The sequence below is a fragment of the Jatropha curcas genome, chromosome 9, assembly GCF_041381405.1.
Source record: "Jatropha curcas cultivar XTBG-Jc1 chromosome 9, XTBG_Jcur_1.0, whole genome shotgun sequence".
NCBI lineage: Eukaryota > Viridiplantae > Streptophyta > Magnoliopsida > Malpighiales > Euphorbiaceae > Jatropha > Jatropha curcas.
Genome location: NC_143159.1, coordinates 9,371,608 through 9,443,696, shown reverse-complemented (window position 1 = coordinate 9,443,696; position 72,089 = coordinate 9,371,608). Strand labels below are relative to the sequence as shown.

The window sequence follows — 72,089 nt, the reverse complement described above, 5'->3', positions numbered from 1 at the left end:
GGAGTGTGGAGGATACTTTGGAGCAAACAAGACAGCTGCACGTGTACTGGAAAGTGGGTTGTACTGGCCCAATCTGTTTAAGGATGCCTTTAATTTTATTCGTCTCTGTGACCGTTGCCAAAGGTTAGGCAACATATCGAAGCGTCATGAAATGCCACTCAACAACATCCTCGAAGTGGAAATATTCGATGTTTGGGGTCTAGATTTTATGGGTCCTTTTCCATCATCATATTCCATTCAATACATCTTAGTAGCAGTAGATTATGTTTCAAAATGGGCAGAAGTTGTATCACTTCCCAATAATGATGCCAAAAGTGTGATGACCTTCATTAAGAAATATATTTTCACTCGTCATGGCACTCCTAGGGCAATAATCACAGATGGAGGTAAGCACTTCTGTAATAAATACCTTGATTCCCTTCTTTCCAGATATGGTGTTACTCACCGTGTAGGTACCCCATATCACCCTCAAACGAGTGGGCAAGTAGAAGTCACAAATCAGGAAATCAAAAAGATTTTAGAGACAACAGTTGACCAATCCAGGAAAGACTAGTCCAAAAAGCTCAATGACGCCCTTTAGGCCTATCGCACCGCCTTCCAAACACCAATTGGTATGTCCCCATATCGAATGGTATATGGTAAGGCTTGCCATCTTCCTGTTGAAATGGAACACAAGGCATTTTGGGCGATCAAATTTCTCAATTTTGATGCCAAGGAAGTTGGTCAGAAGAGGCTATTACAATTGAATATGATGGATGAGATGCGACTTCACGCTTATGAAAATTCCAAAATATACAAAGATCGCACAAAGCTATGGCATGATAAGCATATCATCCTGCGGAATCTAAAGGTAGGCCAACAGGTATTGCTCTACAATTCTAGACTTCGTTTCTTTCCAGGAAAACTACGTTCCAGATGGTCGGGCTCTTTTACAATCAAAGAGATCTTTCCACATGGGGCTGTCGAAATAGTGGATGGTAACCGGAGCTTCAAAGTTAATGCTCAATGCCTGAAAGTTTATAAAAACAGCAACTTTGACCCAATCAAAAATACCATCCATCTAGTTTAAACTAAACCGGGTTGAGTACGTCGAGCTTAATGACGTTAAACAAAAGTGCTTATAGGAGACAACCCATTTTTGTTTCAATTTTATTGTTTGTTTGTTTATTTGTTTGTTTAATTTTTCAGGAATAAAAAGTCTAAAGGGGCGTACACCTTGACCATGCCAACCAGCACGGCCGTGCTTCAAAGAAAAAAATTGAATATTGAGAACCAGAGGCTTGCACGCCCTACGCCGTGCCACGCAGCACGCCCAATGCAAAACCATTGGCACGCCCATGCGAGGTAAGTGAACTTTTATGTGCAGGAATGACGCGCGCACGCCCCAGGCCGTGCCAACCAGCACGGCCGTCCCTGTCGTCACCTGGACTTCCAGAAGCTTGCACGCTTTCAGCCTTGCTTATTCGCACGCCCGTGCCAGGTAAGTCATATTTTGATCTGCAGGAAGGACGCGCACACGCCCTAGACTATGCCACGGCGCACGCCCATGCCCGCGTGCATTTAGAATTCCAGAGGTGAGCACAGTCCAGACCATGCTGAACTGCACGCCCGTGCGTGCCACTCTATTTAAACAGCACGCCATAATCCTGTTTCTTTCAACCTTGCACGCCCTAGCCACCGGCACCCATTTTCACCCATTTTCTCTCATTTTCTTCAATATTTTTCATCATCATGCCTCCCAGGTACAAGCGCAGTAGGCCTGCTTCATCTGTAGCAGCTGGACACCGCTCCACCACATGATCTTCCACGACCTCTCCACCATCTGACAGTCCACCACTTCCTCCATTTGAGATGGGTTCTTCCGAACAACTGGAGAGGTATAATAAACTTCTATGACGTCCTATTTTGCCAAACAAATGTATAGATGTTGATGCTTTATCGATAGTTGGGCTTAGGGATGTTGTGCTAGAACCACTTAGGCGTGTGGGGTGGGGAAATTTTATCGAAATGAAAGATCCTGTGTATGCTCCTTTAACTTTGGAATTTTTAAGTTCATATTCCTTAACTCTTAGATTTCCAACTGGATGTATTCGGGATTATATTCAATTTAGAGTATTTGGAAGAGATTATGAACTATCAATCAATGAAGTTAGTCACATTTTTTGTTTTCCCACCGAAAATGCGGTTACACAAGTCCCTACAGATAATATGGATCACAGTAGGTGGAATCAATTGGCAGGAGTAGGCACTTATAATCCCAGGGTATCTAAGGCATCCAAATTGAAAAGTCCTACTTTAAGATATATCCATAAATTTTTAGTTCAGACGATTTTTGGACGGAATGAGAGTGAGGGAGTTTTGGGACAAAATGAAATTTATTTCCTATGGGCTATTAATCATGGAGTGTTGCTCAATGTCGGGTATTGGTTATGTCAAAAGTCGACTCGAGTCGCAAGGGCCGATAAGGGAGCCATTATGATAGGTTGCTTTGTTACATGCATTGCTACTTACCTAAGGGCTAAACCCGTTTATGATAGTATCGGCGGAGGGAGAGGTACCATATTAGATCTAGATATGATGATACACATGAAGATAGTGGAAAAGGTCGGAGATTCTTACCAATTGGTGGGCACTCCAGCAGACAGCTCTGATCATGAGGCGCCTCAGGATGCCGGTGGTGCTAACACTGAGGAGGATATTCCACCTCCTGTCCCTGGTTTTGGTGTCTCTTTTGGTGCAGGTACTTCTGTAGCAGGACCTTCATTTCAAGGAGCATCCACTGTGTCTAACGATGAGGTGCTTGCCCAGATGTTATCCCGCATGGATGTGCTCGACACTCGGCTTACTGGCATGGAATCGATGATTGCTGACCGCTTCCAGTTGCTTGAGATCATGCAGGGCAGCCTCGACTCTCGTCTTAACACTGTGCAAGGTCAACTTCAGACTATACTTCATTTGCTGCAGCCTCCTCCACCTCCACCACCAGAAGCTTGATGAATGTCACCTTCTCTTGGTTATTCCTTTTATTTTTTATGTGCTTTGAACAATTCATTTTGGTTTTTGTTTAACTACTTTGGATTTCAGTTACTTTCAGTTTACATACTTGGGATTTCAATTGTCTTTCACTTTCAATATTTTGGATTTCCTTTTAGTATGTTTCTAACAATATAGCTTGGATGAATTCCGCCGCCCGGCTTCTTTATATTGTCTCCAATCGATTATGGTATTTTTCTCCACTTCTTATTCTTTTATTGATGTATCAATAATGTCATAAGTTTTGGGAAATGCATATAGCTCATTAAGGACAATGTGCTCAATTAAGTTGGGGGAGGACATTTTATCTAAACTATAAAATTCTCCTGATTTTTGTTTTAAATTCTCCTGATTTTTGTTTTATTAAATAAAGTAAGGTTGGAATAATTGTGATCAAATTTAAATATTTATCTTTAATTCATTAGCCTTTGACTAAATTAATTGCTTTCCTAAAGTTAATTGCTTTTAACCAAAATTCAAATTTTTAACTTAACATACTTCTTTGATTTAACCATTTGTTTCTAAGATTATAAATATTAACTTTGTTAAAATTTCATGATATATAGGTATATTTTTCATAAAAACTTATTTAACCTTAGCACTCCTAGAACAATTTAGAATTCTCTTCAAAGACAAAATTTTGCGCTTACAATTAGAAAGAAATGATTTAGGCATTCTTTGATAAAAACTTCATATCTAACTTAGACCACCTAAGAAAGTATGACCCTTGCAACCAATTTGAAGCCTATATCAAATTTTCATTGATCACCTCTATTTTGAACTGAGCCACTAAACCAAATCAATTCTACACCCTAAAAGCAACAATGTGTAATTGAAGGATTTTGATTTTATTAAAACATAGCAACAAGTGGAGAAAATTCTATTAATACTAGCAAAAGAGAAAAAGAGAAATACCCCATAAGAAAAGAAATTAGTCAAAAATTCAAGTTTGGGGAACTTTAGCAAGAAAGAAGCATTCAAGGATATTGTGAAGAAACCTTGCCAAAATTACCTCTAAAAGTTTGAGCTAGTAAGGAGCTTAAATTAAATCTCCCTTTACAAATACAAATTGGTTTTAATATAAATACAAAATCCTAATATGAAGCATTTGTTGCATTTTTCTTTATCACATTGCCTTTTCTTCTTTTGCCAAAGTTTACCTCTAAAACCCCATTACAACCTAAATAAAAACCTTTTGATCTTTCAAAAATGTAAGCATTTCAATTGTGGAGAAGAGACGACTAATATTGCGTATGGGAGTGTTACAATTATATTCTATTTAAAGGTTAAAATAATTTTTGTAAATTTATATTCTAATTAACATAAAATTAAATAAAGATTGATGATAAAAATCTTGTTAACTTATGTTTAATAAAAAGAATATGTTCTGTTGAAAATTAAAATTTTGGCTAGAAAATAAAACATAGGAAACATATAATTTATTCTTATGTTAACAATTGGATATTTATTAAATTCGTGAATAATTATTCTAGACTATTTTAAGCTAGCATTTTAGTTTTATTGCTTGATGACAGCTTAATTCGCAAGTGTACGAAATCACTACAAGTAATATAAAATGAGTAGAGTATCGTATCCACAAGGATCGTATACCAAAAACCAAAATTATATTAACCTATTATTATTTAAACGATAAATGAGGAAATTGTTTATAGAAATTAAATTCAACAAGTAAAAATAAGAAGTTAAGCAAGCAATTATTGATTAAAGAAATCAAGGATTTAAAACTACTAGGGAGTTTGATTTCACTTAATTCTATTCAATTTATTTTACTAGTTCATTAATCAATTTTAATTATTCAAGTAGGGGAAACAACTCTAGAATCACTTGTAAGAATTAATCTCAAATAATTCAATAATAACCTAGATCGTGCAAACCACTAGATTCAACAAAATAGATTGAATAAGAAAAGGTTGCGTACCTGACATCGTTGTTCGTCGATCTTGATGTATAAAATTAGGTTTGCAGCCTTCCAGAGAATTGAAGAATCGATTTAGCGGAAGCAATACGAAAGGAACGTAAAACTGAATCGTATTCAACTCCTCTGGGGACCACGACCTTTATATACCTGTAGGGTTAGTACAATTCCTATTTCGGTCCTTTAACGAAATAGGAATTATATAATGGTCTCTACACTTAATATCTATAATTAGTTGATACCTCAATAGTCAATTATTCACAATCAAGACCACATTTGAAATTGACTTTACAATTGGACTGCTGTACATATTTAATTTTACATATTAAGCCCACAATAGAAAATTAAATCCAACAATCTCCCACTTGGGCGAACATATGTTAAATAAAATACATACACCAAAATGAGCTCAACAAACGCAGTCATACAAGGTATCCAAAAACAATCTCGTCCATTAGTTATATTGATAAAGAGCTGAAGAAACATTCGTCATAGATCTCATGACTAAGTTCATCATCAACTACATTACCAATACCCCTAAATGACACAGATTCATTATAGAAGTGTAGCATGAAAACTACATGTAATGTGATCATCATGTCTATTTCCAACTGGTCACCAACAAAAGTGAGATCAAGCAAAACAATAATAATAATACAGAGTGTAACCATCAACCAAAATGAGTACTCAACAAAATTTCATAATAAAACATATCCAAAATAAAATAGAGCATTCAAAAACATAATGTATGCATAAAGAGCAAACTCCCACTAAAACTAGACAGTCTCAAACAAAACGATACCCATATGAGCGGTGTGCTCATGGAAAACTTTCGGTATCACTGCCTTTGTAAGCGGATCCGCAATCATAGAGTTTGTTCCAATATGCTCTAAGGATATCTGTCCACTCTGTACCCTCTCCTTCACAGCCAAGAACTTAATCTCAATGTGTTTTGATCGAGAAGAGCTCCTGTTGTTGTTGGAGAATAAAACGGCTGACTTGCTGTCACAATACAACTTCAGTGGTCTTTCTATTCCACCTACTACACGCAGCCCAGTGACAAGGTTTCTCAGCCAAATAGCTTGATTGGATGCCTCATAAGATGCTACAAACTCAGCTTCCATGGTGGAGGTTGCCACTAGAGTTTGTTTCACACTCTTCCAAGAAATAGCACCGCCAGCCAATAGAAAAACGTAGCCAGATGTGGATTTTCTACTATCTTGGCATCCAGGGAAATCAGAATCAGTATACCCAATGATCTCAAGCTGATCTGATCTCCTATATGTGAGCATATGTCCCTTAGTCCTCTGAAGATATCTCATGACTCTTTTGGCTGCTTTCCAATGATCCATTCCTGGATTGCTGAGATATCTACCTAACATGCCAACTATAAAAGAAATGTCTGGACGAGTACAAACTTGAACATACATAAGACTTCCTACAGCTGACGCATAAGGAACCTTTTGCATTTCCTGAATTTCAAGTTCACTCTTTGGACATTGTTGATTACTAAATTTATCACCTTTTGCAATAGGGGTATCCAATGGTCTAGAATTCTGCATACTAAATCTCTTGAGCACTTTATCAATATAGCTCTTTTGTGATAATCCAAGAATACCTCGAGAACGGTCTCGATGTATCTGAATCCCTAAAACAAAAGAAGCTTCACCTAAATCTTTCATCTCAAAATGCTTTGAAAGAAAAACTTTGGTTTCATGTAGCAAGACTTTACAATTAGCAGCAAGAAGTATGTCATCCACATATAAGACCAAAAAGATAAACCTACTCCCACTGAACTTATGGTACACACAATTTTCAACAGTATTTGCCTCAAAGCCAAACGAGACAATTACTTGGTTGAATTTAAAGTACCATTGACGAGAAGCTTGCTTGAGTCCATAAATGGATTTCTTTAATTTGCATACCAGATGTTTTGGATCTCCAATTATAAAACTTTCTGGTTGCACCATATATATTGTTTCATCAATGTCGCCATTGAGAAACGCAGTCTTAACATCCATTTGATGAAGCTCAAGATCAAGATTTGCAACTAAGGCCATGATTGTCCTAAAAGAATCCTTCGAAGAAACTGGAGAGAAGGTTTCTTTATAGTCAATCCCTTCCTTTTGAGTAAAGCCTTTTGCTACAAGACGTGCTTTATATCTCTCCACATTACCTTGAGAATCCCTTTTGGTTTTAAATATCCATTTGCAACCAATGGGTTTCTTTCCTTCAGGTAATTGAACAAGATCCCAAACTTGATTGTCTTGCATAGACTTATACTCTTCGTTCATTGCCTCAATCCACTTATGAGAGTCAGAACTCTGCATGGCATGATAGAAACTAACTGGATCATCATCTATCATGTCTACAGTATCCTCATGTTCCTGAAGAAACACTATATAATCATCTGGAATAGCACTTCTTCTCTCCCTAGTAGATCTCCTCAAAAGCATTTGAACAGACTCTAATTCTTGAGGTTGTTGAATTTGTTCTTGAGGAAGAATAGCATTGTCTTGAATTGGATCTTGAATAGTGACAGGAGCAACTGGAGTCTGTACGCTATCAGAAACAACAAAAGGAATGAGAACCGAATCATCCTTACTTGGTTCCTCTTCAAAGACAATGTTTCTTTCTTTATTTCTCCCTCCAAAATCAACATCCTCAAAAAATGTTGCAATTCTCGTTTCAAAAAAAGTTCTGGAAGTAGGATTATAAAACTTGTAACCCCTAGACCGCTCAGAATATCCAACAAAGTAGCTGCTGATAGTTTTGGAGTCCAGTTTTGTTTCATTCGGCTTGTAAGGCCTTGCTTCAGCTGGACATCCCCAAACATGAAGATGCTTTAGACTAGGCTTACGTCCAGTCCAAAGTTCATAAGGTGTTTTAGCAACTGCTTTAGATGGAATCCTATTGAGAAGATAAGCTGCTGTCTTTAACGCTTCATCCCACAGAGACTCTGGTAAAGTAGAATGACTAATCATACTCCTTACCATATCCATAAGAGTCCTATTACGTCTCTCAGATACACCATTCATGCTGGGAGTACCAGGCATTGTATATTGAGGGACAATTCCACATTCCTGTAGGAAAAGCGCAAAAGGTCCTGGACGTTGTTCGCCTGAACCGTCATATTTACCATAATATTCACCACCACGGTCAGATCGAACAGATTTAATCTTCTTTCCTAGTTGATTTTCAACTTCGGCTTTATAAGATTTAAACACGTCCAAAGACTCAGATTTTTCATGAATGAGATATAAGTAACCATAACGAGAATAGTCATCAATGAATGATATAAAATATCTTTGGCCATTTCTAGTTGCAATATGGAATGGACCGCAAATATCTGTATGAATCAGTTCTAAAACATTGGATGACCGAATGGCACCTAGTCTCTTTTGTTTAGTCTGTTTTCCTTTAATACACTCAATACAAGAATCCAAACCTGTGTAATCAAGTGTATCTAAGATACCATCAGAAACAAGACGCTCAATTCTCGATTTGGATAAATGACCCAAACGTCTATGCCAAAGTACAGCTGAGTTATCAATATTCAACTTTCTTTTGGTACCTCTTGTAGTAACATGCAGGGATTCATGATAACTAGTATCAATGTCTAACATATATAGATTATCACATTCATTCAAGCAACCAGTACCCAAAACTTTTGAATTCATAGATAAAGTGAATATACTGTCTCCAAAAGAACAATGAAAACCAGATTTGTCCAAAAAGGAAACAGAAATCAAATTCCTTCTAAAAGAGGGAATAACAAAAGTATCTATAAGATCCAAAAAATAGCCAGTACTTAAACATAATCTAAAATGTCCAATTGCCTCTACTTCAACCAGATCGCCATTTCCTACATAGACGTATCTTTCACCGTCAGTTGGCTTTCTGTAGTTGAGGCAGCCCCCTCTTTGCAAGCCAAATAGCAAATTTAGGACAGTCCTTTCTCAAGTGATCCGTCTTTCCACAAAAGAAGCATTTTGGCACATAAGGCTTCTTTTGTACTGGATCTACAGCAGTAGCAGCAGCAGGTTTCTCAATAGCCTTTTCAACAGTCTTTGCAAAAGGCCTCTTTCTTTTCTTGTTCTTGCCCTTCCCAGCTGAAGAAACAAAATGAGCACTCTCTCTTTTGTTAGAATTCATCTTTTCCTCCTCATCAACACAATGAGAAATGAGCTCGTTAAGAGTCCATTTATTCGGCTGACAATTATAGGAAGTCCTAATTTGTCCATACTGAGAAGGAAGAGAATTCATAACCATATGGACTAAAAGGTCATCTGGTAAAGCCATACCCAGCGCCTTCAGTCTCTTTGCAATCTGAGACATGCTAAGAATATGCTCCCGAACACCACCATTGCCAGCAAACTTCATGGAGGTTAATTTTCCTAAAAGTGTTCCCACTTCGGCTTTGTCATTCTTGACATAAGCCCTCTCCAGCTCGGCAAGATAGTTTTGAGCATTGTTCTTTTCAGCTGAGACAGAGTCTCGAACATGTTCTGGGACTCCTTTCTGCATGATCATCAGACCTAAGCGATTAGAACGCTCCCACTTCTCATACTGAACCCTTTGAACATCAGTGCTCGTATCAGTAAGAGGAGCAGGTTCGTCCATCCTGAATGCAAGATCCAAATCCATACAGCCCAGAAAGATCATAATGTCTGATTTCCAAGACTCAAAATTTGATCCCTCAAGTTTAGGGACACAATCAGGATTAAATGACATGTTAGCTGACATCAGAGAAAATAAACAAATAGATAAGTATAAGCTCACAATCCACAAATGAAACAATTCACATAAGTAGAGATTAAAAAATGGAAATAAGATACAGACACAACATTAATATTCTCATCTTTGGATGTAAAACATTAACTTGTAATTAGTATCTCAATGCAGCAATCAAATATTGATAACATAGTCCTGACAAATAATAAATCTTCCTTTGGGCCGATATATCATTGTCATGGAAAATAATCAAACAATTATCACATATTTATTGCCAAACATATATTCAAAACTCAGCCAGATAGCAACCTTCCTTTGGGCCGATTAACTATCCGCAACGAATTCTAATACACCTGTCTAATATTCTAAAATAAATCAATTCAAGCAATAGAGGTCACTTTGGTGACTTATTGATCAAATCAATTTATTTTAACAAATATCAAACACAATAGGGACTTAATCACTCCAAAATTTAATCTCAAGTCGACAAATTAAATCATTTAATTGTAATTAAAACAAAACAATTGCAATTAAATGAATTGATTGTCTAAATATTTAATAATCTAAAATTATTTAGTCCAAAAAAAAATTATAATCTAGTTTTTAAGTCACTAAATTTGAGACTAAATTATAAAATAGGACTAAATATATTTGAATAAATAAAGTTCAGAGTCTAATCGAAAGAAAACAGAAGATTAGGGGCCTAATCTGAAGTTACAGAAAATTTAGGGACCTAATCTGAAGTTACAGAAAATTTAGGGACCTAATCTGAAGTTACAGAAAATTAAAGGACCTAATCTGAAGTTACAGAAAATTAAGGGACCAATATGAAATTACAGAAAATTAAGGGACTAATACGAAAAAAACATAAAATTAGGGATCTAATATGAAATTTTCCAGGGACCTAACTGTTATTTCCATCCCTAACCTAAAAAACAAAACGATAAGGGACGGAAAATAACAGGTTCCAGCCCCTTTCCGCCGCCAACAATGGAGGTTTTTTTTTTTTTTTTTTTTTTTAACAAGATCCAGCCAGCAAAGAAAAAAAAAATACCAAACGAACAATTAATCGTTAATGGCGTTAGTTCAAAACCTCTTACCTGTTCTTGGGAATCCGAAGAACAGTGAGAACAAAAATATATATATACATTTTTTTTTTTTTTTATTAAACAAAACCCTCAATCTATAAACAGTAGGGTAAACAAATAAATAAAAAAAAATACGAAAAACCAATCTAAAATCTAGCAATTATGCACAAGGCTCTGATACCACTTGTAAGAATTAATCTCAAATAATTCAATAATAACCTAGATCGTGCAAACCACTAGATTCAACAAAATAGATTGAATAAGAAAAGGTTGCATACCTGACATCGTTGTTCGTCAATCTTGATGTATAAAATTAGGTTTGCAGCCTTCCAGAGAATTGAAGAATCGATTTAGCGGAAGCAATACGAAAGGAACGTAAAACTGAATCGTATTCAACTCCTCTGGGGACCACGACCTTTATATACCTGTAGGGTTAGTACAATTCCTATTTCGGTCCTTTAATGAAATAGGAATTATATAATGGTCTCTACACTTAATATCTATAATTAGTTGATACCTCAATAGTCAATTATTCACAATCAAGACCACATTTGAAATTGACTTTACAATTGGACTGTTGTACATATTTAATTTTACATATTAAGCCCACAATAGAAAATTAAATCCAACATCACTAACAAGCTCTCCCGATGTATTGTTAGCTATTTTAATTCTGTTTAACTATCTATCTTCCAATAGCAAAATCAAACATGAATTAAATCATTAGGTTTTGAATCCATAAATTAAGGTTGTTAATTCATGAAAACCCCCCATGAGTCAAACCATATAGCTTCCGCATCAAGTTGTTATTCTCATGTGATTTATTAACGTTTTCATATTAAAAATCCTTCTTCCGATAGTGATTAATAAAATAAATCAATCCAGGGGATAACCTCTGCCTGGAAGCATTAAGTTTATCAATGAATCATAACTTAAACAAAGAAAAACAAATCTAATATTATAAATTGGAAAAGAAATTAAGCTACATCAAATCCCTAGTACAAGAATTTAGTTAGACATAGTACTTAAATAAAACTCAATAATACTTGATAAATATTTCATAATCAATAAGAACAATGAAAGAAATAAACACGATTAAGAGTTTAGAAACAAGAACTAATTAACAATTGGCTTTGGATGGCTTCTTTGAATCTTTGCACAACTCTTGAATACTTAACTTCAAAAGAAAATAAAACTATGTACAAGACTAAGAGAATGAGAGATATATGAGATGGAAGATGAGATGATGGGATGAATTGGGATCCTTCCTCTCTTTATATAGACTTCTTGGGAGAGAAATTCTACATTGTTTAGGGAATAAATTCCACCTTGTTTAGGGAATAAAGTTCTCATTAGGCCTTAAATTTCTCTCAATCTTGTCTCTTCCATGTGCATAGATTAGAACTTGATTTGCATGTCAAGAAAGTATCCAAGGTGAGCTCATGAAAATGATAAGGAATGGTTGGAAATTTTGACTTAAATCAGCACTTGGTATTTAGCACGGGCGTGCTTGGACGCACGGTCTGGGCGTGCCAGGGTCTGACTATTTGCCTGATTTTCCTTGGTTTTAGCACGGTCGTGCTGATTGGCACGAGCTGGGCATGCTAAAATATTTTTTGCTTCATTTTGTCCTTTTCTGTGCAAAAACACTACAAATTCCTTAAGATCAAGTGAATTATGATTCAAGAAAGCTTTTATATGAAAACATAAATAAAATTAAGATAAAAACTAAATAAAGTAACTAAAAATACTAAAAACTTTAATAAAAATTACATTAAAAATACTATAAAAATAACACTATCAAAATTCCCCAAACTTAAACCATTGCTTGTCCTCAAGCAACAAAATTAAAAACTAACAAAGCTAGCTTAATATAGTAGGGAATAATTATTCACAATTTCAATAAGTATCAAAAGTCATTAACATGAGAATAAATCATGTGTTTCCTATGCTAATTATATTCTAGCAAAAAAAATCAATTTTCAATAAAACACATTCCTTAATTTAAACACAAGTTAAGTAGATTTTTAACACCAACAATTATTCAACTTATGACAGATAGAGTATGAATTTTCACAAAAATCATTTAACCTTTAAATAAGAGGTTTAAATATAAGTTCAACATTCCCATAGGCAAAATTAGTCATCTCTTCTCCACAATTATAATGCATACAATTTAAAAGATTAAAAGGTCTTTATTTAGGTTGTGATGGGATTTTAGGGATATAATTTTCGCTAAACAAAGAAAAGAATAACATGGTAGACAAAAGTACAAAGAATGTTTAATATCAGGATTTTCATTTATATTAAAACGAATTTTTATTTGCAAAGGGGAACTAACTTTGAAGTCTCTTACTAGCTTGAAATTAGAGGTATTTTTGGCAAGGTCTCTTCATAGCACTTTTGATATTTTCTCCCTTGCTAAAGTTCCCCAAACTTGAATTCTTGATTAATTGTTTCTCTTATGGGGTTTTTCTTTCTTTTTATTTTTTTTATTTTTTTTATTTGCTAGTATTAATGAAATTTTCTCCCTTTGTTGCTATGTTTTAATAAAAATCAAATCCTTCAATTACACATTATTGCACTTAGGGTAGAAAATTAAGTTGGTTTAATGGCTAGGATTAAATATGGGTGAACAATAAATTTTTTTTTGATATAGGCTTTAAATTGGTTGCAAGGGTCATACTTTAACTTAGGTGCTATAGGCTAAATATGAAGTTTTAATAAAGAATGCCCAAATCATCTCTTTATAAATGTAAGCATTTAAAATTTTTGTCTTGAAGAGAATTTTAATTTGTTCTAGGAATGCGAAGGTTAAATAAATTTTTGATTAAAACACATCTATATATCATAGAATTCAAAAAAATTAGTGTTTAAAATCTTAGAAACAAATAGTTAAATTAAAGAATTATGTTAAGTCAAAAATTAAAATTTAAGCTGAAAAATAATTAACTTCGAAAAACAACTAAATTCATTGCAAGTTAATGAATTATGATAATTTTTGAAACTTGCTCACAATTATTCCAACCATATTAAACTAATGAAATAAACAAACAAAAAAAATAAAATTTTAACTAAAATTTTCCTTTTCCCAACTTAATCTAGCACATTGTCCCCAATGTGTGCAAAAATAAGACCAATTCTCCAAATTTATCATAAATCATCAATGCAAGGTAAGAAAATAAAAATAAAGTAAAAAACATCTTACCACCATTACATTGACAAATACAATAAAAGACAGGGAAACAAAGAGCATAGTTTTAATGGCTAAATGCTGAAAATGGGAAGGAATAACATAACATAATAATAATAATAATAATAATAATAATAATAATAATAATAATAATAATAATAATATAGACCTAATTGTTAAAAAGAAAAAAAAATTGAAATAAAAATAATAAAAAAATTCCTAATTAAAAGCAAATAATAAAAAAAATAAAAAGAAATGAACATAAGTCTTTTTTTTTTTTTTTGAAAAAAAAAAGAAAGAAAGAAAGAAAAAATGAATAATTAAAAGTAAATAATTAAGGAAGAAGAAAAGAAAAAGTGAACGATAAGTCAAAAAGAAAGAAAGAAAGAATGCAAAAATGGGTAGAGTAGGACCATGAAAAGAAAGAAAGGAAGTAAGAAAGAAAAAAATTAGAGTAAAACAAAAAAGAAAGAAAGAAAGAAAAAGTAGGTAGAGTAAAAAAATAAGTAATAATAATTAAAAGTAAAGTAAAGCTGACCGTGCTGACTGGGAGTGCTAGGTAGCACGGGGGTGCTGAGAAGCACGCTCTGACCGTGCTAGAGTCTGACTATGTATGCATTTTTCTCTGAAAATAGCACGAGGGTACTAGGCAGCACGCCCTGACCGTGCTAGAGCTGACTCTAGCACTTCCAATCAATTTTTAAGCTTCTTTAATTCTATTTTTGACCTGCAATATTAGTACAAAACACCAAAATAGAAGAAAATAATGGTTTAAAGATGGAGAACAAAATGAAAAATACAAGTAATAATTAAAATAAAATAAAATAAAGATTGCAAAGGAAAAGAAAGAAAATGATGGTTTGCCTCCCATTAGCGTTTTGTTTAAAGTCTTTAAACTTGACTTTTGAGAAGTTTATCAAATAACGGTATTCGCCCATAGTATGTATCATGTAGTATCACACATGGGTCTTGGTTGAAAATGCCCTCAAGATTGGCTAGTTTGAGAAAATTTTTACTCGTCTTATCAATAACATCTCGCTTTAAATGATGAGCATGGGGAAAAACCTGTATTAGACCATAGAGAACACAATTTATTAAAGATGATATTATTGGAAAGAAAGGATCTGCCGGTAGTGTATATAAAAAGACCATTGATGAGCTCAAATCAATAGTCTCAATTATTCCTTCATCCACCAATATTGCTTTCTGCTCATTTAAACTCTCGCCCAAAGTCCCTTCCAACTGTACCTCACTTTTTTTATAGTCATTAATAATCATGTCTGTAAACAAGAAATTGAGATTTAATTTGTGTTCAAAGGAATAACATTTTTCACATGTAGGCTTTACTTCTTCTAAATATGCAATTTCCCATGAAGTTTTTTCAGAATTCACCTTGCACTCATCATTTCGATATCCATTAGTTGCCATGGTTATCAATTCTGTTGCTTGTATCTCCAAATTCTTTATTGCCGCTTGTTGGATCTTAAAACTCTCGCAAGTTTCATTCATAAATTCAATGTGAGATTTAGTAAGGGCAGCAATCAAATCCTCGAAATTCTTTTGCTTTTCCTCTTCATACTCAAAATTTGGAGGGTATTGGTGGTTCCAACCCTGCAGTGAAGGATCCCAATGACAACGGTAGTCAAAATTTGCCATATAATTTAATATGTAAAGTACATCTTCATAGCTACTTTCCAGAAGGTGAATATTGGTTGTTGAAATTTCATTATCTACCCAACTTGTTGATTCTTCATCTAGTCCACAGTAGAATATGTAAGTGAGATATTTATTAGTAAAATTATCATAAGGAAATCTTTCCAACAGTTCATTAAATCTTGCCCAAGTGGCATAAAATGGCTCCAACTGTTGTTGATTAAAATTTGCAACTATTTGTTGATAATACATCTCAAATACTTTGCAAGAAAATGATGAAAAAGAAAATCAACAAAAACAAAAAAAAAATACAAATAATATAAACAAATATTTCGATTAACAAAAAAAATGTCTAAATTAATAATAGGATAATTTGTATTGATATTGGTAATGCCAATCCCCGGCAACGGCGCGAAAAACTTGACAGCTTAATTCGCAAGTGTATGAAATCACTACAAGTAATATAAAATGAGTACAATATCATATCCACAGGGATTGTATACCAAGTACCAAAATTATATTAACCTATTATTATTTAAACGATAAATGAGGAAATTGTTTATAGAAATTAAATTCAACAAGTAAAAATAAGAAGTTAAGCAAGCAATTATTGATTAAAGAAATCAAGGATTTAAAACTACTAGGGAGTTTGATTTCACTTAATTCTATCCAATTTATTTTATTAGTTCATTAATCAATTTTAATTATTCAAGTAGGGGAAACAACTCTAGAATCACTAACAAGCTCTCCCGATGTATTGTTAGCTATTTTAATTCTGTTTAACTATCTATCTTCCAATAGCAAAATCAAACATGAATTAAATCATTAGGTTTTGAATCCATAAATTAAGGTTGTTAATTCATGAAAACCCCCCATGAGTCAAACCATATAGCTTCCGCATCAAGTTGTTATTCTCATGTGATTTATTAACTTTTTCATATTAAAAATCCTTCTTCCGATAATGATTAATAAAATAAATCAATCCAGGGGATAACCTCTGCCTGGAAGCATTAAGTTTATCAATGAATCATAACTTAAACAAAGAAAAACAAATTTAATATTATAAATTGGAAAAGAAATTAAGCTACATCAAATCCCTGGTACAAGAATTTAGTTAGACATAGTACTTAAATAAAACTCAATAATACTTGATAAATATTTCATAATCAATAAGAACAATGAAAGAAATAAACAAGATTAAGAGTTTAGAAATAAGAACTAGTTAACAATTGGCTTTGGATGGCTTCCTTGAATCTTTGCACAACTCTTGAATACTTAACTTTAAAAGAAAATAAAACTATGTACAAGACTAAGAGAATATATATGAGATGGAAGATGAGATGATGGGATGAATTGGGATCCTTCCTCTCTTTATATAGACTTCTTGGGAGAGAAATTCTACATTGTTTAGGGAATAAATTCCACCTTGTTTAGGGAATAAAGTTCTCATTAGGCCTTAAATTTCTCTCAATCTTGTCTCTTCCATGTGCATAGATTAGAACTTGATTTGCATGTCAAGAAAGTATCCAAGGTGAGCTCATGAAAATGATAAGGAATGGTTGGAAATTTTGACTTAAATCAGCACTTGGTATTTAGCACGGGCGTGCTTGGACGCACGGTCTAGGCATGCCAGGGTCTGACTCTTTGCTTGATTTTCCTTGGTTTTAGCACGGTCGTGCTGATTGGCACGGGCTGGGCGTGCTAAAATATTTTTTGCTTCATTTTGTCCTTTTCTGTGCAAAAACACTACAAATTCCTTAAGATCAAGTGAATTATGATTCAAGGAAGCTTTAATATGAAAACATAAATAAAATTAAGATAAAAACTAAATAAAGTAATTAAAAATACTAAAAACTTTAATAAAAATTACATTAAAAATACTATAAAAATAACATTATCACTTGAGGACAAGCAATAGTTTAAGTTTGGGGAATTTTGATAGTGTAAATTTTCATAATGTTTTTATTGTAATTTTTACTAAGATTTCTAGTATTTTTAATTTATCTAAATTAGTTTTTATGCAATATTGTTATGTTTTTACTTAAAAGCTTCTTTGAAACACAACTCACTTGATTTTGAGGAAAATTGTAGAATTTTGCAAGAAAAGGACAAAAATAAGGCAAAACATAGTTAGCACGCTCCAGCCCGTGCTAATCAGCACGACCGTGCCAAATGCAAGGCAAAACAAGCAAAGAGTCAGAGGTGCGCACGCCCCAGCCCATGCTGAGCAGCACGCCCGTGCCACAACTGCCCTAGACTTCTAGAAGCGCGCACGCCACAGCCCGTGCTAGGGCGCATGCCCGTGCGCGCACTGAAGATAAACACTTGGCCCGTGCAGCTGAAGCACGCCCGTGCTACATGTGTTCCAGACTTCTAGAGAAGCGCACGCCCCAGACCGTGCCAGTGCACGCGCCCGTGCTCTGGAATCTCCCCAGAACGTGCTAAACAACATGGCCTGTGCTGAAATCTCCAGACTTCCAGAGCCTGGAACGCCCCAGACCATGCCAGGCAGCATGCCCGTGCCAAGCAAGAAATCCTGAATTTGAGTCAAAAGTTGCTAACTAATCCCTGCCACTTTCGCAGATCACTTTGGATACTTTCTTCACATTCCAGTCAAGCTTTAAACATATGCACATGGAAAGCCATAATTGAGAGGAATTTATGGCTTGCTTTAGAGCTTTTCCACCTCACAAAGTTGGACTTTATTCATTAAAGCATGTGGAATGCTCCCCCAAGAAGTCTATATAAAGAGAAGAAGCCATGCCAAGAGACATGCCATATTCTACATCTCTTCTCTCATCTCTCATTTTATAGCTTTGTATATAGTTTTATTCTTTTTTTAGAAGTCAAGTATTCAAGAGTTGTGCAAAGGTTCAAGGAAGCCATCCAAGCAATTGTTAACTAGTATTTCTAAACTCTTAATCTTGTTTATTTCTTTCATTATTCTTATTGATTATGAAATACTTATCAAGCATTATTGAGTTTTATTTAAGTGCCATGTCTAACTAAATTCTTATACTAGGGGTTTGATGTAGCTTAATCTCTTTTCCAATTTATGCAATTAGATTTATTTTTCCTTATTCAAGTTATGATTTATTGATGAACTTAATGCTTCCAGGCTGAGTTTTTCCCTGGATTGATTTATTTCAATTATCACTATCGGAAGAAGGATCTTTGATAAGAAAAGGTTAATAAAACACATGAGAATAATAACTTGGTGCGGAAGCTATATGGTTTGACTCATGGGGGGTTTTTATGATTTGTCAACCTTAAATTGTAATTCATAAACAACTACATAACTAAATGATTTAATTCATATTTGATTGCGCTATTGGAAGATAGGTAATTAAATGGAATTAAAATAGCTAGCAATACATCGGAAGAGCTTGTTAGTGAATTCAGAGTTGTTTCCCCTACTTGAATAATTAAATTGATCAATGAACTAATGAAATAAATTGGATAGAATTAAGTGAAATCAAAACCCCGAGTAGTTTCAACTCCTTGATTTCTTTTAATCAATTTTTGTCTACTTGACTCTTGTTTATTTTACATTTATAAAACAATTCTCTCAATTATCATTTAAATAATAACGAGATAACATAATTTTGGTACTTGGATTACAGTCCTCGTGGGAACGATATCTTACTCATCATATATCACTTGTAGCGATTCGTACACTTGCGAAATAAGCTTGTCATGGCTTAACCTCAACCACCCATTGAACAACTTCGTGGCTGAGTTGTTATGTAATTACAAAAATGCCATAGACACCTTTGCAACTACTTATTCCCTTTCTTTTCTTTCTTTCTCTCATTTCCTCTTCTGCATTCTCCGTTCTATATATAGACCCTAAGAGTAGTTGATGTAACTCAAACACGGTAAGACTTTGAATCTGATTTTTATAGCGTGGTCTAGAAGTAAGAAAATACATATAAGTTAGTGACTCTTCTAACTAATTCTTTGGCGCTCATTTTCTATACCAATTACCGAGTGGGGCAGGAATAGAATGTACAATCTCTAAAACAGAAAAAAAAAAAAAAAAAAGCTATATGCGTACTAAAGCCCTGCTTAGCAATAGCCTTTGAGCTAATTTTTAATATTTTGTCTAAGTCAAAACTTTATCTCTATTAATTATAGATTCAGTAACATAGTTTTTATAATAGCATTAGAGGATGAGCGTTGAGATAACTTTTTATGAAACGTTATGAAACGTTAAACTCTTGCACGTTTAATTTTTCACGTTTAACATTTAGCTTTTAATTAAATTTTTTTTGACAATCACACCGGCTGTTTTTTCCTTTAAATTTAGCTAATTAAATAACTAATTTTTTTTTTTATTCTTTAGATTAAACAACTATTTTTAGCAAACATTTCTAATTTAAACCGTCATATAAACTAGCTAGTAACTAATAAAACAGTTAACAACTAATACAATAGCTAACATCTACTAAAATAGCTAATATTGTCTAATAGACCCTAAATTTTATATAATTTAATTTGCTCAATGAAAATTTGTAAAACTATATAAATAAAAATGTTAATTTCCAATAATTTTGACTTTTTTGTATGTTAATTACTTCTTTTTCCAGTTTATTTCCTTAATCGTTTTTATTCTTTAGTGTTCAAATAAAATGTATAAACTTACATGATTTTTAAAGTTATTTTTTATGAGGTTATTGTTATTTTAAATCATAATAAAGCTTACTGTTAGCATTTGAAACTATTATTTTGAAAAATATATATAAATAATATGACATTTTTATTTTTGTTAGCATATTTATGTTAAAAATTGTAAATTAAATAGTAAAAAAAATTAAAATTTAGTATTTTAGAAAAAATGGCATATTTGGTTTTTCTTCACTCATAATCTAAAAAAAAAAAAAAATTGGTGATATTGATGTTCAATAGGTTCACTCAGGCGACAAGACCGTTAATTTGTTCATCAAAACACTTTCTTCTATAAATTGGCTAATTGATATACAAAATTGGAATATGTAAACTCAAATATTTCAAGTGATAGTTTCATGAAGGGAGTAAATATATAATGTACTTTTTTTTCCTTCGGTATTTTGGATTCAAATGAGGTAGAGTTCATTGCTATTTTATCTGCTATAGAACTTTACTGGTTTTCTAAATATAAGTCTTATCCTTTGATCATTCAATCTAACTCCCGAAATGCTCTTTGTTGGATTTTTTAAAAAACAAAAACGGCCTTGGCGTTGACAGAAAAGATTCAACAAATTTGATTTCATAAAGTCTCAAATGAGTCAAGTGGAGTTCAGATATATTAACAGAGCATGTAATCAGTTTGCAGATTATTTGTCAAAGAAGGGGGTTGAGGCAACAAATCAATTCTTGGCTTGGATCTAATGATGATTGTAAGAGCTTTCAACAAGCGTTTTCGCAAATTTCTTCAAAGTTTTATGCAGGCTTACTGTCATTTCTCACATCAAGAAATGCTTGTATTTCAAGTTTAAATTTATTGTAAATGCAAATTATTTATGTTTGGCTTATTCTAGTCCAATATAGGTGTAATTCTATTTGGAACTTTGTTTGGAATATTTGTGTGGCTCATTTATGGAGTCTATTGTATCTTTTCATTTAAGAGGTCTTGACCATATTTTTTTACCTAATATTAAGCTAGGATTGGGTGTAAAAGGGTGCCTATCAGCTAGGATTAGTGCTTGGATATATTAAGTTTTTCCTAGACATATATAAATAAAATAAAATCAACATTAATGATAAAAAAAAAAACTTTTTTTTCCTTTAACCAAGATTTTTTGAATTTTCTCGGTAAAAAAGTTTTGCATGACGCAATATTTCAGTACATATTTAAGAAAAAAATACATTATTTTTCCTTCACAAAGATTTTTTTTATAGCATTTTTTCTTAATAAGATGTTAACGGGACATATTTTTTCGAATAATGGATATCCAACTAGGAGCGTTATCAAATTAGTGGATGATGTATATATGTTAGAAGTCTATATTCCTAAATACTCCAAAGATCTATATAAATTACAAGTCTATTTCCTAATTAGGGTACCTCATGTGTCTATATATGTATATGGCTTCTTATTGTTCAAAATTTTTTATATGTTATCTCTCTACTTCTCTCCATACTTTTCCCATTATATTATAACATTTACATGATTTTCAAAATTATTATTTTGAAAAAAATACATAAATAATTTAAAATTGTTATTTTTATTAGCATATTTACATTAAAAATGTTATGGTAAAAAATTAAAGGCTTCATATATTATTCACTATGAACTTTGTATTTTATAACATTTTCACGCCAATTTAACCTTTATATCAATTTCACCATGAACTTTGATCTCCTGTTGCAATAGCACCCTAAATACAATTAAGATTTAAATTGCAAATAAAAATATATTACTATAGAGTTCACTCTTAAATTTAGGTTTCGATTAATTTAATATATTTATTTAAGTGTGGAAGCTTGGGTTAATAGTAAGGAAAATCACTATTATCATTTTTTAATATTTTTAAAATTTTTATTTAATTGCTAATAAGTAATAGATAAAAATGCATTTTGTGATACCTTTTAAAAAAAATTAGAGTACTTCTTAAACAATAAACTAATTATTATTATTGTTTGATTTTTAATGTAATTTTTGAAATAATTATAAAAGCTAAAAAAAAGCTACTATGAAATTATAAAACCGTTGGCATTGGGATCATTCACTGCAGGGTTGGAATCACCAATATCCTCAAAATTTTGAGTATGCAGAAGAAAACAAAAGAATTTAGAGGATGTGATTGATGCCCTTACTAAATCTCATATTGAATTTATGAATGAAACTCGTGAGAGTTTTAAGATCCAACAAGCAACAATAAAGAATTTGGAGGTACAAGCAACGGAATTGATAACCATGGCAACTAATAGATATCAAGATGATGAGTGCAAGAAAACTTCATAGGAAATTGCATATTTAGAAGAAGTAAAACTTACATGTAAAAAATGTTATTCCTCTGAAGACGGATTAAATCTCAATTTCTTATTTCCAGACATAATTATTAATGACCATAAAAAAATGAGGTACAGTTGGAAGAGACCTTGGGTGAGAGTCTAAATGAAAACAAGCAGAAAGCAATATTGGTGGATGAAGAAATAATTGAGACTATTGATTTGAGCTCATCAATGGTCTTTATATATACACCACCAGAAGATCCTTTCTTTCCAATAATACCACATTCAATAAATTGTGTTCTCCATGATCTAATACAGGTTTTTCCTCAAGTTCATCATTCAAAGCAAGATGTTGTTGATATGACAAGCATAAATTTTCTCAAACTAGCCAATCTTGAGGGCATTTTCAACCAAGACCCATGTGTGATACTACATGATACATACTATGGGCGAATGTCGTTATTTGATAAACTTCTCAAAAGTCGAGTTTAAAGACTTTAAACAAAACACTAATGGGAGGCAACCCATCATTTTCTTTCTCTTCCTTTGCAATTTTATTTATTTATTTTATTATTACTTGTATTTTTCATTTTGTTCTCCCATCTTTAAACCATTATTTTCTTTTATTTTGGTGTTTTGTACTCATATTGCAGGTCAAAGAAGAATTAAAGAGGCTTGAAAATTGATTCAAAGTGCTAGAGTCAGGCTCTAGCACGGGTAGGGCGTGCTACCCAGCACCCCCGTGCTATTTTAAAAAAAAAAATACATTCATAGTCAGACTATAGCACGATCAGGGCGTGCTACCTAGCACTTCCAGGCAGCGCGGTCACTCTTTACTTTGCTTTTAATTTTTGTTTTTTTTTTTTTTTCTACCTACTTTTTCTTTCTTTCTTTCTTTCTTTTTTGTTCTTTCTTTTTTTGTCCTACTCTACCTACTTTCACTTTTTTTTTTTCTTTACCTACTCTACCCACTTTTCCTACTTTTACCCACGTTCACTTTTTTTTTAATTATTTGCTTTTAATTATTTTACTTTTTTTTTCATTTTTTTTTTCTCTTTCTTTCCTTAACAATTAGATCTATATTATTATTATTATTATTATTGTTGTTGTTGTTGTGTTATGTTGTTCTTTCCCATTTTAAGAATTTAGCCATTAGAACTATGCCTTTTGTTTCCTCGTCTTTTATTGTATTTGTCAATACAATGGTGGTAAGGTGTTTTCCACTTTATTTTTATTTTCTTACCTTGCATTGATAATTTATGATAAGTTTGGGGAATTGGTTTTATTTTTGCATACATTAGGAACAATGTGCTAGATTAAGTTGGGAAAAGGAAAATTTTAGTTAAAATTTTAATTTTTTTATTATTTTGTTTGTTTATTTCATTAGTTTAATATGGTTGGAATAATTGTGAGCAAGTTTAAAAAATTATCATAATTCATTAACCGTTGATTAAATTAATTGTTATCCGTAGCTAATTATTTTTCAGCTTAAATTTTAATTTTTAACTTAACATGATTCTTTGATTTAACTATTTGTTTCTAAGATTAGAAACACTATTTTTTTTTTTTTTTGAATTCTATGATATATAGATGTGTTTTCATCAAAATTTATTTAACCTTGGCATTTCTAGAACAAATTAAAATTCTCTTCAAGACAAAAATTTTTAATGCTTACATTTAGAAAGAGATGATTTAGGCATTCTTTGTTAAACTTCATATTTAGCCTAGACCACCTAAGTTAAAGTATGACCCTTGCAACCAATTTGAAGCCTATATCCAAGATTTATTATTCACCCTTATTAAACCTAGCTATTAAACCAACTTAATTTTCCACCCTAAGTACAATAATGTGTAAATTGAAGGATTTGATTTGTATTAAAACATAGCAACAAGGGGAGAAAATTTCATTAATACTAGCAAGTAAAGAAAGTAGAAAAACTCAAGTAAAAAAAAAAAAAAAAAAAAAAACCACCCTACAAAAGAAGCAATCGATCAAGAATTCAAGTTTGGGGAACTTTAGTAAGGAAAAAATTATCAAAAGTGCTATGAAGAGACCTTGTCAAAAACACTTCTAATTTCAAGCTAGCAAGGGACTTCAAGTTAATCTCCCTTTACAAATAAAAATTTGTTTTTAATATAAATGAAAATCATGATATTAAGCATTCTTTGTACTTTTATCTACCATGTTATCCTTTTCTTTGCTTAGCTAAAATTATATCCCTAAAATCCCATTACAACCTAAATAAAGACCTTTTGATCTTTTAAATTGTATGCATTTCAATTGTGGAGAAGGGATGACTAATTTTGCCTATGGGAATGTTGAACTTATATTTAAACCTCTTATTTAAAGGTTAAATGATTTTTGTGAAAATTCATACTCTACCTATCATAAGTTAAATAATTGTTGGTGTTAAAAATCTTGTTAACTTATGTTTAAATTAAGGAATGTGTTTTATTAAAAATTAAATTTTTGCTAGAATATAATTAGCATAGGAAACACATGATTTATTCTCATGTTAATGACTTTTGATACTTATTGAAATTGTAAATAATTATTCCCTACTATAGTAAGCTAGATTTCTTAGTTTTTAGTTTTGTTGCTTGAGGACAAGCAATGGTTTAAGTTTGGGGAATTTTGATAGTGCTATTTTTATAGTATTTTTAATATAATATTTATTAAGATTTTTAGCATTTTTAATTTATTTAAATTAGTTTTTATTTAATTTTGTTATGTTTTTATTTAAAAGCTTCATTGAAACACAACTCATTTGATCTTAAAAAAATTTGTAGGGTTTTGGCATAGAAAAGGACAAAATGAAGCAAAATATTTTAGCACGCCTGTGCTGAAAGACCAAGAGCTAAATTGAGTCAAAATTTCCAATCAATTTCCACTAATTTCAGGAGTTAATCTTGGATCGAGACCTTCTTCACATGCAAATCAACTTCTAAATCTATGCACATGGGAAGGCATGATTGAAGAAATTTTAGGACTAAATTATCACCTAGCAAAGGGGACTTTGATCATTAAACCATGTGGATTTCTATCCCAAGAAGTCTATATAAAGAGAAGAAGAGATAATCCCACATCTCATATCCCATATCATACCATTCTATATCCCATCTCATATCATTCTCTTAGCCTTTTATATAGTTTTATTTCTTCAAGAGTTCAAGTATTCAAGAGTTGTGCAAAAATTCAAGGACGCCATCAAAAGTCAATTGTTAACTAGTTTTTATTTCTAAATGCTTAATCTTGTTTATTTCTTTCATTATTCTTATTGATTATGGAATATTTATCAAGTATTATTGAGTTTTATTTAAGTACTATGTTTAACTAAACTCTCATACTAAGGATTTGATGTAGCTTAATTTCTTTTTCAATTTATAATGTTAGATTTGCTTTTCTTTGTTTAAAGTATAATTTATTATTGAACTTAATGCTTCCAGGCAGAGTTTCTCCCCTAGATTGATTTATTTCATTAATCACTATCGGGAGAAGGGTTTTTGATATGAAAAAGGTAATAAATTACATGAGAATAATAACTTGATGCAGAAGCTATACGGTTTGACTCATGGGGGTTTTCATAAGTTAATGACCTTAGGTTATGATTTCACAAAACAAACCATAAAACTTAATGATTTAATTCATGTTTGATTGCACTATTGGAAGATAGGTAATTAGACGGGGTTAAAATAGCTAACAATACATCGGGAGAGCTTGTTAGTGATTTTTGGGTTGTTTTCCCTACTTGAATAATTAAAATTGATTATCAACCTAATAAAATAAATTGGATAGAATTAAGTGAAGTCAAAATCCTTAGTAGCTTTAAATCCTTGATTTCTTTTAATCAAATATTGTTACTTGATTTCTTCTTATTCTCTTTTATTTGATGAATTTAGTTTCTAAAAATAATTTCCCTTATTGTCGTTTAAATAATAGTAGATTAACATAATTTTGATACTTGATATACAATCCCTGTGGACACGAAACTCTACTCATTATATATTACTTGTAGCGAATTCGTACACTTGCGAAAATAGCTGTCATTTCCCATTGTATTATAACATTTACATGATTTTCAAAATTATATTTTATGAGATTATTGTTAATTTAAGTCATAATAAAGGTTACGTACTGTTTAGCAGTTGAAACTATTATTTTGAAAAAAAATACATAAATAATTTAAAATTGTTATTTTTATTAGCATATTTACGTTAAAAATGTTATGGTAAAAAATTAAAGGCTTCATATATTATTTCACTATGAACTTTGTGTTTTATTACATTTTCACTCCAATTTAACCTTTATATCAATTTCACCATGAACTTTGACCTCCTGTTGCAATAGCACCCTAAATACAATTAAGATTTAAATTGCAAATAAAAATATATTACTATAGAGTTCACTCTTAAATTTAGGTTTCGATTAATTTAATATATTTATTTAAGTGTGGAAGCTTGGGTTAATAGTAAGGAAAATCACTATTATCATTTTTTAATATTTTTAAATTTTTTATTTAATTGCTAATAAGTAATAGATAAAAATGCATTTTGTGATACATAGACATCACATTTTAAAAAAATTAGAGTACTTCTTAAACAATAAACTAATTATTATTATTGTTTGATTTTTAATGTAATTTTTGAAATAATTATAAAGCGAAAAAAAAAAAGCTACTACGAAATTATTTAAATCATAAACTATTCAAATTTATAAATAACTTTTTATGAAAATAGAATATAAAATATAATTATAATCAATTAAATAGTTACAATTATAGAATGAAAACAAATATGCAAGACAACAATCAAACTTAATAAATTCATATGAGTAAAAAAAATTGAATTAAGTTAACCTAAAGTCAAGAGTGGATTCTATATTAATGTACTTTTTATTTATAATTTAAATTCTAATTACAATTTGGAATGCTATTGCAACAAAATATCAAAATTGAGAACGAAATTGAAATAAACATCAAAATAAAGTGAAATTGCAACATAATATAAAATTCAGGGTGAGAAGACGTATTAAGCAAAAATTAAAATAAAAGGACAAATTTATTATTTGAAAAAAAGGGCATATTTAGTTTTTTTTTCCTTTAAAAAAAATTAGTAAATTATTCGTTATCTCCCTTTAAGAATTTTTATTCATGAGCAATTTCCTTGTCATTTTTAATTCTTCCTATTAGTTATACTGGTCTGACTAAGAGTTGTAGATATAACTCAAACTCATAAATATCCATTATCCACGGATACCATTTATCCACTCATTTATATTGTTTAAAAATTAAATTATATTGAATTAAAAAAATTAAAGTATTTATCTAAATGATTTAGATAATATATAAAAAGTATGAATTAAATTAATATATAAAAAAAGTTGGAAGAATGATAAATTAAAATTTTAATTTCAAAATTGTTATTCTTATCATAATACTTTACTCAAATGCAATGATAGCATACTATCTCAAATGTAATTATAACAAGAATCAATTAATAGAATAACTAAAAAACTCATGCAACAAAATCACTATATATAAATTATGTGTTGTGGCACAGTTGGCAAAACAGGTTAGGTATGTGGGAAGAGCTCTCGGATCAAATCTCCGCTAAACACACCTACAGGGAGGGGTAAAGAGCCTTAACTGTGACTAAGCCCCGAATCGAATTAGACAGTCTTTGATAATGAGGTCAGGATACCAATGGTTTACACACAAAAATAAAAAAAATCACTATACATAAAATATTATTATCTGAACACTCCAAATAACTATTATCAGTATGATTTTTCTCCATTATTTGAAATTGAAGTTTAAATGAAATATTAGAAATTAAATTTTAAATTTTAAATTTTAAAATTTTAAAAATTTGACCAATTCAAATTAATATATGAAAACTAGAATGAAGTTATATTACATTAAATTAAAAGTAAAATTATAATTTATATAGATAATTTACTACAAATAACTCAATTTGTTTAAATTTTCATACTATAATTTTTAGAAAATAATAAATTTTTAAATCTATTAGGGTTTGAATTTCGTACGGGTCATGTTCGGTTTATAATAGCAATACCATTACTCTACCCATATTCAAAATAAAAGTTTTAGACTTTGTCTATACGCTACTCAAATCCAGTCAAAATCTTAAAATTTAAATTTAATTGGATTATGGTTAAATATATATCCGCCAAATGAGGTTGAAGATTTTATAATATTTAATAATCACAATAACAAGAGAGGGAGGACCCATTACCTTGAGTAAATGGCTGGAAAATATGGTGACTTGTGTAGTATATATGGTCACTAAGATATCAAATTGCATAAACAGCACTACAGGTTACCATATTTGATAATAAATGACATTTCAGCTATAAACGGAATGAACTTTAAGCAGAGAGTAAGGCCAAAAAGAAGTAAGCGTGTTTAGGCGGAGGAAGGCATTGAATGGACCAAAATTTTTGAGGTTAAAAATGAGTGGTATGGTTGATAGCAAACAAAAACCCACTAGAACTAGTATAAAATATTTGTGAAAAGAAGTCCACTTGCGTCACTCCACGTGGTTCTATAGACTTTTTCTTTCTTTTTTTCCTTTACTTGGTACAAAAATAATTGATTCATGTTTCCTTTTCTTTTTTATTTTTTCCTCTTGATATGATTGAGTTAGGCAAAGCTTTGATTTTGGTTTCTTATCTTTTCTGCTTTATAAGATATTTTGAGTTTACTGTTGTTTTACTGATTGCTTAGATAAATATCAACCACCAAATTATGATAAGAGAAGACAGATTAGGGAATTCTTCTGCAATGTTAGGTGTTAGTATTGACTGTTTATTGTAAAATACTTTTAAAAATAATTTAATTAATTCAATATTATATAAATCTTCAAATGTGAAACTCTGAATATTTTTTATGAAAGTGGTCCAAAATTAAGAAATTATATTCTTTTTTTGAGGAATATACACTGTAATACTTAGACTTAGACTTAGGTAGGCCTTCGGTGGTCATTTTCTATATTATGTCATTTTGTTTTGTAGATGCAAAAGGATAATAATAGAAGGATAGTCTATAATAAAAGGTTAAATTACTAAAAAAACTTTAAATTTTACAGCTAATTTTAATTATATTTTAAATTCAATTTTCTTTTTCATCTAACTAACCAAGTCTAAAAGTAAGTCTACATATAAAACTTACAGTTGGAAACACGAAATACATGCAAAGATTTAGACAGTTGACGTTCGAGTCTACCTTCTAATTTTGATATCTATGCATTTAATTTAGTCCTAATATCACTATAAGATTCTATTTATTTTTGGAAAATAACATATTTTTGAAAAATATTTTCTACGGAAAATATTTTCTATATTTTCTAAATGATTTATTTTTCATTGTTTGGATGCAATTTGAAAATTGGTAAAAAATATTAAAATTTGTATTTCATAAGACCATAAAAATAAAAATAAAAGTAATATAAATTTGTATTTTAAAAATTTTATTGTTCAATATGAGAAAAATGCAAAAAAAAGGAAATTATGAAAGTCGTCCATGATCAGTGGTGGTGGCCGATGGTGTCCGGTGGTGAACGGTGATTGTTGGTAGCGACTATCGATGATTAATAAATTAACAAAATATGAATTTATAAGGTTATAATAAGTTTGTCAAAATCTTTTTAATACGGGAAGTCATTTTTCTTAAAAATGACTTAATTTTCCTTTGACGAAAAAAATATTTTTCGTTGATTTATTTTTTAGAACGCTCCAAATAACGAAAATTTGAAATAAATAATTTTTTAGAAGTTATTTTACGGAAATAAAGGGAGCTTAATTCTACATATATAATCATTGTCATGACTTTGCTATCATAACTTTGCTAGGTCTTTCCTGCTCATTTTCTATTCCAAAATTTTCCTTTTTTTTATTAAAATATAAATGGGAAAATTATTTAAATTATTGAATATTTTGATTAAATATCATAAGAATTTTTTTTTATATATTTTAACTGAAATATGAATTCAAATATTTCCTTATTTTATATAAATATCTAGTCGATGAACTTTTGAGGACATATACTCCCTTAAAACAATAGCAATTTTGGTTTTATTTATTTTTTAATTACCAGTTCTTTTACACGTGTGTTGCACGTGGTACTTCTAGTTGTATTTACTCATTATTTAATTTATAATTGTGCTCATAATCTTAATTTCCTATAAAAAATAATTAAACACGATAATCAATAAAATATAAATAAAATTATAACAATAATTGATAATTAAATAAAATATTTACTATCAATTTTCTTTCATATTCTTGTTTTTCTACGACATTTGAATAAAAATATTTATTCATATTCAAAAATAAAAAATAATTGATATCAATTTACACTGCCAGGCCGTGAACCTTGTTGACTTAGCTATTTTTTACTTTTTTTTTCTTCTATTTTTTAACTCTAATATTCTTTGATGCAAATTTTGGCTAATTTTTTGCAAAAAAATCTATAAAAGTCCTTGAAATAGCTTAGTAAAGATCAAGGAAGTTTTGTTAAAAATATAAATAAATCTAAATAAAAATTAAGTAAAATAATGAAAAATCATAAAAAAATCTTAACAAAAACTATATTAAAAGCACTATAAAAATAAGACCAATCAATTTATAAATTTAAATTATTACAAAATAAGATAACATTTACTCAACAGTAAAATATAATGATGATTCTATTATAGAAACTATTGATTTTAGGTAGCTAGAATGTTAGAACATAAAAAATAAAAAAAAATAAAAAATAAAAGAATTCCATGTAAACGAATAAAAATTCAAATCGAGCCTCTTCAATCATTTTCTTTTACATGCCACTATACGTAGACTCTTCATCAAAAACCAAGCCAATTCAATGCAAAAATATAGAATTAAATATTACTTATAAATCTGCTTGTACAATAAAATAACTAACTCCTTAAACATTTTTAATTATAATGTAATTATTATAAAATTTACTAATCGTAATATAATAATTTTTAAAATCAATAAAATTGGAAATCAAATTGATTTTTGATTTATGTGTACAAAATGATTTAAAAGTTCTTGAATCTTATATTTCTACAATTAAAAAAGCTATTTTATATTTATGGGGACATCCCCAAGTGATGAAAAGTTGGGCTAAATTTTGTAAGGAAAATAATAAAAGACCAAAATATTTTCCAAGGGATGTCCCAACTCGTTGGAATTCAACATATAAATTATTAAACGAGTCCTTTTCGTATAAAGAATTATTGTGCCTTTTTGTTACTAATAATATTGAAGAAATTAATTTATATACACAAAATAGGGATATTTGTGCAAAAATTTTAGATATTTTGAAAACTTTTAATGATGCTACCTATAAATTTAGTGCGGTTTATTATCCTACATCTTATTTATTTTTGCCTATATGTATTAATATTGTTAGTACACTCCAAGAATTTGAAAATGATTTTATATTAAAAGATTGTGTTTTTTCATTGAAAAAAAATGGTTATTTTATTTTAAAAATATACCACCCCTTTATCTCGTTGCTTGTGTATTTGATCCTAGATGTAAAATTGAAGTTTTATCTTAATATTTGACTATTTATTATGAATTATTAAATCTTGATATAGAAAATAGTGTTAATATAAATGTAGTATTGCATGAAGTTAGACAAAATATTGTAGAATTATATGGTGAATTTGTTCAATTTTCTAGTTCATCTACTTCTAATTCTTCTCAATTCAATAATCAACAATTTTCAACTCAAAGGGTAAGTGTTGGTGTTGATTTACGCATTTTACTACAAAGACAAAAAAGACCAAGGGAATCCGATTCTTTTTCTGAATTTGATAATTATGTAACCACTTCTTTCAGTTTGGTCATGATTATGCAGATAATAAATTTCCAATTTTAGATGGTGGAGTCATTACGCCAATACATTTTCAATACTTTCTTTAATTGCAAAACAAGTTTTAGCAGCTCTGGTCTCCACTGTTGTGGTTGAATAAGCTTTTAGTCAAGGAGGAAACATACTTTATGAAACACGATCTCGTATGATACCCGATTCACTAGAAGCACAATCATGCGTGGATGATTGCAGCAAGGCCGAAATAAGAGCACAAGAAAATCTCAAAGAAAATGAAGATTTATATGATCTTTACGATGAGTCCTCAACGGGAACATCAACCGGTGGTGGAAATAGCGAATAAGGTAAACGAGGTAAAATTGGTACAAGGTAAGTAAGAACTATGTAGGCTTTAATTCCTCTAAATCCCAAGAGAATACATAGGTTGAAGCCCTTTTTTTTTTTAAAAAAAAAGAATTAAGTTCCAACTTTTTTAAACGAAAAATAAATTTAGTTGAAGACTTTTTTAAAAAATAATAAATTAAGTTCAAGTCTTTTTTAAAAAAATAAATTTAATTCAAGCTTTTTTTAATTTTTTTAAGTGTATTTTTTAAAAAAAATTATTTCACAAATTTTAAAATTTTAAATTTTGAAAATTGGTCTTCAAAATTTAAAATTTAAAAATTATGCGATTCGTCAAAAAATCGATCGGAGAAGCGGCCGGAACCGTCGATTTTGAAACCGTTAAAAAATCGAAACCAGAACTGGCGGTTCCAGAACCGCGGCCATGTCTATCTAAAAGTAAGTCTACATATAAAACTTACAGTTGGAAACACGAAATACATGCAAAGACTTAGACAGTTGACTTTCGAGTCAACCTTCTAATTTTGATATCTGTGCATTTAATTTAGTCCTAATATCATTATAAGATTCTGTTTATTTTTTGAAAATAACTTATTTTTAAAAAATATTTTCTAAGGAAAATATTTTCTATATTTTCCAAATGATTTATTTTTTATTATTTGGATGCAATTTGAAAATTGGTAAAAACTATTAAAATTTGTAACTCATAAGACCATAAAAATAAAATCAAAAATAATATAAATTTGTATTTTAAAAATTTTATTGTTCAATATGAGAAAAATGCAAAAAAACGGTAAGTTATGAAAGTCATCCATGATTAGTGGTGGTGGCCGATGGTGTCCGGTGGTGAACGGTAAATGGTGGTAACGATTATCGATGATTAATAAATTAACAAAATATGGATTTATAAGATTATAGTAAGTTTGTTAAAATCTTTTGAAAACGGGAACTCATTTTTCTTAAAAATGACTTAATTTTCCTTTGACCAGAAAAATATTTTTTATTGATTTATTTTTTTAAACGCTCCAAATAACGAAAAATTGAAATAAATATTTTTATAAAAGTTATTTTACAGAAACAAATGAAGCCTAATTCTACATATATAATCACTGTAATGACTTTGCTAGGTCTTTCCTGCTCATTTTCTATTCCAAAATTTTACTTTTTTTTATTAATATTATATGAAATGTTTACATAATTGTCTTAAACATATAGAAGAAAGCCAATGAGTCAGTTATTTAAAAGATTCTTTTGTATCATCATTATATGTATAAAATGATTATTTAAAGACAATCGAAAATATTATATGAAATGTTTACATAATTTACATAAATTATAGCCACAAATTATTTATATCACTTGAGTTGATAAAGACGTTAATTATCTGCCGACTCAATTAAAATTGCATCTTTCATAAAAGCACTGTTAAGTATGACACGTAGCGTATTCCATTTTTTAATATATATATATATATATATATATATATATTATTCATATTTATATAAATTAGTCTTGTTAGTTAAATATTGAAGGAAAAGGAAATTATTACATAGTTGAAGCCTTGAAGGGTCTTGAACCGTGGAAATGAACGGATACTAGCAGACGAAAGACGGGTTAACTTTCCGTTTCCGTACAGAGAATATATAAGCACATGTACGGATCGAGTGAGTAGGGACAAGCCGACTCAGCAGTGAAACGTGTGACAGATCACGTGACGAAGACCAAGTGTTGGCAGTCAATGGGGGTATTGTCCACGTGGTTGGTGGCACAGTTGAGGTAGCTGTTTCCTGACGGACATTCTATTATATATTACACGAGTTATAGTGGGTTTGATTTCATAGTTTGCTGTCTCAAAGGCATTCTAATTTACTTTAATTATTTATTTATTTATTTATTAATAGTCCTTTAATTTTTTTATCTATAAATAAAGAGCAGTCATTTATTACAAAACATACTAAATTGTAATCACGGTGATAATGCATCTTCAACCTTTCTCTGTGTTTGTTGCTCTTCTTCTCTTTCTAATGCACTTCCTAATAGCTTCTGCAGTCCGAAATGATTCTGTTCTGTGCAAAGAGAGGGAGAGAGAAGCACTCCTTAGCATAAAACGTGGCCTTATAGACCACGATGGTCGTCTCTCTTCTTGGGGAAGTGAAGAAGACAAAAGAGATTGTTGCAAATGGACTGGCATCACTTGCAGCAACCGAACAGGTCATGTTACAGAGCTTTATCTTATGCGCATGGATTTGGGAAGTAAGATGAGCCATTCCTTGCTTGATCTGAGACATCTGACTTCCTTGGATTTATCTGTTAATGATTTTGGTGGCACTCAGTTTCCAATTGATAAAAATGGTTCTCTCACCAAGTTGAGATACTTAGATCTGGCAAATGCTAATTTCGGTGGAACTATGTCTTCTGTGCTGAGGAATCTGTCTAGCTTGCAATTTCTTGATCTGAGATATAATCATTTTATTGATATTGGAAACAGCGATTGGGTTTCTGGTCTCTCCTCTTTAACTACACTTGATCTAACTAGAATTCCACTGGTTAACCCCAACCATTGGTTGCAGATAGTTAACAATTATAAGCTCCTTCACCTTCAAACATTACGGCTAGAATCTTGCTTTTCTGGAGATGAGATTAATACTCTGCCACTTTCCCCTATCAATTCTTCTTCCGCTCTTACAGAGATCTCTCTCTTTGACAACAACTTTGTGATTCCTTCAATATATCCATGGTTGTCTAACATCTCCCAGAATATCCAATTTCTTGATCTTTCTTCTAACATTTTATATGGTTCAGCTCTTGCTGATTTTGATAAAATGATTTCTCTTCCATATATTAATCTCTCTAATACTACAATTGGGGGCTATATTCCAAAATCCTTTGGGAACATGTCTCAGTTGAGTGTTCTACACCTATCACATAACAAGTTCAACATGAAACTTTTTGACTTGATCCAAAATCTATCCGGATTTACTGAGAGATCTTTGGAGACATTATCTTTGGACCACAATCAAATAGGAGGTTCATTGCCTGATGAAATTGCAAGATTTTCATCTTTAAGAAATTTATTTCTCGGAAACAATCATTTGAATGGGACCATAAGTAAAAGCATTGGATGTCTGTCTCAACTCGAACAATTTGACATCAACTCGAATTCATTGAGTGGTGTTATCTCCGAACATCATTTCTCAAATATGTCAAAATTATTTTTATTGGATTTATCAGGTAATTCTCTAATTTTGAATATAAGTGTCAACTGGGTTCCCCCTTCCAGCTTAAGATGTATCTTTCTTGCATCTTGCAAGATTGGGCCTCATTTCCCAAAATGGCTTCATAGTCTAAATACTTATTTTGCGCTTGATATTTCAAATGCTGGAATTTCTGATTTTGTTCCTAACTGGTTTTGGGGTTTCTCTTCAGTTTCTTCATATTTAAATATCTCCTATAATAATTTGAGTGGAATAGTGCCAAATATTAATCGTTTCATTGGTCCATTACCTTTTCTTTTAAAATTTGAGTCACTTATCCACTGTAACCTTTCGAATAATCTATTTTCTGGAGTGATTCCTCGTGATTTTATGAATATGCAAAATTTAGTGTTCTTGAATTTGGCCAACAATAATTTGTCTAGCAAAATTCCTTTTTCTATTGGATTCCTTTTTAAACTCCAAACACTAAATTTAAAAAATAATAAATTTTCAGGAGAGTTGCCTTTTTCTTTAAGGAATTGCACTAATTTAAAATTCATTGACCTAAGTGGTAACAAATTGTCTAGTAATGTACCTATTTGGTTTGGAAAAAGCTCATCATCTTTGCAATATCTTAGCCTACGATCCAACCAATTCTCTGGAAGCATGCCCTTACAGTTGTGCCAATTGACAAATGTTCAGATATTAGATCTCTCTATAAACAATATCAATGGAACCATACCAAATTGCTTGAACAATTTAAGAGCCATGATTGATGAGAATTCTAATGAGACCATTCTCCATGACTATGGCTGGCTTATACAGCTTGGCGTTTCTAAAATTGTTTCTACATATAATGACGAGGCGTTGGTTCTTTGGAAGGGCTCAGAGTATATATTAGATAAAAATCTTGGACGATTTAGGATAATTGATTTTTCAAGTAACAAAATAGAAGGAGAGATTCCAAGAGAAATAGCAATCCTCTCAAGTCTTAGGCAATTGAACTTGTCCAATAACAAGTTGAGTGGTGCAATCCCTAAAGAAATTGATGGCTTGAAGCAGTTAGAGTCACTTGATCTGTCTCAAAATCAACTATCAGGCAGACTTCCTGCAAGCATGTCTAATTTAAATTTTTTGAGTACCTTGAATTTGTCACGTAATAATTTTCTTGGAAAAATTCCATCGGGTACTCAACTCCAGACCTTTAATGCTTCTACATATAGCAATAATCTTCAAAAATGTCCAGAAGACAATATTCAAGATTCACCATCTAGTCATGATGATCATGATGATCATGATAATCAAGAAGATGAATTCAACAAATCGCTTTACCTTAGTATGGGAGTTGGATTCGCTGTAGGCTTTTGGGGTGTTTCTGGCATTTTATTGTTAAAGCGTTCTTATAGACATGCATTTTTTAAGTTCGTGGATGAATTGAAAGATTGGATTTATGTAAGAACAGTAATATACATGAAGAAATTGCAGCAAATCAAGGTAAGATTTAGTCTTACTCTTCCTGTTTAAATTTAACTAGTTAGGCTTTAATAGCTATGCTTCATACTATATTTTTAAAATGATAAATAATTTTAGAATTGTACTAACTTCCTTTTCTTCTCTTTGGTTTTTGCTCTTCCGCTCTGTTTCTTCACACTAGAATCTGTTGCCGCTGATGCAACATTAATTGGGGCTGGTTGCTCTATATCAATAGATATATAATTTTAATTCTAATGTAATAGTGCAAATGAGTTTAATTACTGGTTGTACCATTTGCTACGATCTGATAATGAAAATTCGTTATTAGATACTTTATATCATATATTTATTATATTTAATATTAATAATATTATTATTATTATTATGTTAATATTTTTATAATTCATTGGGATCGAAATGACACTCAGGGCTACACAATAACACTCCCTTTTAACTCATCAAATTAATTAAAACTATGTGATCGAGAGAATTCGAACCGGAGACCTACTTCTTACATAAGTTACATAAGTGAGAAAAATTATTATGGTAATATTCATTATGTTAGTTGTATTATTGTATTAATTATATAATAAATATAATGAATAAAATCAATTTCTAATTAGAGAATATAAAATTTTTTAAATTCAAAATTCTTTTATTTTTATCGCATTAGATTTAATTTTCTATTTAATCAAAAAAGATATTTGAAACCTTATAATACAACTTATCCTTGATAAAACATCACATTATATAGAATTCATAACATTTACACTAACTTTTACGTATTAAGATAATATTTTATAAAAAATTAATTCATATAAATCAACATTTTATAAAATATGACGCTACTAAATCAAAATAATAACAACGAAAACAATTAATCTTACCGAACAGACTTTAATATTCATAATATGAATTCTTTTACTCATAATATGAGTTCTTTTGAAATTGTTTTATAACACAATGGTATCACTGGATTTCTAGGAACTTAATTCAATAGAAAAAACAATAAAAAATCCTCGATTTAGTATTTTTTTTTTTCCACTAAAATCATACCAGTATAATGTTTGCAAGAGGCAGAAACCACTGAATTAACTTCAACACTAGAGGGAAGGGTGGGGAAGAGAGAGAGAGAGAGAGAGAGGGAGAGAGAGAGAGAGAGAGAGAGGGAGAGAGAGAGAGAGAGAGGCAGTGGAAGAAGCAGAAACAAAGTGAACAGAGGAAGAGAACAATTTGGGTTATGGATTAAAAATATAACAGAAAGGTCCAATTAGCCAGAATTACAGGCAAATATACAACAACAATGATACAAAGGAGAACGATCTCTCTCAACAAGACTAGAAAAGGAATTCAATTAAATTATACATTCCCACCCCTTTCCTACTCTTCAAAACTGAGCATATCTGCAAACAAGGAAGATCTACTTAAAGAGTCCTCAAATTCAACAAACCTAATAAATAATTGGTACAAATATTAGCAGAATGAGAAGAACGATAAATGAAAAATAAAAAACAAAAAAAAAAATAGCAATCCATCAGTATCAAAGCATTGAAATGTTACAGGAGAAGAGAAGCATCGCAAAAGAGCATCACCAACAAATCTACTGAGTACCAAATCCTTAAAAATGTATTACCATTTGTCAACCCTTTCCCTTATTATATTTAGGAGGTTTCTCTAATTGATTGTAGCTGAGAGAAGGAAATCCGGATTATTGACCCGGCAAGCGAGGTGGCATGCTTACAAGCAAGTGCTTCAGTGGCCTGCTCCTCAGTCTCAAATAAAACAAGGGCTTGTTTTTTACCGTTCATCTCAAAAAGCCTGCTGTTGACAACAGTGCCATGCTCCTCTAAGAGGCTAACAATCTCCTCTTCTGTTATGTCTTGAGGGAGAGTGGAAAGGTGGATCATCTTTTTTGGTGAGCAGCAGTACTTATAGTTCTTTGCAGCATTTCGATTGAAGCGATTGAGATTAGAGTTCACGTATTCATGTGTGTCGGCACCTTGAGTTATATTTGGATACTTTGAAAAGTTCACCTCCAATCGCTTCCCGAACAGCATTGCGCCCTGCTCCACATTGTAAAATAAGTGTTCAAGGTAAAGCTTCCAAACATAAAGGAACCTCACACTTGAGATAGAAGGACCAACCAAAGTTTGCAACGCAATGTAGTCGAAATGGACATTGTAAATACTCTAGTCAAATGACATTGAATGAAAGGACTGACAACCTCATAAAGGAATCAGCTTCACCAATGACAAGTGAAATGGGAAAATAATGTAAAATTTAAGAGAAGCTTTTTCACCAAACCAACCTAATATAGAGAATAGCATTATTTTTCAAATATTTTCCACTATTCCACAATAGTCAATATAGTATGAGAAGCTTTTGTGACCAAACCTTCAAAAAATGCACAGCCAATTCACCTTGAAAACCATCCCCCATTTGAACAAGTGCATGATCAGGTTTATTCCGGAGAAGTTTAATCCTCACAATATTTCCATAGAGGGAAAACTGTTAGATTATTTTAATAATCTGTATGTGACCCATGTGATTAAAGGGCTGGTTCTAATTAAGGTGGCCCAAGATTATGGTTATTGGGCTTAATGGATAAGAGTCAGTTAGGGTTTTAATACCCTTCCTCTACCTTATAAAAGATAAAGGAATCAACAGATTAGGGTTAACACAGAAACAAGAGAGTGTGATGGCTCCCTAAAACACATATGGAAATAGTTTGTTTGAGAGAGCTCATAAAAAAAACTCCCGCTACTGTTGATTATTCTTTGACCATTAAGAGAGCACTTACGGACAAAAGGCCAGAGTGAAGAAACGTAGATCTGCTGTTACGGTGAGAATCGAATTGTCCCAACGAGATAACCCATAACATAGATCTGTTGTTATGGATCAAGGTACGCTTCCGATTATTGTATATTCTTGTCAAACAAATTCTCAGAAGGATGGCATTGATTATAAAGAGACCTTTTCTCCAGTTTTGAAAAAAGACTCTTTAAGAATTATTTTGGCTTTGGTGGCTCATTATGATCTAGAGCTTCACCAAATGGATGTAAAAACAGCCTTTCTTAATGGTGACTTAGAGGAGGAAGTATATATGGACCAACCAAAGGGATTTGTGGCAACGGGAAAGGAAAATTTGGTGTGTAAGTTAAAGAAATCAATATATGGACTGAAGCAAGCTTCCTGTCAATGGTATCTTAAGTTCAATAATACCATCACTTCATATGGTTTTATAGAAAACACTGTTGATCGGTGTATTTATATGAAGGTCAATGGGAGCAAGCTCATTATGTTAGTCCTATATGTTGATGACATTCTTCTTACTGCGAATGATGTTGGGTTGTTATATGATGTAAAGGGTTTTCTCTCTAAGAACTTTGAAATGAAAGATATGGGAGAGGCATCCTTTGTGATTGGAATAGAAATATTCCGTGATATATCACAAGGACTGTTAGGATTGTCTCAAAGTGCTTATATTGATAAGGTATTAGAGAGATTCAGAATGGAAAGATGCTCCGCAGGAATAGTTCCAATTCAGAAAGGAGATAGGTTCAGCGAAATGCAATGTCCTAAAAATGATTTGGAACGTAAAGAGATGGAGTCTATTCCATATGCATCAGTGGTTGGGAGCTTAATGTTTGTTCAGACATGTACTCGACCGGATATTAGTTTCGCCGTAGGAATGTTAGGGCGATATCAAAGTAATCCCGGGATGGACTATTGGAAAGCTGCAAAGAAAGTACTTAGGTATTTACAAGGCACTAAGGATCATATACTCACTTATAGAAAGTCTAGCCATCTAGAACTGGTGGGATACTCGGATTCAGACTATGCCGGTTGTGTAGATTCGAGAAAGTCTACATTTGGCTACTTATTTCTTCTAACCGGAGGAGCAGTATCATGGAAAAGTGGAAAGCAGTCTGTCATTGCTACTTCCACTATGGAGGCTGAATTTGTGGCATGCTTTGAGGCCACTGTTCATGCATTGTGGTTGCGGAACTTTGTCTCAGGTCTAGGCATTGTCGACAGTATAACTAGACCGTTGAGAATTTACTGTGATAATTCCGCAGCTGTCTTCTTCTCTAAAAATGATAGGTACTCTAAGGGTGCAAAGCACATGGATTTGAAACACCTATCTGTGAAAGAAGAAGTGCAAAAACACAAAGTGTCAATTGAGCATATCGGTACTGATCTGATGATAGCAGATCCACTAACTAAAGGCCTACCGCCCAAAATCTTCACTGGCCATGTTGATAGGATGGGCATTATTGATAAGTCCTTGTTAGCATGATGGTTAAACTTGTTAATATATATACATATGGTTGTTTTGCTCATATTATTGTGACACTTGGGAATTCAATTAAAGATGTGTTTTTGCTTATTTATGTGTTATCCACATTATAGATGTATACAATAATGGTTTGAGTGAGATAACAATAACAGTTGATTGTAACAATGTATTATTTGTTGAATAGTTTCTCCATTAAAGTTTTATGAATTGAAGTGGTCTGTGATATATGGAAAGAATCATGTTGTTCAATGACTTGTGACTGCCATAATCCGATCATCTTAATTCAAATTAAAGTAAACATGATAGATTCAAGAATTGTACATGGGCCAAGTGGGAGATTGTTAGATTATTTTAATAATCTGTATGTGGCCCATGTGATTAAAGGGCTGGTTCTAATTAAGGTGGCCTAAGATGATGGTTATTGGGCTTAATGGATAAGAGCCAGTTAGGGTTTTAATACCCTTCCTCTGCCTTATAAAAGATAAAGGAATCAACAGATTAGGGTTAACACAGATTATGAATAAAAAAGGTATTTTATAAAAAAATATTTAATAAAATTTCATTTAAATTCAGTTCAAAAATTCCTAAAAATGATAAGTGTTATACAAAACCCTTTAACATATAGTAAAAAGAAAATTTAACGTTCTAAAAAAAATTAGGTTTCATATTTTCTTTTTAATAAAAGTTGAGGCAAATGAAAATAAAATTGTTGAAAAAGAAAAAGGGAAAAAGGATAGCCGTTACGGCGTTAATTGGAGTCCATACATGACATATACATGTTTAAAGAACCGAGCCAAGCCGACATTTTCAGCTCAAGTCTCAGAAGGCTTCTAAAACCCTTCTGTCTAATTGGTTTCTATCGCGAAAAATAAAACCCTAAATTCTCCGTCCCCCTCTCTCTCTTTCTCTGCAATTCTTTTAAATATAAATCAAAGAACCCTAATTTTATACACATGGAAGGTAAAGTGAAGAATTTCTATCTATCGGATTCCCGGACAATACTCTCACATCTTAAGCACCAAGAGAAGCAACTTAAGCTCAAGAGGAGGTATCTCTTTCTTTCTTTTCTTTTTTACCTTTATTTGTTTACCTTCAATTCTTTAATTTCTCTTTCCTTATTTCACATATTCAACGAAGAAACCATCAACGGTTTTTCTGTGCTTGTATGTGTTATAGGCTTATAGGTGTAAATGAATGTCAGCATTTCTTTCTAGTTTAACTTCCTCTGACTAAGCGAAAATGGAGCAGATATTCGGCTCAGAGCTGAATCCATTAACTGGAGCTTTTTGCTTTTTAGAAAAATATTTGTAAGCTATTCTAAATATGCTCATGGATGTGAAAATTTTTCATAAGGAATGAACGGTTCAGATTTAATACGAAGCCCTTTTTTGAACTCTCGTTTAACATAGCACTGTATGGTAGTATTGTCAGAACGGGCGGCCTGGCGGGCCTCCATGGGCTCGGTGTCAAAAAGGATCGAGCTAAACTCCAGTACTCAGGCTCGGCCACAGCCCGCCAAACTGGCCCGGACATATCCAATTTTTTTAAAAAAAAACTTTTGTGCTTTTTTTTTTTCAACCAAAATTTTTTTTTTTTTTGCCAAACAGTAGAGACAAATGCAAGCTAATTACAACTTGACTTTTACTACAATACATAATGCTAGCCAGCTAGACAGGTGATAAGATTATCTTTTTTTTTCTTTTTTAATTTTTTTTAAACTTTTAAAAAACCATTTTTTCCTTAAAACACAATAAACTATTCTAAGATCATGTATTAGTTTTTTTTGCATAAACTAAATTAATATGAGATATTTCTATTGATTGCATGTCAATGTGAATAACTAAAAAATTATTTTAATATAAACGGTAAGGTAATTGAAATTATTTCAAACACAATAAATAATATTTTAAAATAATTATTTTTATAAAAATCTATAAACAATCTTAATATATATTAAAAAAGTTTATAGAAATGGGTTATATAATTTATAATTAATTCTGATATGAACATAAATTTTGAAGTTATATTTTTAAAACAATTGGTTATGGTTTTTAGGATGTTTACAATAAAATTTTAAAAAGCACAAATATTAAATTTTTAATTAAAAATTAAAGTGAGTGTTATAAATTTGATTATCAATCATTATATTTAATAATGTAATTACTATTATGTGTTCGATTAATCCTATTATTATTTTGAAATCTAATAGATGATAAACTTGTTTTTATATAGAGTCAAGCTTATAATAGATAAATTCAAAAACTAAAATTTTGAATTGTTTTTCGTATAGCACAAATAAAATTCAAATTAAACAATTAGAATTACATAAATTATGGAATAATTTTAGTAAAAAAAAAATTGAGTTATGAGTATATTATAACTAATAATGTAGGAGTGCATAAAAATTAAATTATGAATTATATTATGATTAGCAATACAATAACTTAAAATATTATTTACATAATGACCTTATAAGATAAATATATTTTTTTTAATTTCATTTTAGAAGGTAAATATTAGCTCAATAACTTTTTTAAATTTAATAAATCTTTATTTTCATTATTTATGAAGAGAATATTTAATATTTTTGTTGTTGTTGAATTTATTGTATTTAGTTTTTAGATTGGCAAAACAAGTTTTTTATTATAATAATAAATATAATCAAATAATACATGAATAATGAATTACTGGTTTTATAGGTAACAAATTATTAGAGATTCTTAGATCTAATTGCACACATTTAGATAGTTTAAATTTAATGAAAAATAATCATTTAGATAGATAAAAAATTTTCATCTTTCTACAATAGTCTTATCCTTACAACTTTGTAAAGCCTAGTTAATTTTACTTATATGTTTAAGAACCAAGGTACTCTCAAAAGTCAGAAGGCTTTTATTTCTTCCATGTGTCATGATATTAAGGAAGATGTGATATATATATATATTTCAGAAAATTTAAGTTGTTGTGTACATGTCCACTCTAATAAGCTCAAATGGTGGCAAAAACTTGATTATTTTGCTCCGTTGGATTTTTGATTTTGATAAATTTATATGTTGACTCCAATAAAGTTTTTGTATTCATTCTAAAGTGGGTTGTCCACAGACTCGTCCAGTCTTACCCACGTAGGCTTGTTCCAAACATAGGCTGAGTAAAAAAATTTCGTTCTAATAATAGTCTCCAATTCTCTTATTCAAATCCCAAAAAAAACGGCTGATCTCACGTCGTCTGCAGGCTTAGACCCATTTTGACAATATTACTGTATTGTTTACATATATATTTTGTAGTTAGTGACGGATACTGAATAACTAAGTTATATTTAGTACGGAGCACGCAATGAAATAGAATGGAATATTGATATGGAATCAAATGGATATGGAATGAAATCCAATGGAATATAGAATAAAATTTATATTTGTTGGTTCTTTCAGATAAAAGAGCAACAAATCCGGTGGCTAACAGCTTACATGGAGAATTGCAAGTGTGCTTGGTGTGTGAAGTACACTAATTATAAAATAAAATGCGTTTGATCTAATTTCTAAACTATGGTGAAATAAAGTTGCAATTACAAAGGAAGTAAATGAACAATGCTTAAAAAAATGAAGATAATGCCTTGAAATTAAATTGATTTGCTTGAATTTGAAGTTGGAGTTTTTTGGTTGAATTTGTCAGAGAATTTGATTGGGCTCTCTACGTTATTCCGTTGCTCCTTTTTTGGCAGTCACCAAAAGATCCACCGGCGTATATTGCCATCATTGGCTCCTTTGGTTTCTCAATTTTTTTACATGAATAACTACTTGAGGAATGCTCTTCTCTTTTCCAACTGTAGCTCGTGTCTTCTATTATCCCTTTTTTTTTAATTAATTAATTAATTAATATAAATTAATTACTTAATTAATAATGCTAATTGGGCCATAATTAGTCAAACATCCAATAAGCCCAACTCCAAAATACAAAACTCAAATCTAAAAACTCACAAAATGGGTTCAATAATTGCCACTGTATTAAGTTGCCTATTGGGTTATGCTCAATATATTGGCCCATTTTGCAAATCCAAACCCATTTATGATTTAAAAGTATAAAAGTACAATCCAATAAACTCTTCATTAGACTCCTAAAAACCATAGGATTTTAACACTACCTAACTATTATTGTCATAATCCAATTCTTTGTCCCGTTCTCCATCAACATTAACAAACACTAAGGCTCTGTTTGTTTTTTTAAAATAACTTACAGGAAAATATTTTCCATAATTTTTCATTGTTTGGGACGCTCAGGGAAATAAGTTAACGGAAAATATTTTTCTGGTCAAAGAAAAATTAAGTCATTTTTTAAGGAAAACAACTTTCCATTTTCGAGAGAGTAAAACATTTTTCAGACATTGGCAAATCTTATAAATCCATATTTTTAATTTATTAATCATCATAGTCACTATCACCAGTTACCATTACAACCGACCACCACCACCAGCCACCGGCGACCACCACCACTGGCCACTGTCGGCTTTCATAATTTATATATATATTTTTTGCATTCTTTTTCATATTTAACAATAAAATTTTTAAATTATAAATTTCTATTATTATTAATATTTTTATGGTCTTATGAGATAAAGACTTTAATATTTTTAACTAATTTTCAATATTACAACCAAACAACGGAAAATAACTTATTTGGAAAATATTTTTCAAGGAAAATATTTTTCAGCAAGTTATTTTCCCAAGTTATTTTACGGAAACAAATGAAGTCTAAATAGAAAAAAAAAACTACGTATACACAAAATTACTAGCAAGACAAACCCACTAATTATATGATATTCATTTTTCTTATATATATCATTATTATATATGTAGTTATAATCATGGTTAAAATTGATTATATTGCCTGATGGCTATGCTTCTAATCTATCTTGATATATAAATGACCAAGACTATAAGATTTTAAGAATGAAAAGTTAGGATTATCATGTTTCATGCAATGTTTACTTCCACCTGTAGCACATGGGTGTTTTAGGAATGATGTATATACATCGCTTTTTAGCTAAGTTATTTCTTTGAGGAGTTATGTTCGAAAACATTAAAAAGATTTATAATAAAAAAGTTACAAAAGAATATAATTTTAATATTACATAAACTTGAGTTGATATACCCAACATCATTTTTTATGATTATGATGCATTTAGCTATTCACTTACCACGTGAAGTAGAACTAGGAAGGCAAGTTCATTATCATTGGATGTACTTTGTTGAGAGGTAGGTTGAGATATTATCTTTTCTTTTTTAATTTTATTTATGTCAATGTATACTTACATACATACATATATATATGTGTGCATGCGTTAGTGCTTTTTTAATATGTTTTTTCACTTTATAGATTCTTATGCACTTTGAAGGACTATGCCCATAACAAAACTCGTCATGAGGGTTCGATTGCTGAATCATATATCACTAAGGAGTGTATGAATTTTTATTCAATATATCTTCATGGAGTGGAGACAAGGCACGATCGAATTGAAAGGCCATGTAGAGAACGTGATATTTACAAAGAAAATATCACTAAGGTAAGTGAGATAAGAAGAAATACAGTAAATGGAGAAACTTGTCTTATCAAGCTTGTAAATGCCGCTATCCAACTTGCTTGCAGCTACTACTACATCAGTCTGTCAGCGGGTCTTGAAAAAGGCAACAATTAGATCATTGTTCTAAAAACTGGACCAGACCAACTGGTTTGATCGGTTTAACCAATAATTTGCCTGTGGTTCGGTCCAGATTATATTGGATAAAAAAATTGGCAGCTTTAAAAATTGATATATAAACCGATTAAAAACGGATGAAAACCAAATAAAAATAGTGGACCAGACCAGCAATTAGCACTGTTGAATTCAAATCTAGGTTTTTTGAAAATATGGGCCTCTTAAAAATTTAGCTGCTGAAAACTTTTGGGCATCTTTATTTCAGGCCCAAAGTCTTAATTTATTAATCAAAACAACTAAATTGTACAACTTTAAATCCCAATGTGAAAAATAATAATATTTTTATGGTAATTAATTAATTTTTTATTTAGTATTAAATTTAGTCATCTTTTATTCTTTTTGTTTAAAATTATTTACTAATCTGTTCTTTTTTTTTTTTTGTAAAAGCCAAATTTAAAATTATGGTAATTAATTAATTGTTATTTTTATTAGCATGTTTACGTTAAAAATGTTATGGTAAAAAACTAAAGGCTTAATATATTATTTCACCATGAACTTTATGTTTTATTGCATTTTCACTCCAATTTGACTTTTATATCAATTTCACCATGAACTTTGACCTCCTGTTGCAATAGCGTCCTAAATAAAATTAGGACTTAAATTGCAAATAAAAATATATTACTACAGAGTTCACTCTTAAATTTAGATTTCGATTAATTTAATATATTTATTTAAGTGTGGAAGTTTGGGTTATTAGTAAGGAAAATCACTATTATCATTTTTCAATATTTTTAAATTTTTTTATTTAATTGCTAATAAGTAATAGATAAAAATGCATTTTATGATACACAGGCGTCCCTTTTAAAAAAATTAGAATACTTCTTAAACAATAAACTAATTATTATTATTGTTTGATTTTAAATGTAATTTTTGAAATAATTATAAAAGCTAAAAAACAAAGCTACTATGAAATTTCTTAAATCATAAACTATTCAAAATTATAAATAACTTTTTATCAAAATAGAATATAAAAAATAATTATAATCAATTAAATAGTTATAATTATAGAATGAAAACAAATATGCAAGACAACAATCAAACTTAATAAATTCATATGATTAAAAAAAATTGAACTAAGTTAACCTAAAGTCAAGAGTGGATTCTATATTAATGTACTTTTTACTTATAATTTAAATTCTAATTACAATTTAGAATGTTATTGCAACAAAATATCAAAATTGAGAATGAAATTAACATAAACATTAAAATAAAGTGAAATTGCAACATAATATAAAATTCAGGGTGAGAAGACGTATTAAGCAAAAATTAAAATAAAAGGCCAAATTTATTATTTGAAAAAAAGGGCATATTTAGTTTTTTTTTTCCTTTAAAAAAATTAGTAAATTATTCGTTATATCCCTTTAAGAATTTTTATTCATGAGCAATTTCCTTGTCATTTTTAATTCTTCCTATTAGTTATACTGGTCTGACTAAGAGTTGTAGATATAACTTATAGATATCCATTATCCACAGATACCATTTATCCACTCATTTATATTGTTTAAAAATTAAATTATATTGAAATAAAAAATTAAAGTATTTATCTAAATGATTTAGATAATATATAAAAAGTATGAATTAAATTAATACATAAATAAAGTTCGAAGAATGATAAATTAAAATTTTAATTTCAAAATTGTTATTCTTATCATAATACTTTACCCAAATGTAATGATAGCAGACAATCCCAAATGTAATTATAACAAAAATCAATTAATAGAATATCTAAAAAACTCATGCAACAAAATCACTATATATAAACTATGTGTTGTGGCACAGTTGACAATGTAGGTTAGGTATGTGGGAAGATGTCACGACCCATTTCCATGGACCGGACCGGCACTACGACCTGGGTGGGCTTAAGGCCCCCGAAGCCCGTAGTAAGCCTATATTATGCAAGTCTCATTTACTATTCATAATTGTGGATACATGCCCAATAATTTATTTCAATTATGTATCACTAGTACAGTTCATCTACAACCCACTAGAATACAATTGCGGAACTCTATCTGTACATTTACATCATCATTTATTTATCGTTTACAGTCCTCTATACTTATGTCTCAACTCCATAGGATTTTTCTTTCTTCTATTACCTGGAAAAAATAGGTAGGCAGGGGTGAGCGCCAAACTCAATGAGTAGGGTTAGATAACCCTCTCACCCCACACAATCATACAGATGCTAAAATATTTTTATTTGTTTATCAAATAAATTTATGATCATGCAATTTGTCACACAAATGGCAATACAACAGCAATCACAGTTATTATCACCTTCATTTAATCACATCACGTGGAAATTAGTCAGTGGCACCACCTGAAACCCCAACGAGCCGTCCTCACACATGGCTCGCCCTCTCATACATGTGCACCAGGGAGCCGATCCCCCATACGGCCAACTGGTCTAATCCTCACTGACCAGTCCTCTCATTGTTTTTCCATACTCTCTTTTCTTTTCCATACCAACAGGAGGCAACCCGGTGGTCTCCATCCAATCTAGATCATCAAGTGCTCACAACAGGAGGCCACCCTGCGGGCTACAATCAAATCTAGATTATCAGGTGCGCAACAACAAGAAGCCATTCTGTGGTTTTCCTTACAATCCATATCATCAGGTGCACACGGGGGCGCCGATCTCCCATTTTCCCGGCCGACGATCAAATATCATATCATATCATATCATATTTAGGATCCATATCACACAGACCGTCCTCACAAACCCATGGTGGTCCACTTCATCCCAATTCCACACAAACAAGGCATAGTATGTTCATAGCACAAGTAATCAAACAATTTTTAATATCAACAAATAATGCATCATAATATGGCAACTCAATAAATTAATGCATGATAACATTTAGCCGTGAATGCATGAATGCAGGCGGATGGTACTAGTTATCTAACACTACTCACTGTTCTTAATTGTCCTCTAAGGGAACTGCTTTTCTAGCCACATGCTTCGAGCCTTTGTCCTTGCATTTCGGAGTTTTATAAACCTTTAACATAAACAATAAAATTCTAAGTAAGAATTTTCATTCGAAAGATTATATTTCATATTCGTTCATTAATTTTGGTAATCAGTTATTTAATTCCCTTAGTAATTCCCTTAGTAATTTAAATTATATATATATATATATATATATATATATATATATATATATATATATATGATATTGGGTTTCCTTATTTATTTATCTATTCTAATGTATCGCAAGGTTTAGTTATTTGTTAAATAAGATTTTACGATCATACTAATCAAAATATTAGTATTACGAATAATAATAATAATAATGATAATTTTAGTCGGCATTTAATTTATTAATCTATATATAAATTCGTTACTCTTGTTTATTTATTTATTTGTTTATATTTTTCAGATAAGTGCCGTTAGTAAATTAATGTTCCATAATAAATTTTATTTTATTTTCTACCAAAATTTCGACAGCACTTCCTGTCACGACCCGTTTCCGTGGGCCGGACCGGCACTAGGGCCTAGGTAAGCTTAAGGCCCCCGAGGCCCGTAGTAAGCCTAAATTATTCAATCTATCTACATGATTCTCCTAATTTCAACAAAACAGTAAGCCCATATGACTTGAGATATAAGTTTTATAAAATTTTCAAACATCTGGCCCAATATCAAATAATACATAAAATTTAACCAGGGCCTATTCACAATAACTCATAATCACAATAAGGGCTTACTAGTTTACCTACAGTTAATTACACAATAATTAATTTATAGCGTAGTGCTAACAATAAGGCCCAATTTAAATACACAACCCTATAACTGCGGAGTTCAATAATAATCTGATAAAAGAGTAACTTATACAACCAAAATTAAATAACAAAAAATATAAAGTTTACATTTATAACTCTGCGGAGAAGATTGCAGAGCTTCAATCGAATCAGCTGCTTCCTAGTACCTGAGAGGTTTGGAGAGAAGGGGGTGAGTTTTGCAACTCAGTGAATAATAATAAATAATACACACCACACACAGGCAAGCAAAATGCACCCTAGTATACTGAATGAACACACAACAGTCACTCATATGTCATCATATCAGCACCCACAACAATATCACCTTCAAATAATCACATCACGTGGAAATTAGTCAGTGGCGTCACCTAAATCCCCGACGAGCCGTCCTCTCAAACAGCCCATCCTCTCAAACATGTGCACCCGGGGAGCCAATCCCCCATATCTGGCCGACCGGTCTAATCCTCACTTGACCAGTCCTCTCAATATTTTATTTTTACATTCTCTCTTTTCTTTTCCATATCATCAACATCATTTCATCAGTTCATCAGGTGCACACGGGGGCGCCGATCTCCCATTTACCCGGCCGACGGTCCACTTTCATCAGTTCATCAGGATCCTTATTTATCGACCGTCCTCACAAACCCATGGTGACCCACTTCATCCCAACTCCACACAAACAGAGCACAGTATATACACAGCACAAATAATCAAACAATTCATTTATCATAATACACCAATTTCATCCAAATGCACAATTATGCACAAGTATAATTATAGTGATCATAACATAATATATATGAGAAAATACAATATGTAAATATATAAAAATGTAATGTTATGCAAATGCAGTGTTGATATGCATTATTTATTACTACTCACTGTGGTGGAGAACGAAGCTCTAGCGTTGATTCTATCCGGGAGGAGCACTAGATGGACCCGAGCGATCTAAGCAAAGTAAAAATGACATCGGAAAAAAAGAATAATATCAGATAAAATATTTATTCATCACACTACTATTCTTAACCTATTTAATTTCTATCAATAATTTACTCTCTATAATTAATTAAATTTCTATAATAAATTTTATTTGCTACCAAAATTCATTTTATTTTCTACCGAAATTTCGACAGCATCTCCCCTAAAAATTGGACTTTCCACCTGTTTAAAATACCAACAATTTTATCTAATAACTCCAAATCACACAGCCCATCCATCGGGCAATCAATCAATTCAATTTTCTCATCCTCCATCTGAATATCAATATCAACATTACCTTAAATTCTCAATTCCTCATTTCATTCCATTCATAATATTATTATCAAAATTCCTCAATAAATTATTTCATACTGAATTTAATTTTAACTAACTAAATAACAAAAATTGCTAACTAAATATTTTTATTAATCAATAAATTAATACTACTTAAATTAATTTCACTACATAAAATTAATTAACTACGCAAAATAACTAAAAATTAAATGAACTAAATTAATTAACTACAATAATAAAATTAATTCAAGTAACTAAAATTATTAAAATTAATTTTTACCCCAAAATATAATTTTTGTCGAATTTGCGCTAGATCGGGGATTCTTACGCGTGTTGGATCGAAGTATACACGCTGCGACTGTCAAGCGGTGGCCGGAGATGCACTGCAGTAGCAGCAGAGCTGCTGTGACGTCGGCGGATGCGTAATCTGTTGTGGCGGAGCAGCTGGCGACGCAACTTCAAGGGAGACGTGACAGGCTCGCCGACGCGATGGAGGTAGTGGACTGTCGACCTCGCTGGAATCGAACGGAGAGAGAGACAGCGATGGCGGAGCTACTGCAGCGTGGACCAGCGGCGAGGTGGCGCTACGTGGCTGAGCTCGTGCTGGTGGCTTGCGTTTCTGCTGGAGCTGTTGGGACGCGACACAGACACAATCGCAGAGAAGAAGAAAGGGAAAGAAAGAAAAGAAAGGAAAGAAGAAGAAGAAGAAGAAGAAGAAGAAGAAGAAGAAGAAGAAGAAGAAAGGAGAGGAAGGCAGTGGTGCTGGGTGGGTGGTCGGGAGGCGCAAGACAGAGTGAGGGAGGGATATGAGCGTTGAAGATAAGAGGGGAGGAGATGTTTCTAGATGGTTTGGGCTGGTTTGGTTCGATTCAGGTTCGAATCAGCCCAAATCTTGGTTTTTGATCGATTCTAGATTTTTCCAATTGGTTTTTGGTTCGGTTTGTCACTGTACGAATTATTGATTTGCATTTAAATAATTAAATACATTTCCAGGCTGTCAGTTTATTAAATTTAATTGGAAAATATTTGAAAATAAAAATTCGGGTTGTTTCAATCTTCCCCCCTTATAAAAATTCGTCCTCGAATTTTAAAAGTAGCAAGAAACTAGGATGCAATAGTTGTTTACGATAACGGTGGTTGTACTTCTCACATAATGCTGCAACTACTAAAAGTTATTACATTCACATTCAGGAGAATACTTCTTCTTATGAACAGCTAGATATCTACCTTATCACCATAGTTAATTTAAACTTGAGTTGTACTATATCCACAAGTCAAATCAAGTAAACCATTCATAACCCAAGGCACAGATTCAACACATATATTCACCTTTACACGTAAGAATTTAAGCTCTTCATAACCTCTGCTTAAGTAAGGGATATTAATCTCATTAGCTATATATCATGTGTCCTGCATTGATGTATCGCCTCATTTTTCTCTCATTAGCTATTATAGGCAATGATCATCATTCCATAAGAAGCTCATACACAAATCAAGTATTTAATCTTTACTGATACAAGAATCCTTATTATTATTATCAATTCTACCATTACCATTCAATCCTTTCCAATTAAAGAGAACAAATTCATGGCATTACTACAAGCTTATTTCAAACAAAATCATGACATTTCTCTAGCTAATTGCTATCAACTGATAGGAGATTTTGGCTTCTATCCCAAGCACATCACCTATTTATCAACTTAACAATTTTCCAACGAAAGATAGATATACAATCTCATTTCAAATCCTACTAATGAGAATCCCATAAAACAAGTAGTGCATCAATTATGTAGAGAGAATTTAAATTGACCATCAAGTCCCTATTTTAGTTATTAACTTCTCTATCCCTCTTCCCAAATTGTCATACCATACCATTTCTTAACTAATTATGACAAGAATTTATGCAACTAGCCAAGTTAGCTGTTGTCATGCCGGATAATTCTTAATTTATTTTTGAAAATTTGCAAACACCATTCTATTATACTCAATTCCATAAAGAAATCCAGCCTACATTTTTTTTTTTTTTTTTTTTTTTTTTTTACAAGCTTAATCGTGATATAAAATTCTCCAAGCCAATTTACATATTTCTTCCGTCTTTAATCAATCCTTTAGATCTAAGTTTACATATCTAGAAATCAAGAATCTTAAACAAGTAATGCCTTTTGCTCTAGCTAATTAAGAGATTAAGAATGTTAAACCCATAATTCAGCTCCTGATTAGACTATGTCCTTTGTCTTATGTTTATTCTTAATCCCATGAATGCCTATGAATATTCAGATAATAATATCATTGGGTTATTCCTTTTCTCCAAGTCTATCGTAGTGTCTATCACCTGTAAAATTTATACCTAATACGATCTAGGAATATCCTCATCCTCAATTATGTTCTCTCTATATTCTTTACTCCAAACAAGGTTAATAGCTCATTGAATTCCTCAACATCTGAGTTTTAATGTACCAGTCCTCAAATGCACCTAACTAACTAAATATTCCCTTAAACCATTAGATATGTCGCAACTACCATTTATAACACAATTCTATTCATTCAATCATAATTGCTACCAATTGCTAAGGAATTCAGAGTAGGTTTACATTGACTCTACATTATGTATCAATAATTTTCGCTCTAATTGGTACCTCAATAGTCCCATGAGCAATTTGAATTGATTAGTGATCTGATCGACACACATGAGTTGGCACTCCAATATAATCAAGATGTAGTCTTAGACCATCCTGTTATCACATCCAATAATCCTCTAGTTTATATCCTTAGTCTTCAAACACTAACATGTATTCTCTTCATTAATTTGTTAAAACTATCCCAAATTCACCTTTTCCTTCTTATACCAAGTTTCACTGTTCCATGCAAATGGTAAATTAAAACTCAGCTTGCTTACTAATGAATGAAAATACTCTAATTACCTTCATGTTCTACCAAGGACATAAATATAACTTCCCTTCTTTATCTAATAAAACAAGCAACTTGCAAAAGTTGCACTAATTAATAGAAATTCCTTATTTTAATTGCTTTACGTCAAGAAATTAAATTTATTTACATTCGTTGTCATCTCAAGCTAAGTCCCGTGATCCTTTATCAACTATTATTCCAACTAGATGCTATCAAATTACAGTAGTCAAAATTCTCTTCTCTCTTTCTCTCCAATAGAAAGTCTATCTTTCTTTCTGAATATAAGTACTAAATTCTTTTGTCATCGGGATTACAATCCTCGAATCATTTATCTATTTGTTTAACATAAGACATTCAATAACTTCCTACCTTTGATCTCTTTTTAGATTTAAATTTACTATTCATGAACCACTAAATTCTCGAAACTCACCTCGCAAAGACCCGATTAACTCAACTCAAAAGTTTGGTTATAACATTATCAATTATTTATTTAATATCCTATTAGAATTATCATCAACAGTGATAATTATTTTAAACCTCAAAGCCATTTTTCCTACCTTCAATAGTATACATGTTCCATCATTCTATCGTTAATAATATTTTGCTCTTTTTTGTTTAACTACATAGTCTTAACTACTTATTCTAAAACATCTTTAAACTTTCTAAATTTTCATAAATCTTAAATTTATTTACAGCATAAAATTACTATTTATGATCATTTAAATTCTTAATATCCACCTTATCTCTATTTTCCATCTGATATAACAAGAAACTTTACAATTATACAATATTGTTCTCCTTCAAATTATATTCTAATTATCATTTTTCTAATATAATTATCACCCAATATTATAGCGTTCCAATCCCAAAACCACTAATTTTCTTTATTATCCTTTACTTTCATTTTATTATACTAGATCCATAAACTTAGTCTGGCTTATTAAACATCCTACATATACTAGGGTCTTACTTATGTCCCGTCTAATACACTCATGAATTCCCAAAGTATAGAAGTCTTTATCTTAAAGCTGCTGAGGTATCACTATTTCTAGTTTTATCAAATCTTGTTACCCATAATCCTTAATTTATTAAACCTCTAATTACTGATTATCCTCATTTAAATCATATTAATTTATACCCTTCACGTTTCTGTAATTGATTCTTTTCTTAATATCCAAACAATAACAGGACTAGATCCATCCTTACTTATCTATTTCATTAGTATTATATCAATTCAATAATTGGACAATTATCTCTCCATGTCCGATGTCATTCATCAATACACTTAATCATCATAGCCCACTATTTACATAACATTAGTACCTTAATTCCCTTATGGAGTCATTAACTCCTTCTCAGATCATAGAATCTCCCATTAAACAAAAATCATTGTTTGTGATTCACATACCATCGAGTGTGCAACAATTATTTTAAATATCAAAAGGCTAAATACCATTAGATTTAATTCTTACTTGTACCATATTAAACCATAAGATGCCACAATCCACACAATATCCACCACTAAGTACATCATGATTAAAGTAGTTTATCTTTTACTAAGAATCACAATTTACTTTTCTTATAACCACAATAATTTATATTATTCCCTACATTCATACACTTGAAACGAAATAGCTGATGAATGCTACAATACACTTTGTCCCACCAAGCAGTAATTACTCATAAATAAAACTCACTTCATATAATAATTCCACCAATATTATTCTTTATGAAAAATACTCATCACCAATTATTATACCAAATCGCACCAAATCCTTCAACATTCAGACCTTATAAAAATCATGTATATCCATTCCATCCAGAAAATATTTATCTCAATAAATATAAGAAATTCCACTAACCAACATCATGTAAATTTCATCAAATTCATATACTCATTCAATACTCTAATTAAATAGATTCTGATGTCCTCGAATCCGAATCATTTAGTTCTCTTGTTAAATTATTAGCAACTCATTCTCAATTCCGCAAGCACACCTATACACACATTCATGCATTCTTAAATATGTATTCCACATTCAACACGTATTAAATAAAAAAATAGCACACTTTCATCAACTAACCTCAACTTATTAATCCTATATAACTTATCTTCTTACATACTTAAATTATATATGAATATTATTTATTCCATAAAAGGGTTTTTGTTTAAACCATCCCCTTAGCATCAGTAACTAAATCACATCTCTAAAGAACAAGGATACAAATTTTACTTATTAAACAACTTGACCCTAATCTAGTTGGGAACAACGCTGAAGAGGAAAGCAAGGAAGACTATGTCAAGACATGACAGGAATTACTCCGCAGTTATATCTAGACTTATGAACCTGGCTCTGATACCACCTTTGTCACGACCCGTTTCCGTGGGCCGGACCGGCACTAGGGCCTAGGTAAGCTTAAGGCCCCCGAGGCCCGTAGTAAGCCTAAATTATTCAATCTGTCTACATGATTCTCCTAATTTCAACAAAACAGTAAGCCCATATGACTTGAGATATAAGTTTTATAAAATTTTCAAACATCTGGCCCAATATCAAATAATACATAAAATTTAACCAGGGCCTATTCACAATAACTCATAATCACAATAAGGGCTTACTAGTTTACCTACAGTTAATTACACAATAATTAATTTATAGCGTAGTGCTAACAATAAGGCCCAATTTAAATACACAACCCTATAACTGCGGAGTTCAATAATAATCTGATAAAAGAGTAACTTATACAACCAAAATTAAATAACAAAAAATATAAAGTTTACATTTATAACTCTGCGGAGAAGATTGCAGAGCTTCAATCGAATCAGCTGCTTCCTAGTACCTGAGAGGTTTGGAGAGAAGGGGGTGAGTTTTGCAACTCAGTGAATAATAATAAATAATACACACCACACACAGGCAAGCAAAATGCACCCTAGTATACTGAATGAACACACAACAGTCACTCATATGTCATCATATCAGCACCCACAACAATATCACCTTCAAATAATCACATCACGTGGAAATTAGTCAGTGGCGTCACCTAAATCCCCGACGAGCCGTCCTCTCAAACAGCCCATCCTCTCAAACATGTGCACCCGGGGAGCCAATCCCCCATATCTGGCCGACCGGTCTAATCCTCACTTGACCAGTCCTCTCAATATTTTATTTTTACATTCTCTCTTTTCTTTTCCATATCATCAACATCATTTCATCAGTTCATCAGGTGCACACGGGGGCGCCGATCTCCCATTTACCCGGCCGACGGTCCACTTTCATCAGTTCATCAGGATCCTTATTTATCGACCGTCCTCACAAACCCATGGTGACCCACTTCATCCCAACTCCACACAAACAGAGCACAGTATATACACAGCACAAATAATCAAACAATTCATTTATCATAATACACCAATTTCATCCAAATGCACAATTATGCACAAGTATAATTATAGTGATCATAACATAATATATATGAGAAAATACAATATGTAAATATATAAAAATGTAATGTTATGCAAATGCAGTGTTGATATGCATTATTTATTACTACTCACTGTGGTGGAGAACGAAGCTCTAGCGTTGATTCTATCCGGGAGGAGCACTAGATGGACCCGAGCGATCTAAGCAAAGTAAAAATGACATCGGAAAAAAAGAATAATATCAGATAAAATATTTATTCATCACACTACTATTCTTAACCTATTTAATTTCTATCAATAATTTACTCTCTATAATTAATTAAATTTCTATAATAAATTTTATTTGCTACCAAAATTCATTTTATTTTCTACCGAAATTTCGACAGCATCTCCCCTAAAAATTGGACTTTCCACCTGTTTAAAATACCAACAATTTTATCTAATAACTCCAAATCACACAGCCCATCCATCGGGCAATCAATCAATTCAATTTTCTCATCCTCCATCTGAATATCAATATCAACATTACCTTAAATTCTCAATTCCTCATTTCATTCCATTCATAATATTATTATCAAAATTCCTCAATAAATTATTTCATACTGAATTTAATTTTAACTAACTAAATAACAAAAATTGCTAACTAAATATTTTTATTAATCAATAAATTAATACTACTTAAATTAATTTCACTACATAAAATTAATTAACTACGCAAAATAACTAAAAATTAAATGAACTAAATTAATTAACTACAATAATAAAATTAATTCAAGTAACTAAAATTATTAAAATTAATTTTTACCCCAAAATATAATTTTTGTCGAATTTGCGCTAGATCGGGGATTCTTACGCGTGTTGGATCGAAGTATACACGCTGCGACTGTCAAGCGGTGGCCGGAGATGCACTGCAGTAGCAGCAGAGCTGCTGTGACGTCGGCGGATGCGTAATCTGTTGTGGCGGAGCAGCTGGCGACGCAACTTCAAGGGAGACGTGACAGGCTCGCCGACGCGATGGAGGTAGTGGACTGTCGACCTCGCTGGAATCGAACGGAGAGAGAGACAGCGATGGCGGAGCTACTGCAGCGTGGACCAGCGGCGAGGTGGCGCTACGTGGCTGAGCTCGTGCTGGTGGCTTGCGTTTCTGCTGGAGCTGTTGGGACGCGACACAGACACAATCGCAGAGAAGAAGAAAGGGAAAGAAAGAAAAGAAAGGAAAGAAGAAGAAGAAGAAGAAGAAGAAGAAGAAGAAGAAGAAGAAGAAGAAGAAAGGAGAGGAAGGCAGTGGTGCTGGGTGGGTGGTCGGGAGGCGCAAGACAGAGTGAGGGAGGGATATGAGCGTTGAAGATAAGAGGGGAGGAGATGTTTCTAGATGGTTTGGGCTGGTTTGGTTCGATTCAGGTTCGAATCAGCCCAAATCTTGGTTTTTGATCGATTCTAGATTTTTCCAATTGGTTTTTGGTTCGGTTTGTCACTGTACGAATTATTGATTTGCATTTAAATAATTAAATACATTTCCAGGCTGTCAGTTTATTAAATTTAATTGGAAAATATTTGAAAATAAAAATTCGGGTTGTTTCACTTCCCCTGCAATTCAACTATCCACCAATTAACTCAGTCAATCATTTTATTAAGTTCTAACAACCCATCCATCGGGCAATCAATCAATTTAACTTTTCCCTTCCTCCATCCGAACGTCAATATCCACACTACCTTACCTCCATAATTTATAAATTAATATTACCTACCAAATAATCTACCTTAAATCCACATTTAAATTCCACAAATTTATTATTATCAAATTTCCTAATAAGTTTATGTAATACTAGAATTAAATTTAATTAGTCAAATATTTAATTAATCAATAGGTCAACACTAATATAAATTAATTTATCTACTCACAGTTTACTTAAATTAATTAACTAATCGAGATTACTTAAATTAAATCAATTAACTCAGATTACTAAAATTAATTAACCACAATTAATTAAATTAAATTAATTAGTTAAAAATTACTAAAATTAATTTAATTAACTAAAAATTTACTAACATTAATTTATACCGCAAAATTAATTAGTTTTTTTGTCGCAGATCGCTAGATCTGAGCTTTACGCGTGCGTGTTGGAAGCGACTGGACCACCTGAGATCGACGCTCACCTGGACAGATCAGAGGAGGAGCAACCTTCTGTCCCTGCTTGGCTTGAACGGAGAGAGGTGTCGGTGATGGCGGAGCTACTGCAGTGTGGAGCAGCGGCGAGGTGGCGCGACGTGGCTGAGCTCGTGCTGGTGGCTTGCGTTTCTGCTGGAGCTGCTGGGACGCGACGCAGACGCAGTCACAAGGAAGAAGAAAGAAAAGAAAAGAAAAGAAAAGAAAAAGAAAAGGAAAAAAAAAGAGAGGAGGAAGTGGTGGCGTGATGGTGCTGCTGGAGGTGTTGTAGAAATGGTGAGGAGAGATAAGCGTGGAGATAAAAAGAAAGAGGGCTTCTAGAAGGTTTGGGCTGGTTCGATTCAATTCTGGTTCGATTCAGCCCAAATCTTGGTTTTTCGTTTGATTTTTGATTTTTCAATTGGTTTTTGATTCGGTTTATCACTGTACGAATTATTAATTTGCATTTAAATAATTAAATACATTTCCAGGCTGTCAGTTTATTAAATTAAAATGAAAAATCTTTGAAAATAAAAATTCGGGTTGTTTCAGTCTTCCCCCCTTATAAAAATTCGTCCTCGAATTTTAAAAGTAACAAGAAACTAGGATGCAACAATTGTTTACGCCAATGGTAGTTGTGCTTCTCACATAATGCTGCAACTGCTAAAAGTTATGACATTCGCATTCAGGAGAATACTTGTTCTTATGAGCAGTTATATATCTACCTTATCACGATAGTTAATTTAAGTTTGAGTTGTACTATATCTACAAGTCATCAACTCAAGTCAAAGATTCATAACCCTAAGCACATAACTCAAGTTAAATATTCATAACTCCAAGCACAGATTCGACACTAATATTCACCTTTACACATAAGAATTTAAGTCCCTAATAGCTTCTGCTCAAATAAGAGTTATTAATCTCATTAGTTATATATCATGTGCCCTACATTGATGTATCGCCTCATTTATCTCTCCCTAGCTATTATAGGCAATGATCATCACCCAATAAGACGCTCATACACAAACCAAGTATTAAGTCTTCTGATACAAGAATCCACATATTCAAATTTACTACTATCCCAATTAGAATCCTTATTTCAAAATTTAAAACCTACATGCTGACTCATCCATTTTCCATCAGTTCCAAATATTAATATCATTGCTCCAATAATCATGGAAGAAGTTTACAATTAGATAAAATGGTTGCTGCCAATTCAAGGAGGTTTTCGATTATTATCAATTTTTGCCATTAAGTACTATTTGATCATTTCCAATTAAAGAGAACAAATTTATAGCACTTCTACAAGCTTGCTATCAACTGATAGGAGATCATGACCTCTATTCCAAGCTCATCATCTATTTACCAACTTAACCATTTTCCAACGAAAAATAGATGTACAATCTCTTTTCAAATCCTACTAATGAGAATCCCCTAAAAACAAATAGTACACCAACTATATAGAGAGAGTTTAAATTCACTATCAAGTCCCTATTTAGTTATTAACTTCTCTATTCCTCTTTCAAAATTATCATACCTTACCATTTCTTAACTAATTATATCATGTTGCCATGTCGAATAAATTATTTTTATTTTTATTTTTTTATTTTTTATTTTATTTTTTTTTTTATACAAGTTTAATCGAGATGTAAAATTCTCCAAACCATAGTTTATATCCAATTTACCTATTTCTTCTGTCTTTAATCAATCTTTTAGACCTAAGTCTACGTAAATAAGAGATTAAGGATGTCATTTGTTTTATGTTTATTCTTAATCCTATGAATGCCTATGAATATGTAGAGAATAATATCGTTGGGTTATTCCTTTTTTCCAAGTCTATCGTAATGTCTATCACCTGTAAAATTTATACTTAATACGATCTAGGAATATCCTCAACCTCAATTATAAAATAATAGCAAGTCCTTAATATCTATAGTACATAAGCCAATTGTTTCATGTTCCATCAAAGTTTTAAAGTATAATATCATCTTATCTATCTCACACGTCTTTCGTCCATTAGTCTTTTCTTATTTAAATTTCGCAAGATATTTTTAAATTCTTAAATTTACCCATAGTTTTTCGGGTTAGCACACTGCCACCTGGTGTTATTATCTAGACCTCGACTGAGTTCAGGTCTTTCCTCCTTTCACTGACATGTCAAAATTTTTATCAATTACCTTACGATTCACTTCACTAGATTCTTTCGTTCTCTTTTCTCTAAGGATTTAAATTTTATTAATTTAATATTTATCGAAGAGCTCGGAGAAATTAATTGCCACATGCTTAAATTGTATTTTATTAATATAGCTTTAACTCCAAAATATCCCCTAGAGTTGACTATTTCTCCTATGATCTAGCAACTACCCAAAAGTTTAAATTTAAATATCACATCCCTCTAGTTCTGATTTGTCACAAGTCATTATAGTCTAAAAGGCATAGCACTAAAAAAATTTCAATTCTTAACGTATCTACCTTTAAGTTTTATTGATTTCCATTTCTTATTCTTGAGAAAATTTCTGCCTCACAGATTTACTTGTACTAATAGTCTACAATACTAGCTATCTCTTGTGAATTTCATCGAATGTGTCTACTAACTAAGGATTTTTGAGTAATTTAAGAATCCTCATTTATTAATACTTCCACTATACATTGTTTCACTGACAGATTAATCGTTTATTCAAAATTCGACTAATGAGTTGACGACTACACTCTAAGTCGACCATCCTATGGGTAACTAACCATTACAGACAATTTTCAAAGTAATTTTCCTTTTCCACTTTTAAAAATATCGGCATGTCACTCAAATATAATTTTGAAATTCTTATAATAGAAATTTGCATTTCACTTTTATTTCCTTCAAAAACCAATATCAATGGTAATATAAAATATTTTCGAAAAGTTTAAAAATTATTACTTGGTGTATTTTCTAAAACCTTTTTGTATTTAACAAAAACAAATTGTCTATCTCCACGAGGACGATCCTCAAGTCATCTAGTTCCAGTCTACTGTTACATATTTCATCTCTAAATGATCTCCTTAAAGCAAGAACATTCTAATCTCCACCAGTACTGTTACTTTCGTTATTACTAGTCTATTAAGTAAATTGGCCCACACTTTTACTTTTTTTTTTTTTTTTTTTTTTTTATTTTTTTTATTTTTTTATCCTTAAGTTTTGCCTTGGTTAATTGAGGATTCCTCCTTTTCTAACCCTTAATTTAATTTAAATTATCATTTCCACTTTTTAATCCCTAACCGTAACATTTCTAAAATTTTAATCTCTATCTTATTTGAAATTTTCATTCAACTTCATATTCTATACCATTTATTATTAATTTATCAGTATTAATTTCTATAGGCCTAATTTAGTCCTCGGGATAGACAATATGATAAAAAAAATAAAAAAAATAAAAAAATAAATCAAACATGCAATCATTTTAAATAACTTAAATTCTAAAATCAAATAAATTTTGACATGCCGACAAAACAATAAAACCAAACGATTAATTGCAACTTCAAAACAATTTCCAATAAGCAAATAATAAAACCTTTTTCTCAAATCAATGTTCAAATAAAATCACTTTCATATTGTCTTTAAAACTTCGAATTCTTTACTAAATAAGTTCAAATAATTTTCGAAGCAGTGTCTCTTGTCGAATCATGGTGTACTGGGTGATCAGGCCATTACACCAATTTCCAACTGATCTTCTGCTTCAAAATAGATGGAGGGGGTTTAGCAAAACTCAATATATTTATTTTATAAGCGTCAGTTACCCGGACCTTTTTATGATTTACTATTATTTATGTACCTTTAGTTCTCATCCTAAGATTCATACAGATTTCCTTCCATCCTCGTGCACGATGCGTCCACCGGCACTAAAATGGAATTCAATCCAGACTACATCTCCTTTGTTGGTTACGGCCGATCCCAACATAGGAGCTCTATATTAATTTCCTATGTTCCGCAATTGATTCCTAAAGCCCAATTTATGCTCTGATACCAACTTTGTCACGACCCATTTCCATGGACCGGACCGGCACTACGACCTGGGTGGGCTTAAGGCCCCCGAAGCCCGTAGTAAGCCTATATTATGCAAGTCTCATTTACTATTCATAATTGTGGATACATGCCCAATAATTTATTTCAATTATGTATCACTAGTACAGTTCATCTACAACCCACTAGAATACAATTGCGGAACTCTACCTGTACATTTACATCATCATTTATTTATCGTTTACAGTCCTCTATACTTATGTCTCAACTCCATAGGATTTTTCTTTCTTCTATTACCTGGAAAAAATAGGTAGGCAGGGGTGAGCGCCAAACTCAATGAGTAGGGTTAGATAACCCTCTCACCCCACACAATCATACAGATGCTAAAATATTTTTATTTGTTTATCAAATAAATTTATGATCATGCAATTTGTCACACAAATGGCAATACAACAGTAATCACAGTTATTATCACCTTCATTTAATCACATCACGTGGAAATTAGTCAGTGGCACCACCTGAAACCCCAACGAGCCGTCCTCACACATGGCTCGCCCTCTCATACATGTGCACCAGGGAGCCGATCCCCCATACGGCCAACTGGTCTAATCCTCACTGACCAGTCCTCTCATTGTTTTTCCATACTCTCTTTTCTTTTCCATACCAACAGGAGGCAACCCGGTGGTCTCCATCCAATCTAGATCATCAAGTGCTCACAACAGGAGGCCACCCTGCGGGCTACAATCAAATCTAGATTATCAGGTGCGCAACAACAAGAAGCCATTCTGTGGTTTTCCTTACAATCCATATCATCAGGTGCACACGGGGGCGCCGATCTCCCATTTTCCCGGCCGACGATCAAATATCATATCATATCATATCATATTTAGGATCCATATCACACAGACCGTCCTCACAAACCCATGGTGGTCCACTTCATCCCAATTCCACAAAAACAAGGCATAGTATGTTCATAGCACAAGTAATCAAACAATTTTTAATATCAACAAATAATGCATCATAATATGGCAACTCAATAAATTAATGCATGATAACATTTAGCCGTGAATGCATGAATGCAGGCGGATGGTACTAGTTATCTAACACTACTCACTGTTCTTAATTGTCCTCTAAGGGAACTGCTTTTCTAGCCACATGCTTCGAGCCTTTGTCCTTGCATTTCGGAGTTTTATAAACCTTTAACATAAACAATAAAATTCTAAGTAAGAATTTTCATTCGAAAGATTATATTTCATATTCGTTCATTAATTTTGGTAATCAGTTATTTAATTCCCTTAGTAATTCCCTTAGTAATTTAAATTATATATATATATATATATATATATATATATATATATATGATATTGGGTTTCCTTATTTATTTATCTATTCTAATGTATCGCAAGGTTTAGTTATTTGTTAAATAAGATTTTACGATCATACTAATCAAAATATTAGTATTACGAATAATAATAATAATAATGATAATTTTAGTCGGCATTTAATTTATTAATCTATATATAAATTCGTTACTCTTGTTTATTTATTTATTTGTTTATATTTTTCAGATAAGTGCCGTTAGTAAATTAATGTTCCATAATAAATTTTATTTTATTTTCTACCAAAATTTCGACAGCACTTCCCCTGCAATTCAACTATCCACCAATTAACTCAGTCAATCATTTTATTAAGTTCTAACAACCCATCCATCGGGCAATCAATCAATTTAACTTTTCCCTTCCTCCATCCGAACGTCAATATCCACACTACCTTACCTCCATAATTTATAAATTAATATTACCTACCAAATAATCTACCTTAAATCCACATTTAAATTCCACAAATTTATTATTATCAAATTTCCTAATAAGTTTATGTAATACTAGAATTAAATTTAATTAGTCAAATATTTAATTAATCAATAGGTCAACACTAATATAAATTAATTTATCTACTCACAGTTTACTTAAATTAATTAACTAATCGAGATTACTTAAATTAAATCAATTAACTCAGATTACTAAAATTAATTAACCACAATTAATTAAATTAAATTAATTAGTTAAAAATTACTAAAATTAATTTAATTAACTAAAAATTTACTAACATTAATTTATACCGCAAAATTAATTAGTTTTTTTGTCGCAGATCGCTAGATCTGAGCTTTACGCGTGCGTGTTGGAAGCGACTGGACCACCTGAGATCGACGCTCACCTGGACAGATCAGAGGAGGAGCAACCTTCTGTCCCTGCTTGGCTTGAACGGAGAGAGGTGTCGGTGATGGCGGAGCTACTGCAGTGTGGAGCAGCGGCGAGGTGGCGCGACGTGGCTGAGCTCGTGCTGGTGGCTTGCGTTTCTGCTGGAGCTGCTGGGACGCGACGCAGACGCAGTCACAAGGAAGAAGAAAGAAAAGAAAAGAAAAGAAAAGAAAAAGAAAAGGAAAAAAAAAGAGAGGAGGAAGTGGTGGCGTGATGGTGCTGCTGGAGGTGTTGTAGAAATGGTGAGGAGAGATAAGCGTGGAGATAAAAAGAAAGAGGGCTTCTAGAAGGTTTGGGCTGGTTCGATTCAATTCTGGTTCGATTCAGCCCAAATCTTGGTTTTTCGTTTGATTTTTGATTTTTCAATTGGTTTTTGATTCGGTTTATCACTGTACGAATTATTAATTTGCATTTAAATAATTAAATACATTTCCAGGCTGTCAGTTTATTAAATTAAAATGAAAAATCTTTGAAAATAAAAATTCGGGTTGTTTCAGAAGAGCTCTCGGATCAGATCCCTGCTAAACACACTTACAAGGAGGGGTGAAGGACCTTAATTATGACTAAACCCCGAATCGAATTAGTCAGTCTTTGGTAATGAGGTCAAGATACCAATGGTTTGCATAAAAAAAAAGTCACTATACAAAAAATATTATTATCTCAACACTTCAAATAACTATTATCACTATGATTTTTCTCCATTATTTGAAATTGAAGTTTAAATGAAATATTAGAAATTAAATTTTAAATTGCAAAATTTAAAATTTTAAAAATTTGACCAATTCAAATTAATATATGAAAACTAGAATGAAGTTATATTACATTAAATTAAAAGTAAAATTATAATTTATATAGATAATTTACTACAAATAACTCAATTTGTTAAAATTTTCATACTATAATTTTTAAAAAATAATAAAATTTTGAATCTATTAGGGTTTGAATTTTGTACGCGTCATGTTCGGTTTTATAATAACAATACCATTACTTTACCCATATTCAAAATAAAGTTTTTAGGCTTTGTCCATACGGTAATCAAATCGAGTCAAAATCTTAAAATTTAAAATTTAATAGGGTTATGGTTAAATATATATTCGCCGGATGAGGTTGATTTTGCCATCCCTACAAACTCATGGTATATGTGTGAAACTCTGAATAATTTTTATAAAACATGGTCCAGAATCAAGAAATTATATTTTTTTCTTTGAGGAATATACACGGCAAGACTTAGACTTAGATTTGGATATCTATCCTTTTATTCCTATCACTAAAGTCTATAAATATAGACTTAGTCTCTTGTAGGCCTTCGGTGGTCATTTTCTATATTATGCCATTTTGTTTTGTAGATGCAAAAGGATAATAATAGAGGGACTTAGACTCTTGTAGGCCTTCAGTGGTCATTTTCTATATTATGCCGTTTTGTTTTGTACATACAAAAGGATAATAATAGAGGGATCGTCTAAAATGAAAGGCTAAATTACTAAAAACAAAATTCAAATTTTACAGTTAATTTTAAATATATTTGAAATTCAATTTTGTCTTTCATCTAACTAACTAAGTCTAAAAGTAAGTCTACATATAAAATTTACGGTTGGAAACACGAAATACATGCAAAGACTTAGTCTGTTGACTTTCGAGTCAACCTTCTAATTTTGATATCTATGCATTTAATTTCTTATGATTAATTAATTATTATGAATAATGTTTTGAGGATTTAATTAGAAATTTGGAAGTGCAGAGATTAGTGTAATTGAATAAGTATGAAAAGATATGTTGAGTTAAATATAATATATGGGAACAGTGGCAGAAATTAATTATAGCCTTTGGATCTAAGGAGATGTGGCTTAATCTCAACCACCCATTGAACAACTTCGTGGCTGAGTTGTTATGTAATTACAAAAATGCCATAGATACCTTTGCAACTACGCATTACCTTTCTCTTCTTTCTTTCTCTCATTTCCTCTTCTCCTCTCCTTTTAACCGAATACTCTCTTTCTCCCTTCTCCCATTTTTGCTTCACTCTCTACTAAGAAAACACATAAATTAAACTTTGGTTTCTTGAAATTTAACTATCACACATGGAGATTTAAGCTAATCCTTGAAGATTCAAGCCACATTTCTAAGGAAATCTAAGACTTTGACTTTTATTCTATTATATTACATTTTCTTCTAGTTTAACATATCTGTTATTTTGAAAAGAAAAATGTATTTGGTTTTTTGTAAAAAAAAAGGAAAAGAGTAATTCGCTGTCAATTCAACCTTTCAAAATTGTTCACGTCCAATGAATTCCCTTTCTATATAAAATTTTTCCTATCACTTATATTAGTGAATAATGGAACGCGAATTATAATTCTATTCTCCATTCTATATAGATCCTAAGAGTAGTTGATGTAACTCAAACACAGTAAGACCTTGAATCTGATTTTTATAATGTGGTCTAGAAGTAAGAAAATACATATAAATTAGTGACTTTTGCCTCTTTCTATTAATGTATGTCTTGACTCTTCTGACTAGTACTTGGGCGCAAATTTTCTATACCAATTACCAAGTGGGTCATGAATAGAATGGACAATCACTAAAAAGAAATACCATTACTCTACCCATATTCAAAATAAAATTTTTAAGCTTTGTCCATACGCTAATCAAATCCAGTCAAAATCTTAAATTTAAAATTTAATAGGGTTATGGTTAAATATATATCCGCCGGATGAGGTTGATTTTGCTATCCCTACAAACTCATGGTATATGTGTGAAACTCTGAATAATTTTTATAAAACGTGGTCCAGAATCAAGAAATTATATTTTTTCTTTGAGGAATATACACGGGAAGACTTAGAGTTAGATTTGGATATCTATCCATTTTTTCCTATCACTACAAGTCTATAAATATAGACTTAGTCTCTTGTAGGCCTTCGGTGGTCATTTTCTATATTATGCCGTTTTGTTTTGTACATGCAAAAGGATAACAATAGAGGGATCGTCTAAAATGAAAGGCTAAATTACTAAAAAAAATTCAAATTTTACAGTTAATTTTAATTATATTTGAAATTCAACATTGTTTTTCATCTAACTAACTAAGTCTAAAAGTAAGTCTACATATAAAACTTACGGTTGGAAACACGAAATACATGCAAATACTTAGTCTGTTGACTTTCGAGTCAACCTTCTAATTTTGATATCTATGTATTTAATTTCTTATGATTAATTAATTATTATGAATAATGTTTTGAGGATATAATTAGAAATTTGGAAGTGCAGAGATTAGTGTAATTGAATAAGTATGAAAAGATATGTTGAGTTAAATATAATCTATGGAAACAGTGGCAGAAATTAATTATAGCCTTTGGATCTAAGGAGATGTGGCTTAATCTCAACCACCCATTGAACAACTTCGTGGCTGAGTTGTTATGTAATTACAAAAATGCCATAGACACCTTTGCAACTACGCATTCCCTTTCTCTTCTTTATTTCTCTCATTTCCTCTTCTCCTCTCCTCTTAACCGAATACTCTCTTTCTCCCTTCTCCCATTTTTGCTTCACTCTCTACTAAGAAAACAACTTTGGTTTCTTGAAATTTAACTATCACACATGGAGATTTAAGCTAATCCTTGAAGATTCCAGCCACATTTCTAAGGAAATCTAAGACTTTGACTTTTATTCTATTATATTACATTTTCTTCTAGTTTAACATATCTGTTATTTTGAAAAGAAAAATGTATTTGGTTTTTTTGTAAAAAAAAAAAAAAAAAAAAAAGAGTAATTCGCTGTCAATTCGAGCCTTCAAAATTTTTTATGTCCAATGAATTCCCTTTCTATATAAAATTTTTCCTGTCACTTATATTAGTGAATAATGGAAAGTGAATTAGAATTCTATTCTCCATTCTATGTAGATCCTAAGAGTAGTTGATGTAACTCAAACACGGTAAGACTTTGAATCTGATTTTTATAGCGTGGTCTAGAAGTAAGAAAATACATATAAATTAGTGACTTTTGCCTGTTTCTATTAATGTATGTCTTGACTCTTCTGACTAGTCCTTTGGCGCAAATTTTCTATACCAATTACCAAGTGGGTCATGAATAGAATGGACAATCACTAAAAAGAAAAAAGAAAAAAAAGCATATATATTTTAGCTTTTTTTTGAGTTAGTTTTTAGTGTTTTTGATAAGTTAAAATTTTATTTCTAAAAACATATATAGTTTTTAGTGTTTCCGTAATATAATTTTTATAATAACATTAGAGGTTGAGAGTTGAAAGAATTTTTCATGAAACATTAAACACTGAAACATTTAGTTTTTCATGTTTAAAATTTAGCTTTTAATTAATTTTTTTTTTTTTACAATCACACAACTGTTTTTCCTTTAAATTTAGCTTATTAAATAATTAATATTTATTACTTATACGGGTCATAATAGTTTATTTCATAATGTATGTTCGTGGAACTGTTTTTCACGAACATACATTACTTATACGGGTCATGTTCGGTTTTATAATAGCAATACCATTACTCTACCCATATTCAAAATAAAATTTTTAGGCTTTGTCCATACGCTACTCAAATTCAGTCAAATTCTTAAATTTAAAATTTAATTGGGTTATGGTTAAATATATATCCGCCGGATGAGGTTGATTTTGCCATCCCTACAAACTCATGGTATATGTATGAAACTCTAAATAATTTTTATAAAACGTGGTCCAGAATTAAGAAATTATATTTTTTCTTTGAGGAATATACACGGCAAGACTTAGACATAGACTTGGATATCTATACATTTATTCCTATCACTATAAGTCTATAAATATAGACTTAGACTCTTGTAGGCCTTCGGTGGTCATTGTCTATATT

General features: G+C 31.2%; 2 protein-coding genes, 2 long non-coding RNA genes and 1 pseudogene across 7 annotated transcripts in view; 2 read left to right on the top strand and 3 right to left on the bottom strand.

Annotated features, from left to right (window-relative positions):
- The window catches only part of LOC149493595 (uncharacterized), a 2,964-nt gene extending 2,411 nt beyond the window's left edge, over positions 1-553 (top strand). Inside the window, exons 5-6 of the mRNA XM_089725949.1 lie at positions 1-123; positions 430-553. The exon at positions 1-123 is cut by the window's left edge and continues 69 nt beyond it. Coding sequence (XP_089582075.1) covers positions 1-123; positions 430-553 — 247 coding nt within the window. The remainder of the gene's footprint in view (positions 124-429) is intronic.
- Positions 554-34,621: 34,068 nt separating this feature from the next.
- On the top strand, positions 34,622-37,781 carry LOC149493594 (receptor-like protein EIX2). The gene is made up of 2 exons (XM_089725534.1): positions 34,622-37,466; positions 37,627-37,781. Exons 1-2 carry the CDS (start codon positions 34,755-34,757, stop codon positions 37,651-37,653), a joined length of 2,739 nt encoding a protein of 912 aa, XP_089581660.1. The 5' UTR covers positions 34,622-34,754; the 3' UTR covers positions 37,654-37,781.
- Positions 37,782-39,106: 1,325 nt separating this feature from the next.
- Positions 39,107-39,884, bottom strand: LOC149493593 (polypyrimidine tract-binding protein homolog 3 pseudogene; annotated as a pseudogene).
- Positions 39,885-49,399: 9,515 nt separating this feature from the next.
- Positions 49,400-67,734, bottom strand: LOC149493591 (uncharacterized). Of its 4 annotated transcripts, none has more exons than XR_016322492.1 (5): positions 67,202-67,734; positions 66,102-66,184; positions 60,898-65,284; positions 50,408-50,490; positions 49,400-49,590 (listed from the first exon to the last, which is right to left on the bottom strand). It is a non-coding gene; the product is annotated as an uncharacterized LOC149493591 (long non-coding RNA). The 4 variants fall into 4 exon arrangements; XR_016322491.1 differs by having other exon boundaries at positions 61,005-65,284; positions 67,107-67,733; XR_016322490.1 differs by having other exon boundaries at positions 60,910-65,284; positions 67,202-67,733.
- LOC149493592 (uncharacterized) lies at positions 57,559-60,072 on the bottom strand. The gene is made up of 3 exons (XR_016322493.1): positions 59,653-60,072; positions 58,983-59,048; positions 57,559-58,267 (listed from the first exon to the last, which is right to left on the bottom strand). It is a non-coding gene; the product is annotated as an uncharacterized LOC149493592 (long non-coding RNA).
- Positions 67,735-72,089: the final 4,355 nt, after the last annotated feature.

Excerpts from the sequence above, each read along its gene's own strand:
- LOC149493594 (XM_089725534.1), top strand. The coding sequence starts at position 34,755 with ATGCATCTTCAACCTTTCTCTGTGTTTGTTGCTCTTCTTCTCTTTCTA. Across the intron at positions 37,467-37,626 it reads AGAAATTGCAGCAAATCAAG|AATCTGTTGCCGCTGATGCA; the intron begins GTAAGATTTAGT and ends TCTTCACACTAG.